Source organism: Beta vulgaris, chromosome 3, assembly GCF_026745355.1.
Source record: "Beta vulgaris subsp. vulgaris cultivar EL10 chromosome 3, EL10.2, whole genome shotgun sequence".
NCBI classification, from domain to species: Eukaryota; Viridiplantae; Streptophyta; class Magnoliopsida; order Caryophyllales; family Amaranthaceae; genus Beta; species Beta vulgaris.
In genome coordinates this window covers 56,742,282-56,807,893 of record NC_079204.1, presented here as the reverse complement: position 1 = coordinate 56,807,893, position 65,612 = coordinate 56,742,282, and the positions used below count along the sequence as shown (strand labels likewise).

General features: G+C 37.2%; 7 protein-coding genes and 2 long non-coding RNA genes across 10 annotated transcripts in view; 6 read left to right on the top strand and 3 right to left on the bottom strand.

Moving 5' to 3' along the window:
• The first annotated feature begins 50 nt into the window (after positions 1-50).
• LOC104889788 (hypothetical protein) lies at positions 51-1,528 on the top strand. Its single transcript, XM_057393448.1, has 3 exons — positions 51-104; positions 197-833; positions 1,419-1,528. The coding sequence occupies exons 1-3, from the start codon at positions 51-53 to the stop codon at positions 1,526-1,528; spliced, it is 801 nt and encodes a 266-aa protein (XP_057249431.1).
• A 10,364-nt stretch (positions 1,529-11,892) lies between these two features.
• Positions 11,893-15,822, bottom strand: LOC104889787 (30S ribosomal protein 2, chloroplastic). Its single transcript, XM_010675094.4, has 4 exons — positions 15,327-15,822; positions 13,214-13,315; positions 12,813-13,112; positions 11,893-12,259 (listed from the first exon to the last, which is right to left on the bottom strand). Exons 1-4 carry the CDS (start codon positions 15,645-15,647, stop codon positions 12,221-12,223), a joined length of 762 nt encoding a protein of 253 aa, XP_010673396.2. The 5' UTR covers positions 15,648-15,822; the 3' UTR covers positions 11,893-12,220.
• A 2,303-nt stretch (positions 15,823-18,125) lies between these two features.
• On the top strand, positions 18,126-20,811 carry LOC104889786 (chaperone protein dnaJ 20, chloroplastic). Of its 2 annotated transcripts, XM_048640081.2 has the most exons (3): positions 18,126-18,679; positions 19,061-19,147; positions 20,436-20,621. In XM_048640081.2, exons 1-2 carry the CDS (start codon positions 18,242-18,244, stop codon positions 19,112-19,114), a joined length of 492 nt encoding a protein of 163 aa, XP_048496038.1. In that variant the 5' UTR covers positions 18,126-18,241; the 3' UTR covers positions 19,115-19,147; positions 20,436-20,621. The 2 variants fall into 2 exon arrangements, with proteins under 2 accessions (XP_048496038.1, XP_010673395.2); XM_010675093.3 differs by lacking the exon at positions 19,061-19,147 and having other exon boundaries at positions 18,131-18,679; positions 20,436-20,811.
• A 2,586-nt stretch (positions 20,812-23,397) lies between these two features.
• LOC104889785 (protein ECERIFERUM 26-like) lies at positions 23,398-43,268 on the bottom strand. The gene is made up of 2 exons (XM_010675092.3): positions 42,662-43,268; positions 23,398-24,508 (listed from the first exon to the last, which is right to left on the bottom strand). Exons 1-2 carry the CDS (start codon positions 43,115-43,117, stop codon positions 23,603-23,605), a joined length of 1,362 nt encoding a protein of 453 aa, XP_010673394.2. The 5' UTR covers positions 43,118-43,268; the 3' UTR covers positions 23,398-23,602.
• LOC130590672 (uncharacterized) lies at positions 25,622-27,314 on the top strand. Its single transcript, XR_008968531.1, has 3 exons — positions 25,622-25,748; positions 26,172-26,228; positions 27,149-27,314. It is a non-coding gene; the product is annotated as an uncharacterized LOC130590672 (long non-coding RNA).
• Positions 28,386-35,106, top strand: LOC130590673 (uncharacterized). The gene is made up of 2 exons (XR_008968532.1): positions 28,386-29,169; positions 34,880-35,106. It is a non-coding gene; the product is annotated as an uncharacterized LOC130590673 (long non-coding RNA).
• Positions 43,269-44,774: 1,506 nt separating the features above from the next.
• LOC125495797 (uncharacterized) lies at positions 44,775-45,356 on the top strand. Its single transcript, XM_048640626.1, has one exon. The coding sequence runs from the start codon at positions 44,775-44,777 to the stop codon at positions 45,354-45,356; it is 582 nt and encodes a 193-aa protein (XP_048496583.1).
• An 816-nt stretch (positions 45,357-46,172) lies between these two features.
• Positions 46,173-59,759, bottom strand: LOC104889784 (uncharacterized). Its single transcript, XM_010675089.4, has 4 exons — positions 59,473-59,759; positions 58,769-59,117; positions 47,628-48,741; positions 46,173-47,340 (listed from the first exon to the last, which is right to left on the bottom strand). Exons 2-4 carry the CDS (start codon positions 58,844-58,846, stop codon positions 46,811-46,813), a joined length of 1,722 nt encoding a protein of 573 aa, XP_010673391.2. The 5' UTR covers positions 58,847-59,117; positions 59,473-59,759; the 3' UTR covers positions 46,173-46,810.
• A 4,530-nt stretch (positions 59,760-64,289) lies between these two features.
• The window catches only part of LOC104889783 (glycine-rich RNA-binding protein 2, mitochondrial), a 2,688-nt gene continuing 1,365 nt past the window's right edge, over positions 64,290-65,612 (top strand). The window contains exon 1 of the mRNA XM_010675088.4: positions 64,290-64,449. The gene's annotated coding sequence lies outside the window, so the exon portion shown is untranslated. The remainder of the gene's footprint in view (positions 64,450-65,612) is intronic.

The following is a 65,612-nucleotide window of genomic DNA, read 5'->3' as shown; positions in this document are numbered from 1 at the left end:
GCGGAAGTCTAGTAAGAGAATTGATGAAAGCAAAGAGAAGTCAAAGCATCATGGTAGAAGGCGGTCTAGGTCTGCATCATATGAAAATAAGCACCGTAAGAGTGGTAGGTTGTCCCCACAAAGTTCAGATGAGAACTTACCAACTCATAGAAAGCGTTCAAGGTCAAGATCGCTGGATACTAAGCATCATTCAAAGGTGAAAGAAGGTGAGCCTTGTGATGAGAGAGAGGAGTCAAAATTTAGGGAAAGAAGTAGATCCAGGTCTACTGATGGAGAAGTTCATAGAAGGATCTCTTCACAAGTAATAGATGAAACTAAATTCGAGAATAAAAAACATTCAAGTTCAAAATTTGTTGAAGATGATCTTGAGTACACCAAAGCTAAGCATGATGGCAAGAAAGAAAAACGGAAACATCGTGATAGGAGACGCTCTAGATCATTATCTGCAGAACCTGAACCTCGCTCACGTGGCAAGTCCTCTCGCCAAAGAGAGGACAAAATGAAGGATAAAAACAGAAGACGTTCAAGATCAAAATCCCCAGAAGGCAAAGACAAAAGAAAAGATGGTGGAGGCACTATTGATAAAATGGACCGCAATAGCTTAAAGTATCTAAAAGATGACGATGAAAAGAGTATCAATAATTCAACTGATCTCAGGGATGGATCAAAATGTGATACAGTCAAGTCAATCAAAGCTGCAATGGATGAAAGGGAACCTGATAGATCTGATGTTGTTGCAGAAAATTCCAAGAGAAGCTCTAGTTGTGATCCGGAAACCTTGGATGGAAACCACAGCATTGGTGCTGGGCCTGAAAGCTCAATTGCGCTAGAAGGTGAAAATTAGCTTGTACATTATTTTTCATTATCACCTTTGCTTGTCTATATTTCTGTGCTGTACCCTTTCCTCTTTCTCCTTTTCATTTTTTTTCCGGGGGAGGTCCAGCAAGGCATCAGATTAAAAAAAATCATAATGTTTCGAAAATCTTTTGGGTTTGGATCTTGGCAGATGCCCCAGTCTTGTGAAATTGCTGATGGAAGTGGTAAAATGTACTACCTCCGTTTCTTTTTAATTGTTACACTTACACTTTTCACGCATGCCGATGCACTACTTTGAGCCTTTATATCTTTGATTTTGTATTTGTAAAAAATATAAAACTACATATTAATAAAATACATACTAATACGAATCTAACAAGATCCCACATGACTATGTTTTTATTCACGTATAAATCACAAACGAGGGTCAAAGTGCAATTTGTGAATAGTGTAAAATGTCAGAGTGTAACAATTAAAAAGAAACGGAGGTAGTACTATGGAACCAAAGATATAAGTATATTTAAGGATTTTGGCAACAATCTTTTATAGGAAAAAAATCTTATGAGCATTTTGCTAATATACTAAATTTTGTGGACTTACAGGCAGGGACAATCAAGATTCTAGCCAACATGCAGCTCATCGTAAATCTTTAACTGGAGCTACGCGTGCCCTAGATGAGGATTATGTTGATGAGAAGCCATATGGGCAGTAGAAGTTTCAGTTTTACTGCCTTGGAGAGTTTCGCAGACAGGCTTTCTTACCTAAGCTACAAGGAAGTCCGCAGTATGCAAAGGATTCTGAAGTTCAAGGATCATATCTTTCTTCAGATGTCCTTGCGTGACAGTGACAGATGCTTTGACCTCTGGCAAAGCTTGTCAAGGAGCAATTTGTTTGAATTTTGAACTTGCGGATGAGCAGTGGCTCCTTTTCTATTTTGTTTCAGTGCTCAGAGGTTTCTGATGATTTTTGTTCTTCACACCAATTAGCCTTGCTGCCTCTTATTTTTTTGCAGGTAAGGTGGAGGTGAAGGTGAATGGATGTTACTGGGCTGGCGACTTTCAAGTTTTTAATCTTCCTTATGCAATGTCAACCACCAGTTTTAGTAGTAAGGTTCTTTGGTTCTAAGTGTATGTTAAACTTTCTCTTGCTAAAGCAGAAACAAACATCTTGCAGTATTAATTGAGGACAATCATGCTCTTGATCTCTGAGTTTATACCTGAGGCAGTTAGTAATTTATTGTTGTATATGTCCTTAAGAACTTGCATGATAGTGAACTGTTGGGTCTCCTGTGACTATTGCCATTTTGTATGGATGTGCTATAACAGGAGTGTTCTAAATTGCTAGTTTGTTTCCATTGTGCCTTGCAAAAATTACAGGTCAAAGTGTAATTTGCTGTTTTGAGTTTGTTCTTATGTGTCAATGCTGTTGGGTGGTCCTCTCCTTGTAGTGTAACTGATCTTAGGTCTTTTTTCTTTTTCTTTTTTTCTTCTTTTTTCCTTTTTTTTTTTTCTTTTTTCCCCTGGGTGCTGGATCTGTTACTTCTGATACACAGGTGCAGGTATCACATGGAGGCTTCTGTTGGAGCTTTTCCAAATGAAATTGGGACATGTTCTTTGATTTGTATTGAGGTATGCTGTCAAGACGAGAGAATCATATTTTGTCTGGAGGGGGCTGATAGGTTTCAATTGAAGATTATTCAGCAATAGATATATAGCTTTTCTATCAATAAAATTAAAAAGATATATTGCTTTAAATATGAGGTTTATGGCCATATTTCCTGCTATTGAATTCATCGGCTTATATATGTCTTGGACCTTTTGCCTCACTTTTTTTTTTCCCTTCTTTTACTTATTTTTCCTTCTTTTTTTTCGTCTTTCTTTTCTTCCCCTCCCCCCTTTCTGTTATCCTTGCTCTCCAATCTCCAGAAATATGTTCCATTAGCTAAGCTACAAAAGCCGAGCAGAAGTAGATGTGCTGAGTGAAAGCGTGAAATAAGGAATTCGTTGAGCAAAGCAAAGCGGCAAGGCTGGTAGACCTGTAATCCTGTATGTTTCACTGTTCTTACTAGTTATGTTCAGGTATTTTTTCTGTCGAGCCCCTGGTTTTGAGCTGGCAGGTTGTGTCAGTCCTTTTGTCATATTTCTGATGAGAAAAGGGCTATTTGGAAGAACTGTTCAGTTGTGAACAAAAGATAGGAAACATGGTACATGCTATGGGGCCTAAAACAAGTAGAATCATCGAAATGTTTCACTCTCTTTGTTCATCATCGCACGTGTCTCTAAATAGCCTCTCTTCAGATTAGAAATGCGGCAACTGTTCTATCCAATATGATAATTATGATGTTCCTGTGAACAACTAAATCGCAGTTTATCTGAGTTTCTCTGTTTGCCGATTGTCAAGAAGGATGACAGTCTTTGATATAGTCTACTCTAGGGAGTAGGGACATGTGGATATGAATTAGTGAGGCTAGTTCATCTCATCTTATGATTTACAGTACCTTTTTGCCTTTCTTAAAAGGCTCATCGAAGTTTTGCTTCAGTTGTCAAAAAGATATTACAAATGCTGCTGTTTTTGCTGCCTCATTCATTCTTGCCTTATTTGGGTCTTAATTAAGCAATAAACATCACTGTTTATTTAACACAAAACTGGAATTTACCTTGTATTTCCATTTTCTTGTTTGTGGTTTCCAAAAAGTTGAAAACTGGAATAGGAAAAACTAAGTACTGGCCCCTAATGTTTTGTTTCCTACTCTTGTGTTTATCTTTGTCTCAACTGTCAAGTTCCCCCCTTCAATTTCCTTCTTTTTTCCGGATCTGTGCTGTTTTTTTTTTTGAGGGGTTGTGTTATGTTGTTTGTTCTAGGTCAAGCAATGTGATGTGGGAGCTGAAGCAGTAGCCTCTAGCCCCTTTTCTGGATATCTACGATTTTTTTGGCTGGTTATTATTCATTTTTGTTCTTATTTTGGTGGGTAGGGGATTTTCTCTTTTGATCTTAAAGAGTTATGCTTAGTGACCATATAATTTTTTTCAAATGTCTCAATTTATAGGTAATTTACCTAACATCTCCAATACAAGCAAAGCAGGACTAGTGCAGATTTCCTAGTTTTTGGTAATTATCCGACAACATTAGGACCAAAATCTTTTTTGGTGCATCTGTCATTCAATTATTTTAGAACACATTTTTGCTCGGCAATAGTAACTTTCTCCATCTCATCAAGCATTAAAAATGAGTTGGGGTCTTTGTCTATCTCTCCATAACATCAAGCATTTGAAATGGGTTGGTGCCTTCACAGTTTTAGGGACGTCCATAAAGTTTTTAGTAACGCAAAGTCCTTCAGAAAGATGATTAGAGAGCTCATTTTCCATGTTAGCTCAACTTGCTGTGCTCACATTTTCATGTGCTCTGTTTTCTTTTCTCACGAGTCATGAGTGTCATTAACTTCTTCCTTTTGGACTTTAACTCTGTAGCTATGCATTTCGACATCTAGTCGAAAAGCAATTCCAATACATTAACCTTCTGAATATGACTCGATCCTTGGGAGTTCAAACTGGTTACTAGTTTTCATCTTTTGTTGCACCGGTCTTTGTTGATGAAGTGATAATGCAACTCTAAAACGAAACAATTTGTGGAATGACAACAAAATCTAAATCATCATCAGCATTCAGTCATGTGCAGATCCTGCTTATTTGCGTTTCAGGAACACAATATTTCTTAGAACACCTAAGATTCTGCATGAAAAGGATTGCACATTCAGGAACTTATTGAGCAAGAGTGTAGGTTATATTGGTGGGATGCTTGACAGACCTCATAAACCAATCGATTATAGAATGGAGTTCCATTTCCATTTCCAAGGCGCCTTAGGCCTATAAGGATTTCAATTAAAGATTTTAGTTACAATCAATACTTATCTTTTTATGATTTCCAATACTCCCCTCTAATTGTCACTATCTTCAATAATGTATTTAATTATGTGTAAGTAATAAATAAAAAAGCTGATATCTAAATATATCAAATTGAGACATATATATCAATACAAACATATTAAAAGGCGTACATAAACAAGAAACTGTGCCACATGGCGCTCTCTCTAGGGAGTTTTAGTTCATATAATTTATGTACAATAAAAAAAATTTAGAAATTGCATAGTATAGGGTTTGATCTCGAGACCTCAAGTACATATACTAAAATCTTAACCACTAGACTAAGTTGTATTTAGTGTTATTATCATAAAATATTAAATTAATAAATGAAAGTTTTTCTTATTCGAGGAATAGCCCGGGCCTAATAACTAGTTTATATAATCTATACAAATATATTAAAAGGCATGCAAAAACAAGAAACTGTGCCACGTGGCACTCTTCCTAGAGAGTTTTAGTTCATGTAATCCATGTACAATAAAAAAAATAAGAAATTATATAGTATAGGGTTTGATCTCGAGACCTCAAGTACATATACTAAAGTTTTAACCACTAGGCTAAATTGTATTTAGTGTTATTATCATAAAGTATTATATTGATAAATGAATTTTTTTATTACCCGGGGAATAGCCCGGGCCTAATAACTAGTAAATATATTAAAAGGCGTGCATAAACAAGAAACTGTGCCATGTGGCGCTCTCCCTAAGGAGATTTAGTTTATGTAATCCATGTGCAATAAAGAAATTATAGAAATTGCATAGTATAAGATTTGATCCCGAGACCTCAAGTACATATACTAAAGTCTTTACCACTAGACTAAGTTATATTTAGTGTTATTAACATAAAGTATTATATTTATAAATGAAATTTTTTCTTGCACGGGGCATAGCACGACCTAATAACTAGGTAATATATTAAAAGGTGTTCCTAACAATGTTTGTGTTGTGCCACATGTCACTCTCCTCTAAGGCTCTAATGCAAATGCTTTATTTTCAAGTAAAACCCTCAATTTAAAAATTAAATAGTATTTGGGCCCGGGAGTTACCCCGGGTGATATTGTGTTTACGAACTTGATATGCATTTTTTTCATTCCCATCAAACTATATTAAGGAAAAATCAACACTTAAAAGTTAAAAATAAAATAATGTGGACACTTAAATCATGACTAAAAATTGGTTGAGACATGTTATAATAGCAAGAGATCACATGTTCAAATCTTGTTGCAATCTAATTTTACTTTTGTTAATCGACATAGCTTAAACTATTCATTGTATTCAAAAAGTGATATGTTCTCTTCTTAACATTGAACTTGAATAGTTGCCTAATTGAGGTTGAGGTGGTGGAGTAGTGGTATCGCTTTTCATCTGTTATCCTTGAGGTATAGGCATCAAACCTCATAGGACTCATTTGAGTAATTTTTCATATCCCCTCCTCAAGTGAATCCCCTTCATCTTATTAAAAAAGTGTATAATTTTAAATTAAAATTAGACGTTCTCTTACAAGACCGACTCTTTCTGCACATAGGTCACAATTTTTTTTGTTTCTATCTCTTTGCTTTCTTTAATTCCACAGTCTCCATCAACATCTTACTTATTTTTAGAATAGATGATGTATGGTAGTATTAAATGGTAAATCACTAAAGCTCCTATAAATCACAAAAGTTTACATATTATAGATTCGTACATGAGACGAGGTTACAATATACTTCCTCCGTTCTTTTTATATTACAATAATTACTATTTTGGATAGTTTCACATCTATATCGCAGCAATTTCAATTTTGGTATAAAAAACAATTTTAATTGACGATATTGCCCTTGTTTTATATTATTAAAACCATCATTAATTAATCAGTTTGCCTTATAAAATTGCTTTTATTTTCTAATGATGATTTCTCTCATACTCTAGTTAATTAAAGAGTTACTTTTATGCTAAACTACTCATTTGTTCCAAATCCTTAAAATTTGTGTCGAAACACATTGTTGTAATAGTAAAAGAACGGAGATAGTACGGCTAAATTTTAATCGGATTGAGTCACTTTTAGTCTTTTAGTACTTATGACCTTCAATTTTGGCTGTTTTGGGGGACATTTTTGGACTTCCGCGGGCTGGTCATATTTTCTCCTGAAAAAATTTCTAGTAAAGTCGACGTGACTTGTGACGTTGCGCGGGTTCTTGGCACCATCTGTGTTGTCTCGAAAAGCCTCTGAACACCCCATTTGTTCATTTACCGTGAAAGGCAAAATTGCCTTGAAATAAACGTAAAAGCATCCTCATATTCGTTCCAAGCCACATGACTCCTTCCCAATGACCTCCCATGCCCCTAGGAGGCATCCCGTGGAGTTCGAAGCTCGTGTCCCGGGAAACTCCAAATGCGTGTATTATAACCTTCAATTTTGGCTGCTTTTCAGACATTTTTTACTTCCACCGGCCTGGTCATATTTTCTCCCGAAACGTTCCTTAGGAGTGCCGATGTGACTTGTAACATTGCGGGGTTGCTTGGCACAATTCATTGCCTCAAAAAGCCTCAAAACACCCCACTTTTTCATTTCTCGTGAAATCAAAAACTGCCTCGAAATGAACGTAAAGGCATCAACATATTTGATCCAAACCACATGACTCATTTCCAATGAACTCCCATGCCCCTAGGAGGCATCCCGTACCATTCGAAGCTCGGGCCCGGGGAAATTACGAAATCGTGTACTATAACCTTCAATTTTGGCTGTTTTTTAGGCATTTTTTTTACTTTCGTGGGCCTGGTCGTATTTTCTTCAGAAAGGTTCTTAAGAGGGCCGACGTGACTTGTAACATTACGCGGGTGCTTGGAACAATTTGCATTGCCTCAAAAAGCCTTTAAACATCCCATTTGTTCATTTCTCATGAAATCCGAAATTGCCTTGAAATAAAAGTAAAGACATCCACATATTCGTTCCAAGCCGCATAACTTATTTCCAATGACCTCCCATGTCCCTAGGAGGCATTCCATGGCGTTCGGAGCTCGAGCCTGCGAAAGTCCCAAAGCGTGTATTATAACCTTCAATTTTGGCTGTTTTTTTATCATTTTTTTACTTACGCGGGCCTGGTCATATTTTCTCGTGAAACGTTCTTATAAGTGCCGACATGACTTGTAACATTGCGCGGGTGCTTGGCACAAATTGCACTGCCTCGAAAAGCCTCTAAACAACTCATTTGTTCATTTCTCGTGAAACCCAAAATTGCCTTGAAATGAACGTAAAGACATCCACATATTTGTTCCAAGCCACATGACTCCTTTCCAATGACCTACCATGCCCCTATGAGGCATCCTGTGGCGTTTGGAGCTCGGGCCCTAGGAAAGTCTGAAAGCGTGAATTAACCTTCATTTTTGGCTATTTTTGGGACATTTTTCGACTTTTACAGGCCCGGTCATATTTACTCCCAAAACTTTCCTAGGAGAGCCGGCGTGACTTGTAACGTTGTGCGGGTCCTTGGCACAATTTGCATTGCCTCGAAAAGCCTCTAAACATCACATTTGTTCATTCTTGTGAAATCCAAAATTGCCTTGAAATAAACGTAAATGCATCCGTATTTTCTCTCTAACCCATATGACTTATTTTTAATGACCTCCCATTCCCCTAGGAGGCATCCCGTGGCGTTCGAAGCTCGAGCCCCAGGAAAGTCCGAAAGCGTGTATTAACCTTCACTTTTGGCTGTTTTTGGGACATTTTTTAACTTCTGCATGCTTGGTCATATTTTCTCCCGAAATTTTCCTAGGAGAGCGGACGTGACTTGCAACGTCAAGCGGATGCTTGTCACAATTTGATTGCCTCGAAAAGCCTCTAAACACCTCATTTGCTCATTTCTTGTGAAACCCAAAATTGCATTGAAATGAACGTAAAGGCATCCACATATTCATTCCAAACCACACAAAACCCTTTCCAATGACCTCCCATACCCCTATGAGGCATCTCGTGGCGTTCGGATCTCGGACCCCGAGAAAGTCCGAAAGCGTGTATTATAACTTTCAATTTTGGCTGTTTTCGGGACATTTTTTATTTTCGCGGGCCTAGTCATATTTTCTCCTGAAACGATGTTAGGAGTGCCGACGTGACTTGTAACATAGGGCGAGTGCTTGGCAAAATTTGCATTTGCTCCAAAAGCCTCTCTACACACCCCAATTGGTTCATTTATCGTGAAACGCAAAATTGCCTTGAAATAAACGTAAAGACATCCACATATTCGTTCCAAGCCACATGACTCCTTTCCAATGACCTCCCATTCCCCCCTAGGAGGCATCCTGTGGCGTTCGGAACTCGGGTCCCGGGAAAGTCCGAAAGCGTGTATTATAACCTTCAATTTTGGTTGTTTTTGAGACATTTTTTTTACTTTCGCGGGCCTCGTCATATTTTCTCCCGAATCGTTCTTAGGAGTGTCGACGTGACTTGTAACAGTGCGCTGGTGCTTGCAACAATTTGCATTGTCTCAGAAAGCCTCAAAACAACCCACTTTTTCAGTTCTCGTGAAACCTAAAACTGCCTAGAATTGAACGTAAATGCATCCATATATTCGTTCCAAGTCACATGACTTATTTCCAATCACCTCCCATGCCCCTAGGAGGCATCCCTTGGCGTTCGGAGCTCGGTCCCCGGGAAAGTCCGAAAGCGTGTATTTTTTTGGCTGCTTTTTGGGACCTTTTTTTTACTTTCGCGGGCCTGGTCATATTTTCTCCCGAAACGTTCTTAAGAGTGCCAGCGTGACTCACGGGTGCTTGGTACAATTTGCATTGCCTCGGAAAGCCACAAAACACCCTCCTTTGCATTTCTCGTGAAACCCAAAATTGTCTCAAAATAAACGTAAAGGCATCCAGATATTCGATCCAAGCCACATGACTCTTTTCCAATGAACTCCCATGCCCCTAGGAGGCATCTTGTGGCGTTCGGAAGTCGGGCCTCGGGAAAGTCCGAAAGCGTGTATTATAACCTTCAATCTTGGCTATTTTTGGGACATTTTTTTACATCCGCGGGCCTGGTCATATTTTCTCGCGAAACGTTCTTAACAGTGTCGACGTGACTTGTAACATGGCGCGGATGCTTGGCACAATTTGCATTTGCTCGAAAAGCCTCTAAACACCCCATTTGTTCATTTATCGTGAAATGCAAAATTGCCTTAAAATAAACGTAAAGACATCCACATATTCGTTCCAAGCCACATGACTCCTTTAAGATGACCTCCCATTCCCCTAGGAGGCATCCCGTGGCGTGCAGAGCTCGGGTCCCGAGAAATTCTGAAAGCGTGTATTATAACCTTCAATTTTTGCTGTTTTTTAGACATTTTTTTAGTTCCGCGAGCCAGGTCATATTTTCTCCCGAAACGTTGTTAGTAGTGCCGACGTGACTTGTAACATTGCGCTGGTGCTTGGCACAATTTGCATTGCCTCGAAAATCCTCTAAACACCACATTTGTTCATTTCTTGTAAAACCTAAAATTGCCTTGAAATAAACGTAAAGACATCCACATATTCGTTCCAAGCCACATGACTTATTTCCAATGACCTCCCATGCCCCTAGGAGGCATCCCCTCGCGTTCGGAGCTCGAGCCCGGGATAGTCCGAAAGCGTGTATTAACCTTCACTTTTTGTTGTTTTTGGGACATTTTTTGACTCCTGCAGGCCTGGTCATATTTTCTCCCGAAACTTTCCTAGGAGAGCCGGCGTGATTTGTAACGTTAAGAGCGTGTTTGGCACAATTTGCATTGCCTCGAAAAACCTCTAAACACCCAATTTGCTCATTACTCGTGAAACCCAAAATTGCATTGAAATGAACATAAAGGCATCCACGTATTCGTTCCAAGCCACATAACTCCTTTCCAATGACCTCCCATGCCCCTAGGAGGCATCTCGTGGCGTTCGGAGCTTGGTCCCGGGAAAGTCCGAAAGCGTGTATTACAACCTTCAATTTTGACTGTTTTTGAGACTTTTTTTTTTTACTTCTCTGGGCCTGTTCATATTTTCTCGTGAAACGTTCTTAGGAGTGCCGACGTGACTTGTAACATGGCCCGGGTGCTTGGCACAGTTTGCATTTGCTCGAAAAGCTTCTAATCACCCCATTTGTTCATTTATCGTGAAACGCAAAATTGCCTCGAAATGAACGTAAAAGCATCCATATATTCGATCTAAGCCATATGACTCCTTTCCAATGACCTCCCATGCCTCTAGGAGGCATCCCGTGGCGTTCGGAGCTCGGGTGCCGGGAAAGTCCGAAAGCATGTATTATAACCTTCAATTTTTGCTGTTTTTGGGACATTTTTTGACTTCTGCAGGCCTGGTCATATTTTCTCTCGAAACATTCTTAGGAGTGTCGACATGACTTGTAACATTGCGCGGGTGCCTTGCAAAATTCGCATTGCCTCGAAAAGCCTCTCAACACCCCATTTGTTCATTTCTCGTGAAACCCAAAATTATCTCGAAATGAAGGTAAAAACATCCACATATTCGATCCAAGCCACATGACTTTTTTCCAATGACCTCTCTTTCCCGTAGGAGGCATCTTGTGGCATTCGGAGCTCCGGCGCTGGGAAAATGCAAAAGCGTGCTTTTTGATACAATTTTGGACTTCTCCGGGCTGGTCATATTTTCTCCCAATAACATTCCTAGTAAAGTCGACGTGACTTGTAATTTTTAACATCATTTTTTTGTGAATAAATTTTGAACATAAAGAATATACATAATGAGTTGGTTTGACTGAATTATTGAGTATTAAAGGTAGTGAGTTTCATACTTTTCAGGAGACGTCATGTCTACCATCTTCTCTTATAAAAAAAAGGGTTAAGATATTTTTGTCCTTTTAATGTTTTGATCGAAATATTTGATGCACATACCATATTTAACTTGTTTAGAGTGGCGAGTTGAAATGAGAAAGGGTTTAATCATTTTCTTTTGTCATTTTTTTTCATTCCATTAAATCATTAAGGATAATTTAGTATTTCTAGAGAGGGACACCATCTTCATCCCCCTTTTCTCTTATATAATAGAGATAATTACACTAAGAGGACCATTTGCAGATTAAAGATTTCAACAAGTGATCAGTACTTATACTATACAGTTATTGAAAAGGCATGGGAATGCATGAAATGTGGAAGAGAAAATCCTCATTGTATGTCAATTAATCCCCAACAATCCCTCTCTGAGAAAACAACTAAACATCTTATAATTGAAAAGAACATAATATTTCACAATTCAGCAAAATGTAACATAACAAAGATGTCATGCTGCCAAACACAATTGTTCTCAACAAAAATCTAATACCAACTATGTTTATCAGGGGCTACTTAATGCTGATCCCTCTACTGCACCAACATAGCTTCAGGTTTCAGATGCAAGCAGTCAAGAACATAACGCTTCGAATGTTCTGATTAACTTTGGCATGAAATTAGCACTACCAAAAGAGCATAATGGCACGTACAAAACATACAACTAACTTCCCGGTCGACAAGCTCAATCCTCTTTCATGTCCTAAGCTTTATTTACGCGTACCTTTTGCCCTTCCAAAACCTGCAATGAAATGTATTAGGAGAATTGAAGATGTGATGAAGATAATTTGACAAATACAACAAAAAGTTAAGGCTATGGTCTCCTCGTCTTATTTTCACTTAGTACAAGAAGCATAGTTTGCATAAATTTGTATAAATTTCCGTCAACAAAAAAAAGACCAATAAGTTCTGATAAAGTCAATTAAGGACCAATAAGAACTACTAACTACAATAAGTCCATATATATATACGATAAGTTTAAGAACAATAAGTTTAAATAACTTTAGAGCGAAGAATTCATATAAATGAAAATTAGGTGAAGAGAACATGCCTATGTCACATGCCGCTTTCTTTCTGTCTTCTTTCTTTTTTTTATTCCATCATTTTCGTTGGGGTCAAATGATAAAAACTTTTATTCCATCATGTGGGTTCGTGGTGGATTTGTCCCAATTTTTATCAATTTTTCATATCTTACTTTAAAAAAGACATTATTGCTCAAAGTTTTGCCTTGAAGATCATGAAACATCAAACATTGGAACTTAAAAAAGAGAGGAGCAGTCATGGAATCAGCTTACAGCATTGTTGAGAGCTTCAATTGCAGCCTCTACTTCCTCTTCCGAAGAGAAACTAACAAACCCATAACCACTAGACTTGGAAGTCCCGGGTGTTCGTTGAACCTTAGCACTGAGAACCTTCCCTTTCTCTGAGAAGAAATCCTTTAGCAACTCACTGGTCACCGTCTTTGCAAGATTGCCAACATAAACTTTGTAGGGACTGTCAACAAATTGAGTCTCTTCAGTCTGGAACACTGATGAATCCGCAGTTTGCAAAGGTTTCTCAGTTATGTTCACTTTGATTTTACGTCCATCAATTTCCTAAATTAAAAAGGAAAAAATAAGAGAAATGAGCTCAAAAACTAAAGACAAGCTCGTATTAATAGAACAATACTTCCACAAATAAGTAGAAAATTTCTTACAGTGTCGTTCAATTTCTCGATCACTGTATTTGCGTCCTCAACAGACTTCATTGTAGCAAAACCAAACCTTCTGCTCCTTCCTGAATATTTATCATACATCACCTGCAGGAAACAAGCATTTAGTTATTATCATTAAAATCTCACATTGCAGCATATGAAAATAGGGTTTGGCTATTTGGTTAAATTTTAATCAGCTAAACTATTCTCTGATAACATCGCTTCTTGTGGGACCCACGCCACTCTAGTGTAAAAAATATTGATGCTCTGAGCTCTCTCTTGAAAGAAAAGAAGATACATATAAAGGGCCCACAAATAGCCAAGTAGATGAATGAGAGAATGTAAGAAAGAAAAAGGCAAAGGGGACAATAAAGATTCTCAAAGTCAAGTTTAAAAGCAATTTGTAATTAGGATACCTTACTAAAGAACAAGTTAAACTAATCAACTCGAACATATAATATACGGTATTATTCTCTGATCTAAGCATCACATAAAGATTGATGACTGATAAACACCACATTAAGGAAGGAATACCACTAAGTCCTCTTTAGTTGTCATTGTTCTCCACAGAATGTAAAATATGTTAAAGAATCAAGATGAAGTCATTTGGCACCTTAAATATTCTAGATTACAGTAAGTGGGATCATAAAAGAGGAAGATATGTTAGAAGCTTGATGGAGACCAATGGCTCTTTCATTATTCAATTCCGGATCTAATTGATTAGCCCCTCCCATCAAGTCAAGTGAATCAAATATCTTCTTGTAGCACATATACATATTAGTAAAGAGGAAAGTGATGGCTCACAACAATATTGAAAGAACTAGGATTTTCTGTTTTATCACTCATTCAAAATTTGATCATTGACTAGCCTGACTTGATATATACGTTAAATGAACATATATAATTTGTTTTTAATGAGAAATGAGAAGATTCGATGGAATAGTCTCGATGTGTTGTTTTGAAGTTTAAATCTCTAGCATGGTGCTTTGAGGCTTAGACCACGGGCTGCAGCACCTAAGGCTAGCAATGGCCTCTGCCCTGGCTTGCCTATAAATACATGAATGCTCTGAATGTGGGATTTAGAAGTTCTTATTCTACAAAGATGTCATTTATCGAAGGAGATTAATTCACTTAAATACATAGGGATTTATATAGGTCACTCGGACAATGCTTGCACTCTAATGATGGTATACATAGAGGATTTTTTACAAGGCCACTGAGACAATACTTGCACTCTAATAAATGTGAGAGGAGTAATTTCAGCACCCGGAGAGGATTCTCTCCAACTTCCATCAACTTTGCCACAAGCCCCAGTTTCATGGACATCAGTCACATGCTTGAAAAACAGTTCATAATCTAATGGTGTTTACTATCAGTGACTATTCTTTCTTTCCATCTTTCCACCAACATATTGATAAACCATATGACTTCAAACTTTTGTGGAGACGGACTACAATTAATTTGGACTGCGCAGGGGATTGCAAGACGAATATTGGATGGATGAAGTCTTCACCCACCACTAATCTTCTATGGACTGTCAGCTGCTCATTCTCATTTCTGCTTATAATCTAACATCTACACTATTATTAAAAAAATCTAACTACCATCAATATGCAGTGTGCATATCTCAATAGATCAACTTTGCTATACTCGTCTTCATATATACCTAATCAACAATATGCACACGCCTTAACCACCAAAACACGAAACGCATCAAAATTCAAAGGCTCCACCTCTTCAAGTGATACACATTGCAATTTCCAATACATACATTGGTAATACTTTGGTAGTGATAGTGAGAATTCTTAATAGAGCTAAACTTCTAACAATAATTCCTTGACATAGCATAAGCGTAGAAGTCTCCTACAACCACCCCAAATGCAAAATGTGGCACTCACCAATTCTGACACTATAAAAGCAATCTCAATTTCATGATTTCTCAACAACATTGGGCATATATTAAAGAGAAAATGCAGACAGAAATAGCATAGAAAATGAAACAACATCCCAAAAGAAGAATTATACCCATCAAACAACACAACAAAACAAATATGAGCATATGAACAAATCCCAGATAAGAAACCTTAAAAGAAAGTGATGAAGAAGAAGGAAAAACCTCAGCTTTTTCGACGGCGCCATGTTCTTCGACAATGCGACGAAGCTCATCATTGTTGATATTCCTTGGAATATTACCAATGTACAATCTTGGAATTCCACCTTCACCTGAAGATGATGTAGTAGATGAAGAAGTATCTTCAGCTACAACAGCACGAATCTTTGTCAATGGCGGATTTGTAGAGATAAAGATACTGGTTTTCAGTTTAAGAGAAAACCCATGATTGAAAGAGAGCAATTGAACAAGATTTTGTTTGGGTTTTGAAGTAGAAGAGTGTTGAAGTAAGCCAGGACATGGAAGTATGGAAGAAATTGTTGCCATTTTTCTGGGAATTAAAGTTGTTGTTAATTGTATGATTATAATTTCAATTACCCACTTCACAAATTAGACTGAATTTTGGTACTAACACAGTAAATTCAGTGGGGTTTTGGGAGATTTTGTAGAAATGGAAGAGGGGTTTTTGCTTTGTTGCTAAAGAGAAGAGAATGGAGTGTTATCGCTTTATCCATATGTCACCTGCCTATCACGTGTTCGACATTCACAAATCACAAAATACTACTTCCTCCATTTCGAATTACTAGCTACATTTTGAAAATTCCATAAATCATAGGTTGTTAGATTCGTGTCAATGTATATTTTCATAAAATCAAATTTTTATACTTTACTCTAATATATAATTAAAGATATTAATAGTCAAAGTAGTGTATTGACAAGCATAAAAGTCAAAGTGTAGCGAGTAATTTGAAAAGAAGAGAGTAATTAAATTAATGATAATGTTATATGTAGCCCTAAGGGTTATGGATAAGCATTAAATATATTTCTTAACATGGAAACAGTTTAAGAATTCAAGACAATATTACACATCATTTGAGGTAATAAATGCTTGATTCAACTTTTTATTTCTATTTTAAGCTTCTTATATGGAGCCCTAAGGGCTATGTATATCATTTTCCTTAAATTAAATGATTAACATTTTATCATTGCACAAATTACGAACTACTTCATTAATTAACTACTTCATTAATTAAAATGTCAACGTGTAGCTATTTTGGTTTAAAACACAAGAAATATTTTAGAAGCTTCTTAAATTACATTAGATAGTGTATGTGACCTTTCTTCGTTTCAATTCTGAAAATTAAACGCCCTATGTTCAATTCATATATTCCTCATATCGAACCAACAAATTAAAGTTAAACAAATCTAAATCTAAAAAAAAATCCTCTCATCATCTTCAAGTTTTGTGCAAGTTGTCGTCTGGTCATGGGCAATATATATTACCCTTTTGTGATGATGAATCTCTCTCAAACTCTTTTTTCACTTCAAAGATGATAGACATCTTGTTAAATAAAATAACAACAAAGCAAGTGTTCGTAGACATTGCCATTGCAACCTTATGCTTAAATATTTTACTTACATCCAATGATTCAAATTATACAAGGAATTCAGGTTGTGGTAGGCGGAGAATGGAGGAGGAGAACCACGCAGGTTTTAGGACGTCTTGATGGATTGGAGAAGATTGAGAGAATGATTTATATGTGATATTAAAATTAGCGCTAATAAAATGCGTTATAATCTAGTTTATGTAATATAACTAATATACTTTAGCGTTTGACTAATTCATCAAAAAAAACAATTTAAGACTAGCATAACCAAAAGGTCCAAGAGCTTAATTAACAAATTTCGTTGTTGGTTTGATGCACGCACATAATGTCAGCATGACATCAGTTAATCTCACGTTAACACTAACATGAGATTGTCTTTTCAAATATGGACTCATAGTGTCTGTCAAACAATAAGAAACTATAGCATTTGTTTGTGTTTTGGAAAATATCTTGTTGTTCTTCTACAAACACTATATATACGAACAAAAACATTATACATACGAACATAACACTATATCTAAGTACATGGACATATATTATAGATTTGATTTTACATATCCTTATCATATATTATAGATTTGATTTTGCATGTCCTGCTATATGTTTATTATTCCTCTTAAGGCCTTGTTTGGTTGTATATAGGAAGTCATACTTCCTAGGAAGTTATTTTTTCCATGTATTTGAACTTCCTAGGAAGTGTAAAGTTGTGTTTGGTTGACAATGGGAAGTGGAACTTCCTATGGGAAGCTCTACTTACCTAGGGGACCTAGGTAAGTAACTTCCTCCATTTTGGAGGAAGTAGAACTTCCTAGGAAGTGCAAATTCCCATGATTTTGCCAACCAAACAATTTCATAAACTTTTACTTCCTAGGAATTTGCACTTCCCATGATTTGTTTTGTCAACCAAACAAGGCCTAAGTAATCTCAATAAATGTCTATTATAAATGAAAAGAGGAGGACTCGACATCCACAATCTTTTAACAATTATATCCCAACAATGAAACAATTTTAAGTTTTTTTTTTAAAAAATAAATATGTATAGTGAACCAAAAAGACAATTACAACTTTTCCAATCTTTGGCGATTATTATTTTGTAATCTCGAAAATATAAAATTCTCCCACTTAATTGATATTCAATAATTGAACTTGATACACAAATTCTTCCACGTTATTTAAGCAGAAATTTTCTTTTACTTTATATTTTTTTCTCTAATTAAAAAAACGTTAATTAAACACGCACGCATAACGTACATAAGTTTTCTTTTACTTTATATTTTCTTTTCTAATTAAAAAAAAAACGTTAATTAAACACACACGCATAACCTGTAAAAATGCTGGTAGAACTAGAATTGCCAAGTGTGCACAAGTTTTGCACCCTTTTTTTTTTTTCACATCACCTCATCAATTCACCACTTAAATAGTTAAATACAAACACCATACTACCAAAAACACCAGCTTTCGTTTCTTCTCAACAAACTCCAAAAAAACTTCCCCAAAAATCCATCCCCAAATTTCACTCATTACCCAAAAACAATGCAATTACACTGTGAAACCTCCTTAATCTCATCTTCAACCTCAAATTTTCCATTCTCAGTAAACCCCATTTCATATTCATCTTCAAATCGCATATCTTTCCCCTTTTCCTACTCTTTTTCCACCCTCAAAGCTCGAGCTACCCTCAACAATGGCGGATTCACAAAACCCATCTCAGAGATGACTTTTTACGACCTTTTAGGCATTCCCCAAAACGTTTCTTTGATTGAAATCAAACAAGCTTACAAACAACTTGCGCGCAAATATCACCCTGATGTTTCACCCCCAGATTTAGTCGATGAATACACTCATCGATTTATTCGTGTTCAAGAAGCTTACGAAGTTTTGTCTGATCCTCGTACTAGGGCTATTTATGATCGTGACATGGCTCGTGGACTTCATCTTGCTTTCTCTGCTCGCAAAAACTTTGATCTTCAGGTAAAAGTGTAAAACAATCAATCTTTTCTTTTTTTTTTGAGTTTTTTTTAGGGCTTGTTATGGTTGATGAGCAAATTTTGTGAATTTATTTTGTTGGTTTTGCATTATGTTATGCTTGTTCTTTAGCTAATTGATGTTTTTTTTTTATGAATCTTTCATTCTTTAGCTCTATTTGGTAATTATATTGAAATCTGTTGTTTGTGATGAGATTTGAAGTTGGATGTGCTGAGTTTCAGGAATGGATGTGTATAATTAATTCCTTGACATTAATGTAATGTCATTCTATGGTAAATTTGGGTGAAATGAATTTGTTCAATCCAATTAAAGTTTAGATTGTATTGTAGATATTACTTAAGTTTTATCTGTGATGTATTTGATTAGGATAAAGATCATTTTGAGACTGTGACGTTGCTTCGCTTCGGCCATTTGTGTTGATCTTGTTCTATGAGTACTAACCATACAATATTGGTAATTGCTTATTAGTAATACTCCGGCCTTTCGTTTCCCATGAGAGACTGCTTGTATCCGCTTTCCTTCTTCGTTCGTAAGCTGATGATGTTTCGCACTGTTGTTAATTAGTTTGATGTGTATTAGCAATATGTATTATGCTTGTTTATGTAGGGTACCCTTGTCCTTCTTCGCGTGTATGCTGATGATGTTTTGCACTGTTGTTAATTAGTTTGCTGTGTATTAGCAATGTGTATTATGCTTGTTCATGTAGAGTACCCTTGTTCTTCTTCGCGCGTAAGCTGATAATGTTTTGCACTGTTGTTAATTAGTATGTATCAGCAAGTTGTATTATGCTTGTTCGTGTAGGGTACCCTTGTCCTTCGTGCGTAAGCTGATGATGTTTCGCGCTGTTGTTAATTAGTTTGCTGTGTATTAGCAATGTGTATTGTTGCTTGTTCATGTAGGGAACCCTTGTCCTTAGTTATGCTGCCTGATGAGTGAGTAGGATCATCACAGTCCCCTGCAGTACCAATACATCATCAATGTTAGAATTTCGTACACCAGTATCAAAATGTTCATTAAGATGCCTTCTCATATGGTGGACTAGAAAAAGATGTTACATATCTATATTTGATAGATGTGTCAAACCTAATGCCACCTCTATTTCAAAATAAACAAGCTGCTTTTGGACTTTAATAGTCAAAAGTTGCTAGCTTTGAAATTTGAATATAAATTTGTTAGTTGCTACAATAAAGTGACAATATAAAAGCTTATTTTTTTTCCATCAACTTGGTCTTGAAGCTGCCAATTAGATGCAGTTGCCACTTAAGAGCATTATGCAAAGATAAACATGCAGAACAGATCAAATCGAATATCAATTTCTATTATATGTTATACTCTTGAAGGATAATTATAGAAAAAAACTATATGGAGAACTTGTTCTACACCCAACAAAGAACAGGAATTTCTATGGGACGGACCCATTACCCAGAGGTTTTACCGAAATGCCGCCTCCTTACATGTTCACTAGAAAAGATTTCTTCAAATAGCCTGATTCATAAACCCAGTTTTTCGGCGATGAATTGGTTGGACATTGCAGACAGAATTTTGATGGACCTAGATGACCTTGTCAAGTTGTGTTTTCATCTATCCAGATCTCTAACTAAAAACCCCACCACCAGCCCAGTTGCTTCTTATCCTGTTTGTACATTTCATCAAGACTAGAGTCCAATGCCTTTGATCATTAAAATAGTATACTGCATCAAATAAATTGTGCTCAAAATATCCGACTCTTTCTATCCTATAGGAAGTGGAGGACAAAAGTGACTGGAGAGGTCGTTGGCAGAGCCAGCTATCAGGACTGAAGAAAAGAAGCATGTACAAAGATGCAAACCAAAACTCATGGGGAGCTAGAATGCGTCGTCAAAGGAACGAATTGTCTGAATCATGATTATGAGATAATCCCACTATGTATATATCTAATTTTGTTGCACCTTTTTTTTTTGTTTGGTGGGGGTAATTAGGAACTGGAGGAAATGGACATTGCTGACTTGCTTGCTTGGACTGTGTGCAGTAAGCAACAAGGTGCATAGGTCTCATTTTCGCTGATATTTTTCGTCCATAACTGTATAAGAATCAAGAAACATATTGCATATAATTGTACATCTACGCTGCTTGCTCGACTTTGCTATCCGAGTTTTGCTTCTATCTTATCTATTATTGCACGGAAATTCAATGTTCGTAATGGTGGTGTTTTACGAAATGTTCCGCTCATTTGCACTTATTCAACTCTTATATGCTATAATCTAAACTAAATTAATTAGTTCTTAGCTTGTATCCGAACTTATTGGTCCCGTGTAGCCCTTATCCGAACTTATTTTTTCTTAGATAACTAAAAATAAGGTGAGTAGAATAAAGCTTTAGATGTGTGATGGCTCTTGCACTACATCGTACGAAGCCGAGAGAAAATTACAAGGTGATTTCAGTTGAACGGAAGACGAGGGTCATAGAACTATAAATCTAATTTTTGGTATTTTTATTAGGAGATGCCAATGTTGATGTGAAAATAATTAGAGGAGATGATTCATTGCTTTTAGATTCTTGATTGGTCGTTTGCAATTTTGGTCCCAACTAAGGGATAATGTTTGCTCTTTTATGTGGTGGAAAAACCGGGAGAAAGAATGTGTAAATATTGAAAGTCAATTTCTGAAATTGTTTTTTATGAGATGAATTCACATAAACTTTTAATGAGACTTCTAATCTTTATCCATAATATTTTGTAATTTACCACTTAAAAGAAAAGTGTATCAATTAATATAACTTTTTATTAGACACATTTTCTAAATTAGTACTTCCTCCGTTTCTTCTTACTCGCTACACTTTCCATTACGGGAAGTTTCACCTTACTTGCTACACTTCTTTTTTGGGCAATAAACTCTCTCTATCTCTCTCCTCCCATATGAGTCCCTTTTCTTTTTACTCTCTACCTCTCTCTTCTCCAAAAATTGCCTAGGAGTCCATGAAATGAGAAGTGTAGCGAGTAAAAAGAAACGGAGGAAGTATTAATTTAGGAATTCATGACATAATCATGCATCAATTAATATGATTAATGTTTATTTATTGCTATTATTTCCACAATATACTTAGTAGTATCTCTTATTTAGGTGGTTAAAGTGCGAGTTCGATTGTTAATTATGAAAGTACATATAGACCTAGTTATTGGATAGGGTGACGCAATGACTAACGGATTAATGTCAAATTTATAGCTCTTTTATTGGACAAGGTCATTATATTTATTGAAGAGGTGCCATAACAGGACCGATAAAATATTTAAAAAATAATTTACATGTTGTAAAAATAATTACATGAATGGATTACTATTAAATTATACACACTTTTGTCTCTCTCCGTTCATTATTTTTCTTACCCGACCCGCTACTGACCTGCACGATCCTGACCCACCCAATAATCAGTTTTAGTTGCATATATATAAATGTAAGTATTATGCATTAATGCATAATCTTCTAGATTCATATTAATGTGCATTTGGAATTGTTAAGTTTATTAACAAACATATGACCAGAGCTATCAAGAATTAAATCTAATTTATGGTGTTAGCAACTAATATTGTCATTAACAATGGAGTTGTCACCTTCAAAGGCCCACCTAGCTAGAAGAGGAGTGTAAGATAGGAGTATAAAGATTACGGATTACCCTCAAATTTGAGCCCTACCAGTTTTGTCAGCAACTACTTAACAAACTCAGACCGTCAGATGTTCGAGAGAAACTGGTTTAGTTGTTACTTTGTGGCATGCAAAAGTTTCATTTGACCCCATACATTAATTAGTCATAGTTGATAGGCTTGGGATAAATCATAAATGGTATTCTGAATCTGTCAAATTTAATTCCAGGACCACTGAATCAATTCAAGAGTAAACTAAAAAAAGTTCTTGCAAGATTTAGTGGTAGCTACTTTTATTTCGAAGATTGATACACGACCTACATTTATCTATTGACTTATTGAGTAAACTATTCATTAGAAATAAACAATTAAAAATTATGTTGAGTTGGACTCCGCTAATTATTATAATCTATCTAGAATGGATAGACAAAGTTTTTTCTTTTTAGTTCCTAAACACTCTTCAAAAGGAATTGGCGGCTCCCAAACACTAGCACAATTGATTTTTAAGGACTCATATGTTGTCAATTTTAAAATCGACATAATATATTTAGATATGACCTCTTTTAAGTTCATTATACAGCCTAATATATAAACCGTAAGAAAGCCAGTTGCTAACTTGCTATCATTCCCTTTCTTTCTTTCTTTCATTTTCTCTCAAATTTTGAGGTGATGTAAAAAGGTCTTAATATATGAACCACATTTAGAGTAAAGATGAAGCAGTCGCTGTTTCAACAAATGCTTCGCTTATCTATTGGTACCCAAACATCTCTGTATCCCATACAAGTGTTGGGACATAAAACTGTCTGTGTTTAGGGTCATGCCCTTGGTTTTAATTCTTTGCGCCATACTAGATAATTCTATGAAATAAATACAGTTTGTACTCATACAAAAACTTACAAATCACATCAAACTAACCCAATGAAAGTCTTTTATTCTTCTTAAATGTTATAACATGCAAGATTGTTGCCAAATGGATGGTCTCCACTCTCCATAACTTCCATGCACCTCCAATAAACTTGTTACTACGTCAATGGCCCTGTGCGAATACAGTCAAGAGGAAATTCTTCGCTCAAAAAATATATCTCTCTCAATGCACACAAAAATAAACTTGCATATAACGTGTAATTATCACTTCTTAGGTTTACTAGTCGACATAAACTTTTTGTTATTATTATTTTTAAAACTATAATTGACATAAACATACTAATATTTATACTATTATAGTGTCCACAATATATCTTCAAATAAGAACACCTAAAACATAACCTCATTAAGCATCAAACTTGTGTTGTTCAAGCACTAAGACCACATTCCTTCAATTCCTCTTTGAGCTTCACCATATAATAATTTGGCAATATAAGTGTGACAACTCTTCCTTCTTCACACTTTAGTGTCCCATTGTTTTTGTCATTATTGTTATCTTTTGGGCTTGGTAGAACCAAAACAACACCTTCCCCTCCAATACCATCTACAAAACAATTTACAAATCTTGGGCTTAACCCCTTCAACTCAAACCCATAAAAGCCTGCATCTTCCAAGTTCACAAATGTCAAATTCGACCCGTATATAATAAAATCGGACCTTTCGGGATCTCGGCCCACTATCTCCTCAATTTGGGCCCTCTCATCCTTAGCCATATCATGAATAAGGGTTGCAATCACTTCTAAATGGGCCTTCATTACTGAAAAATCAGCCTTGACTGAGCCCACAAATAGGTTGTTCCTTAGATGCATCTCATCTGTTATTGGGCTTGTGGCACTTTTCTTCATGATGGTGACTGTATTAAGTTCTGGCCCATTTTTTATTCTTGCTATGGCCTGCCAAATTATGGCACTGAGAAGCTCAAATGGTTGAATTGGGCTTAAAGTAGAATCATTTTCAAATAGATTCACTTGCAAGTGGGCCAATTGTGTGGGCTTCACCTGAAAGGAGAATGTGTCCATTTCACAGGGTAATGGCATGATCCATTTGTCTCCAACTGGGCTTACCTGTTTTAGTGATAGTGACTCTGATGTCATGGGCTTTATGGGCTTCTGATTTTGAGGAGGTGATTTGTTAAAGTTAGGTGGATAAGTGGGCTTCATACCTCTCAAAAATTGTGATAATGTGTTCATGAAGTTCGATACTGAAAATGCGTCTCCTAGCACATGGGCCCAACTTACGCCCAAAGATATTCCTCCACACTTTAACAAGGTCACCTGTTCAGTAAAATTAGAAACCAATATATACATTAATAGGTTAATGTTATTTTAACTATTAAGGGTTGCTTAATTTTAGAAAAAATAAGGAAAGTTTAGAAGAAAAAAAATTAGAATAATTAGAAAATGTTCAAAAAATATTAGAAAAGCTTAATAAGAAAAGTTCAGAACAAAATAAAATAACATACGATAAGCAAAAATAAGGTGAAAAGAACGTATTCTCAAATACTTTCAAGGAAAGTTTGAAGTCTCCAATACCAAAGTTCTAAAGTTTAGCAATCATGTTAAGTTTGCCATTTATATTAAACATACAGATGGCTGAATGTACAACATTGCAAGAGTATTTCTTTGCTCATTTCTCAATTGTAGAGCTTCAAAGAAGTAAAATTTGAGGAATGAGCAATAAAAAAAGTATAGTGTTAAGTTTGTTATTTATTTCATAATCTTTTTTCTGGGATTCATTTCACTAGTATTTCATGTAATACTCCGTATTTTTGGAATTAATTCGTAATAATTAAGAAAATATAAAGAAGTGAATAAAAAGGATTTTAGTAGTAATTACAGAATAATAAGAATATAATAATATTAATACGAGTCGGTTGTGTTAATTTCGGATTTATAAAGGTTAAACCGAGTTCACCCGACTAGAGTTACCACTTTGAGAAGGCTATAAAAAGGAAAAGAAGAGGAGAAAATTTTTAGAAACCCTAAATTCTCCTTTCTCCCTCAGCCGTCATCTGCCTTCCTTCTCCCTCTCTCTCGCTGTTCTCCCCTTCCCTCTTGCTGCTCTTCATCTCCTCTCTCTCTCTCTCGCCGCTCGTTCCTCTCTTCGTCTCCTTCGCCGGGTCCCTTCGCGGATCATCGTCGAGGTGTGCAAGTGAGTGACGCTGCTGTGCGGTGTTCGAGACGAGCGACGAAGCTCGAGTGGCGTTCGAAGGTCAACTCGAGGGTGCGAGCGACGTGCGAGTATTGTGCAGTGAGTGAAGTCGAGGGTGCGAGCGAGGGCGAGCGAGTTGCAACGCTGTGCGCGACGAGCGAGGCTAAGGGCGTGTGTGTATGCGGTGTTTCGAGACGAGCGACGAAGCTCGAGTGCTGTGCGAAGGCTGCGCGACGAGCGCGAGCGGATCGTGCGCGAGAGTGGTGTGCGAGCGGTCCGGGCCGTGAGGCTGCTGTGGTGGTGCGCAGCTAGAGGGTCGCCGGAGTTGCCCCGCCGGCGAGTCTAGTGGTTCGAAACCAATAGGTAATATTATATTAATTATTAATAAATTCTGTTTTCATAATTATGTTAATATAATAGTTAATTAATAATTCAAGTTAATTAGTTATTTTATTTCTAACTAAAGTTCGAATCTGACTTTTGGACATAATACTGGATTGGACCTAAGACTTTTGGACATAAGATTTTGGACATAAAACATGGTTGGACTTATAATTTAATGGTTTGGTAAAGATAGTGGACTAATGACACTAACTAATATTAGTATGTTCACTAGCTTTGACTCCTAAAAGACGTTAAACTCTTTATAATAGAAAAGTAACGAAAATTCAAAACAAGGGGTTTAGTTATCGTTTACTCGAATTATTAAACCGTATAGTCTTAGTTACGTAGTAGTTGTTAATATTACCAACGACGTAGCACTAAAGCTTTTATTTAACGGTTTAGGTCCCAATTTCATAAGCGGAACGTTCGATTAAGACAGCGAAAATTCTCCGTTACAAGGTACGTACGCGTACCAGTTTAATCCCAAGTATTAGTATCATGATTAGGTTGCAATCTATGTTATTGGAACCTAGAAGCATGATAGGGAATGTTTGATTGATTGAGATTGTCTGGTTAGACATTTGTAATTGAAATTGATATGTTGCATTGGAATGCGTAATTCTATCGTAGTATCAAAGAGCATTTTTAATCTATCCATAGTGTAACAAGGTTGTTACAAGAGATATGATTCGAGCATAAAGAGGACAGGTAAATGATTCTATGTATCCATAGTGTAACAAGGTGTTACAAGAGATACGATTTGAGCATTTTAATAAGAACAGGTAATGATTCTATGTATCCATAGTGTAACATGTTACAAGAGATACGATTTGAGCATTGTAACTAAGAGAACAGGTAAATGATATATGTGGTTATGAAATGAATGGTTAATATTAAAATGAATTATGGCAATATCTTGTAGCTGGACTCCCTACAAGTGATGAACAATGGGGGGAGTGTGGGACTTGTCCTACGCTCCTACGCAGGCCTACTGTGACGACAGTAGTGTCCTTATATTTTTGACACTCAAGTAGGCGGAAGGTTCCGTTCGATCTTGGGGGTATGCATACTAAGGTGATGGGTGTGAGACGGAACAAAACCGTATTTGCATTTCATCTAACAGACCTAGTGTCTGTTAAGGATTCAGTAGCCCGTATGATTCTAGTAAGATGACGGTGCCCGTTCGATGCCAATTAAAGATTAAAGATTAAAGGTTAAAGGATGTAACATAGTGTAGCATCATGCTTAAGATTGTTCATGTGTGCATCATTTATGTTTACATGTATTCAATGGTTCATTACGTACTCAGCATAGCTGATTGTGTGTTATTATGTGTTTGATGAACTGCGATGAACCATTGATGCTACAATGGGGAGCAGACTAGGTGTGCTGGTGCTGCTGCATAATCTCGAGCATACGGGGACTAGGCTTGGGTATTTACATTTAAAGCATTTTGAAATAAGTATTATTGGTTTTTCTAAGACTTATATATGGTTTGTGGTTTGAATGAAAGGGGTCATTGATGATTCCCGAGTTGTATTTATATTTTAATTCCGCTGCATTTTAGTTTTCAAGTTAATGTTTTAAGTTATCGTTAACCTTATTATGCCTTGCGTTCCATCGCGGCGGTAACGCCCCGAGGTCGACGCGACGCAGCAGTGGTAGCGCGCGTGGATTTTGGGGGTGTTACAAAACTGGTATCAGAGCCGAAGGCTCTGAATTTCAAAGACGTTTTAAAAACGATTTCAAAATGGGTAGTATGGGATAGGAGCATATAGAACATATTATGTTATGTGCATTAAGTCATAGGAATGATTGCAAATGTGATTTCGTTTCGTGTCTTGAACTCGAATGTGTTGTTTGATTGTTCAATTGAAGTTGCGAACGATTCTTGCAATATTCAAAATGAATAGGTAAGAGGATGTACAAGGATGTTTCAAAAATGGTGTTGAATAAAACCTTATTTTTGCGACAAAACTATTTACTTGATTGAAACGATCGTTTTATCTCTTAAATACTATACATATGTAATATGTTTCAAAACCTTTAAGGATACTTTATGATATTCCTTGTTATGGTTGTGACGTCTCATGTGAGATGTTTGTGTTGCAAGTCAATAAAGACTTAATATTTGTTCGTGACAACTGCTTGCTATATGTGCAATGTGTATTGGTTAAGAAAGGACAGGATGATGTGTGTCACTGAGATAGCTATTATGTTATTTTCAGCGTAGAATGGTTCGGGAGGGAGACGCCTGAAACCTCTCTGAATATCGAGCAATCGATACGTGACTTGGTGCAAATCACTGCCAACCTAGCCCAAGGTCACAATCGTGAAGGGGATTTATCTGAAAAGGTTGCCCGTAGGAACCCACCAATACTGAATGGGAAAGGGGGACCTGAAGAATTAGAGAACTGGGTTGGGGAATTCGATAAACTTTTCTTCACCTTATCCTGCCCTGATGAGAAAACTGTGCCCTTAGCGAGCTACTACCTTCAGGGAGATGCTCATTTCTGGTGGACCCAAGCTAAGAGCAACCTCCTGAGTCAGCCTGGTTTTGGGTGGGAAACTTTCAAAAAGGCCTTAAGGGACAAATATTACCCTCCATACCTTAAGAAGCAGAAAGCCCAGAATTTATGATGTTGGAACAAGGGACTCTGTCTGTTGAGGAGTACTACCGGAAATTCATCGAGCTGATGAGATTTGCCCCGGAAATAGCACCTACTGAGGAATCTAAAGCCTCACGTTTCGAACTAGGACTTACCCTTGACCTGCAAGGAAGACTAGGGGGAGATACATTCACCTCTTTAGATCATGTGTTTGGCAAAGCTGCTCATCTTTATGCCATCAGGAAGAGAGAGGAAGGGGTAAGCAGGGTGAGAAACGAAAGGATAATCCAAACCCTGAGGTCCAGAAGTTTGAGAAGAAGCATAATGGGAACCAAAACCATCAAGACCCTCAAAGGAATTTCGGTAAGGGACCCAATAACAACAACGCTAATCCCAACAACACCAATAACCGCAGATCTGAGCGTGTGTATAGGTGTAGAAAGTGCCCTAACAACCATCCTGGTAGAGACTGTGAGGGTAACAAGGTGGAATGTCGAGAATGCGGGAAATTGGGGCATAGGGCATATGAGTGCTACTCGAAGAACAAACTGATCAACCCTAATGGCCAAAAGAATGGGAATTATGGGGACAAGCCCCGAAATGGAAATGGAAACGGGAATGGAAATGGGGGAAGTGCTTACAATGGGAATTCTAACTACTCCAAGCCTTAACCAACACCAATAATCAGACATCTAATGGGAACAATGCAACCAATTCCCAAGATAAGGGCAAGGGGAAGCTGTATATGATGTCGACTAGAGAACAAGAGGCTCGAAGGGATGTTGTCTCGGGTACATTTTCTATCAACTCCACTCCTGTTAAAGTATTGTTTGATTCTGGAGCATCATTGTCATTTATTGCCCATTCAACTGTTAGGACTTTAACATTGATCGAGTCTGAGTCGATTTCTATGCCTATAGTCATTCCGTCTGGGAGACTGTTAATTGCTCTAAAAGATTTCTAAAAGTGCCACTGAAAATAGGAGAGAGTTTCTTTCCTTCTGACCTGATAGAGTTTAACTTATCAAACCTAGACGTTATTTTGGGGATGGATTGGCTTGGAAAGTACATGGCTAAGATAGATGCGATGCGCAGAAAGTGGAACTGAGAGATCCTTTGGGAAAAAGAGTGTCATATAGGAGAATACCTCGAGAACCCGGATTAAGGTGATCAATGCCTTACAACTTAAGAACTATGTAGACAAGGGATGGCCTCTCTTTATGTGCTCGGTGAGAAGAGTTGAGGATGATCTAAGACCTGAGGATGTGCCAGTAGTCCGAGAGTTCAGGATGTTTTTCCTGAAGATATACCTGGTATGCCACCAAGGAGAGATGTAGAGTTCACCGTTGACCTAGTACCTGGGACTGGACCAATTTCGAAAGCCCCATATCGAATGGCTCCAGCAGAAATGAACGAGTTGAAAAACCAGTTGGAGGAACTACTAGACAAAGGGTATATTAGACCTAGCATGTCACCATGGGGAGCACCTGTCTTATTTGTGAAAAAGAAGGATGGTAGTTTGAGGTTGTGTATAGACTATCGAGAGTTGAACAATGTCACTGTGAAAAACAAGTACCCATTGCCTAGGATTGATGACTTGTTCGACCAACTTCAGGGTGCGGGGATGTTCTCCAAAATAGACTTAAGGTCAGGTTACCATCAATTGAGGATTGTTGATCATGATATACCTAAGACTGCCTTCAGGACTAGATATGGCCACTATGAGTTTACGGTAATGCCTTTTGGGTTATCTAATGCACCTGCAGTTTTCATGGATCTTATGAATAGGATCTTTCGACCCTACCTCGATACAATTTGTCGTTGTTTCATAGACGATATACTGATCTATTCTAGGAGCAAGGAGGACCATGAGGGTCATTTGAGAGTCATTTTGCAGACACTTAGGGACAACCAACTATATGCGAAGTTTTCGAAATGTGAATTTTGGTTGGAAAGAGTGTCATTTTTGGGTCACTTTCTCCAAGGAGGGTGTGTCAGTAGATCCTGCAAAGATCAAAGCCGTGAGTGAATGGCCTACTCCAAAGAATGTCACAGACATAAGAAGCTTTTTGGGTTTAGCCGGTTACTATAGGAGATTTGTGAAAGACTTCTCCAAAATAGCAAAGCCCATGACCATTTGATGAAGAAGGATTGTAGGTTTAACTGGAATGAGGACAGTGAGAAAGCGTTTCAAACGCTCAAAGTAAGGTTAACATCAGCCCCTGTCCTAACCTTGCCTAAGGGAATGAGGGATATGATGTGTATAGTGATGCGTCCAAGAATGGGTTGGGTTGTGTTCTTATGCAAAATGGGAAGGTCATAGCTTATGCGTCTCGCAGTTGAAGCCGTATGAAGTCAATTACCCAACACAGACTTAGAATTGGCCGCAATAGTGTTTGCCCTAAAAATCTGGAGACACTACCTTTACGGGGTGACTTGTCGAATCTTCACGATCACAAAAGTCTCAAATACATCTTCACCCAGAAAGACCTTAATATGAGACAGCGAGATGGTTAGAGCTCATCAAGGACTATGACTTAGACATCCAGTACCATGAGGGTAAAGCCAACGTCGTTGCTGATGCGTTAAGTCGCAAGTCTAGCCATAGCCTGAATACATTAGTCGTTGCCGACAAACTTTGTGAGGAGTTTCTAGACTCCAGATAGAAGTTGTTCATGAAGGGGAGGTAGAAAGATTGCTGAGTGCCTTAACCATCGAGCCCAACTTTCTAGACGAAATAGAGAGAGTCAACCTGGGGATGTGAAGCTTGAGCGAGTCAAAGCAAAGCTTAAGGAGGGAAAAGCAGAAGGGTTTGCGATCCATGAGGATGGAAGCATAAGATATAAGGGTAGGTGGTGTGTGCCACAAAAATGTGAAGAATTGAAACAAAAGATAATGGGTGAGGGTCATAACACGACTTATTCCGTCCACCCAGGGGGAATAAGTTTATAAGGACCTCAAGAAGATGTTCTGGTGGCCTGGGATGAAAAGAGCAGTAGCTGAATTTGTTTCAAAATGTCTAACGTGCCAGAAAGTCAAAAGTGAACACAAGAGACCTCAAGGAAAGATTCAACCTTTAGACATTGCGACATGGAAATGGGAATGTAGACAGACTAACCAAAACAGCAAGGTTCATACCTATGAAAGATATGTGGAGTATGGAAGCCTTAGCCAAGGCCTATGTGAAAAATGTCATTCGATTGCATGGAGTACCCACGAGTATAGTATCAGATAGAGATTCGCGATTCCTTTCGAATTTCTGGAAAAAGGTTCAGGAAGCATTTGGTAGTGAGCTATTGATGAGTACAGCCTTTCACCCAGCTACAGACGGTCAAACCGAAAGAACTATTCAGACCTTAGAGGACATGTTGAGAGCGTGTGCCTTAGAATACCAAGGATCATGGGAAGACCATTTAGACCTCATAGAATTCTCATACAACAACAGCTACCATGCTAGTATTAAGATGGCACCATTCGAAGCACTATATAGGAGAAAGTGCCGTAGCCCATTATGTTGGAACGACATTAGTGAGACTGTGGTGTTAGGACCTGAGATGATTCAGGAGACAGTGGATCAAGTGCGATTCATTCAAGAAAAGATTAAGGCTGCACAGGACAGGCAGAAATCCTATGCGGATCAGAAGCGAAGGGATGAGAATTACGAAGTCGGGGAAAAAGTATTGCTTAAGGTGTCTCCAATGAAAGGAGTGATGCGATTCGGGAAAAAGGGGAAGCTAAGCCCTAAATTCATAGGTACATATGAGATTCTGGCGAGAGTAGGCAAAGTCGCTTATCGCCTACATTTGCCCAATAACTTAGAAAGGGTCCATAATGTGTTTCACGTATCCCAACTCCGGAGATACGTACCGGATGAGTCACATGTACTTGAACCGGAAAATGTCGAAATAGAGGAAACCTTATTTTATGAGGAGAAACCTGTCCAGATCCTGGACCGCAAAGTGCATAGTACGAGGAATAAGGACATCAGAATTGTCAAAGTGTTGTGGAGAAATCAAAATACTGAAGAAGCCACCTGGGAAGCCGAAGATGCAATGCGTCTGAAGTACCCTGAGCTTTTTCAAGAGGTATGTGAGTTACGGGGACGTAACTTTTCTTTTAAGGGGGAAGAATGCGATAGAATTTCGCGCTTTCACCCTAAAGTATGTTAATTATGATAGTTATTTGTAGTTATTGTTGATCTGTTGTGCGAACGTTAGAAAACGCTTATGAAATTTTGGGACTTAGAAGTGCAAAAGATCGTCGTTAAGACTGGCTACCTCCAAGTTTCGGGACGAAACTTCTTTTAAGGGGGAAAGCCTGTAATACTCCGTATTTTTGGAATTAATTCGTAATAATTAAGAAAATATAAAGAAGTGAATAAAAAGGATTTTAGTAGTAATTACAGAATAATAAGAATATAATAATATTAATACGAGTCGGTTGTGTTAATTTCGGATTTATAAAGGTTAAACCGAGTTCACCCGACTAGAGTTACCACTTTGAGAAGGCTATAAAAAGGAAAAGAAGAGGAGAAAATTTTTAGAAACCCTAAATTCTCCTTTCTCCCTCAGCCGTCATCTGCCTTCCTTCTCCCTCTCTCTCGCTGTTCTCCCCTTCCCTCTTGCTGCTCTTCATCTCCTCTCTCTCTCTCTCGCCGCTCGTTCCTCTCTTCGTCTCCTTCGCCGGGTCCCTTCGCGGATCATCGTCGAGGTGTGCAAGTGAGTGACGCTGCTGTGCGGTGTTCGAGACGAGCGACGAAGCTCGAGTGGCGTTCGAAGGTCAACTCGAGGGTGCGAGCGACGTGCGAGTATTGTGCAGTGAGTGAAGTCGAGGGTGCGAGCGAGGGCGAGCGAGTTGCAACGCTGTGCGCGACGAGCGAGGCTAAGGGCGTGTGTGTATGCGGTGTTTCGAGACGAGCGACGAAGCTCGAGTGCTGTGCGAAGGCTGCGCGACGAGCGCGAGCGGATCGTGCGCGAGAGTGGTGTGCGAGCGGTCCGGGCCGTGAGGCTGCTGTGGTGGTGCGCAGCTAGAGGGTCGCCGGAGTTGCCCCGCCGGCGAGTCTAGTGGTTCGAAACCAATAGGTATATTATATTAAATTATTAATAAATTCTGTTTTCATAATTATGTTAAGTATAATCAGTTAATTAATAATTCAAGTTAATTAGTTATTTTATTTCTAACTAAAGTTGCGAATCTGACTTTTGGACATAATACTGGATTAGACCTAAGACTTTTGGACATAAGATTTTGGACATAAAACATGGTTGGACTTATAATTTAATTGGTTTGGTAAAGATAGTGGACTAATGACACTAACTAATATTAGTATGTTCACTAGCTTTGACTCCTAAAAGACGTTAAACTCTTTATAATAGAAAAGTAACGAAAATTCACAAACAAGGGGTTTAGTTATCGTTTACGTCGAATTATTAAACCGTAGTCTTAGTTACGTAGTAGTTGTTAATATTACCAACGATGTAGCACTAAAGCTTTTATTTAACGGTTTAGGTCCCAATTTCATAAGCGGAACGTTCGATTAAGACAGCGAAAATTCTCCGTTACAAGGTACGTACGCGTACCAGTTTAATCCCAAGTATTAGTATCATGATTAGGTTGCAATCTATGTTATTGGAACCTAGAAGCATGATAGGGAATGTTTGATTGATTGAGATTGTCTGGTTAGACATTTGTAATTGAAATTGATATGTTGCATTGGAATGCGTAATTCTATCGTAGTATTTCAAAGAGCATTTTTAATCTATCCATAGTGTAACAAGGTTGTTACAAGAGATATGATTCGAGCATAAGAGGACAGGTAAATAATTCTATGTATCCATAGTGTAACAAGGTTGTTACAGGAGATACAATTTGAGCATTCTAACTAAGAGTACAGGTAAATGATTCTATGTATCCATAGTGTAACAATATTGTTACAAGAGATACGATTTGAGCATTGTAACTAAGAGAACAGGTAAATGAATATATGTGGTTATGAAATGAATGGTTAATATTAAAATGAATTATGGCAATATCTTGTAGCTGGACTCCCTACAAGTGATGAACAATGGGGGGAGTGTGGGACTTGTCCTACGCTCCTACGCAGGCCTACTGTGACGACAGTAGTGTCCTTATATTTTTGACACTCAAGTAGGCGGAAGGTTCCGTTCGATCTTGGGGGTATGCATACTAAGGTGATGGGTGTGAGACGGAACAAAACCGTATTTGCATTTCATCTAACAGACCTAGTGTCTGTTAAGGATTCAGTAGCCCGTATGATTCTAGTAAGATGACGGTGCCCGTTCGATGCCAATTAAAGATTAAAGATTAAAGGTTAAAGGATAAAGGATGTAACATAGTGTAGCATCATGCTTAAGATTGTTCATGTGTGAATTATTATGTTTACATGTATTCAATAGTTCATTACGTACTCAGCATAGCTGATTGTGTGTTATTATGTGTTTGATGAACTGCGATGAACCATTGATGCTACAATGGGGAGCAGACTAGGTGTGCTGGTGCTGCTGCATAATCTCGAGCATACGGGGACTAGGCTTGGGTATTTACATTAAAGCATTTTGAAATAAGTATTATTGGTTTTTCTAAGACTTATATATGGCTTGTGGTTTGAATGAAAGGGGTCATTGATGATTCCCGAGTTGTATTTATATTTTAATTCCGCTGCATTTTAGTTTTCAAGTTAATGTTTTAAGTTATCGTTAACCCTTATTATGCCTTGCGTTCCATCGCGGCGGTAACGCCCCCGAGGTCGACGCGACGCAGCAGTGGTAGGCGCGCGTGGATTTTGGGGGTGTTACATTTCAATTCACATATATGTAAATGACTTATTAAAGGTTATAGTGTTAAGTTTGTTATTTATTTCATAATCTTTTTTCTGGGATTCATTTCACTAGTATTTCAATTCACATATATGTAAATGACTTATTAAAGGTTATAACATATAAACATATGATGAGAAGTAAGAAGTTATTAGGTAATAAATTTAGTTAATAAATATTTTGTTGACACTTCAGAAAAAACTAACTCGTATCTTCTAGTGAGAAAAGTTGAGAACAAACTTAACTAATTAACATATGCTAGATATAGAAGTATTTGTTAAAACTAAAGAAATAAAGATGCATTTGTTTTTTTTCCATAAAAGATACCAAGTGATAACATAAGTGAAATTTTATATGGCACAAAAATAAAGTAAGAAATTTAATTTGATTAAGAAGATAGACATTAGATAATATAGAAGGGGTAGGAACAAGATACTTGAAGTGGATGATTACGTGCACTCGAGCAATGATAAAATAGTATCAACTAGAGGGCATCTTGCCCACTTGTACCTTAAATTTTGGATGTTTTTGGGAAATATTTCGACATCTCCGGCCCTCATCATATATTCTCCCAAAACATTCTACGAGTGCCGATACAACTTATAACATTACGTGGGTGCTTGGCACCATTTGCCTTGCCTCGAAAAGCCTCTAAACACCCACATTTGTTCATTTCTCGTGAAACCCAAAATTGTCTCGAAATGAACGTAAATGCATCCATATATTCGTTCCAAGCTATATGATTCATTTACAATGACCTCCCATGTCCCAAGGAAGCATCCTGTGGCGTCCGGAGCTCGGCCCCCGGGAAAGTCCGAAAGCGTGTATTATAACCTTCAATTTTGGCTATTTTTGGGACATCTTTGGACTTCTCCAAGCCTCATCATATTTTCTCTCGAAATATTCCTATGAGTGCCAACGTAACTTGTAACGTTGTGAGGGTGTTTGACACCATTTGTGTTGTCTCGAAAAGCCTTTAAACATCCCATTTGTTCATTTCTCGTGAAACCCAAAATTGTCTCGAAATGAATGTAAAGGCATCCATATATTCGTTCAAAGCCATATGACTCCTTTCCAATGACCTCCCGTGTCCCAAGGAGGTATTCAGTGGCGTCTGGAGCTCGGGCCCCGGGAGAGTCCAAAAGCGTGTACTATAACCTTCAATTTTTGATGTTTTAAGAAACATATTAGGACTTCTCTGGGCCTGGTCATATTTTCTCCCGAAACATTCCTAGGAGTGCAGACGTGACTTGTAACGTTGCGCGAGTGCTGGGCACCATTTGTCTTGTCTTGAAAAGCCTCTGAGCACCCTTATTTGCTCATTTCTGGTGAAACCGAAAATTGCCTCAAAATGAACGTAAAGGCATCCATATATTCGTTCCAAGCCATATGACTCCTTTCCAATGACCTCTCGTATCTCAAGGAGGTATCCTGTGGCATCCGGAGCTCGGCCGCGAGAATGTCCAAAAGCGTACCTCCAATTTTTGCTTTTTTAGGGACATATTTGGACTTCTCCGGGCCAGGTCATATTTTCTCTAGAAACAATTTAAGGAATACCGACGTGACTTGTAACATTGCGCGGGTGTTTGGCACCATTTGCATTGCCTCGAAAAGCCTCTAAACATCCCATTTTTTCATTTCTCGTGAAACCCAAAATTGTCACGAAATGAACATATTGGAATCCATATATTCAGTCCAAGTCATATGACGCCTTTCCCATGACCTCGCACGTCCCAAGAAGGTATCTCGTGGCATCCGGAGCTTTGGTCCTGGGAAAGTCCGAAAGCGTGTATTATTACCTTCAATTTTGGTTGTTTTTGAGACATATTTGGACTTCTCGAGGCTTGATCATTTTTTTTCTCCCGAATAATTCTTAGGAGTGCCGATGTGACTTGTAATGTTGCGCGGGGGATTGCAACCATTTGCCTTGCCTCGAAAAGCCTCTGAACACCCCCATTTGTTCATTTCTCGTGAACCCCAAAATTGCCTCGAAATAAACGTAAAGGCATCCTTATATTTGTTCCAATTCATATGACTCCATTCCAATAACCTCCCGTTTCCCAATTAGGTATCATGTGGCGTCCAGAGCTCGGCTATCGGGAAAGTCCAAAAGCGTGTATTATAACCTTCAATTTTTGCTGTTTTAAGGGACATATTTTGACTTCTCTGAGCCAATTCATATTTTCCCTCGAAGCAACTTTAGGAGTGTCGACGTGACTTGTAACATTTCGCGGGTGTTTGGCCCCATTTGCATTGCTTCGAAAAGCCTCTAAACATCCCATTTGTTCATTTCTCGTGAAGCCCAAAATTGTCTCGAAATGAACGTATTGGAATCCATATATTTAGTCCAAGCCATATGACTCCTTTCCAATGATCTCGCATGTCTCAAGGAGGTATCCCGTGGCATCCGGATCTTGGATCCCGGGAAAGTCCGAAAGCGTGTATTATTACCTTCAATTTTGGTTGTTTTTGGGACATATTAGGACTTCTCCGGCCTTCATCATTTTTTTCTCCTGAAACATTATTAGGAGTGCCGATGTGACTTGTAATGTTGCGCGGGGGATTGAAACCATTTGCCTTGCCTCGAAAAGCCTCTAAACACCCCCCATTTGTTCATTTCTCGCGAAATTCAAAATTGTCTCGAAATGAACGTAAAGGCATCCTTATATTCGTTCCAAGCCATATGACTTTATTCCACTGACCTCTCGTGTCCCAAGTAGGTATCATGTAGCTTCCGGAGCTCGGGTCCCGGAAAAGTCCGAAAGCGTGTATTGTAACCTTTAATTTTTGCTGTTTTTGGGACATATTTGGACTTCTCCGGGCGTGGTCATATTTTCTCCCGAAACATTCCTAGAAATGCTGACGTGGCTTGTAACATTGTGTGAGTGTGTGACACCATTTGCATTGCCTCGAAAAGCCGTTGAACACCCTTATTTGTTCATTGCTCGTGAAACCCAAAATTGCCTCGAAATGAACGTAAATATATTCATATATTTGTCCTAAGCCATATGACTCATTTTCAATGACCTCCCGTGTCCCAAGGAGGTATCCCATGGCATCCGAAACTCGGGCCATGGAAAAGTCCGAAAGCATGTATTATAACCTTCAATTATGGCTGTTTTTGGGACATATTTGGACTTCTTCGGGCCTGGTCATATTTTCTCCAGAAACATTCCTAGGAGTGACGACGTGACTTGTAACGTTGCGCGGGTTATTGACACCATTTGCATTGCCTCGAAATGCCTGTGAATACCCCATTTGTTCATTTCTCGTGAAACCCAAAATTTCCTCAAAATGAACGTAAATGCATCGACATATTCGTTGTAAGCCACATGACTCCTTTACAATGACTTCCCATGTCCCGATGAGGCATCCCTTGGTGTCCGGAGCTCGGACCCTGTGAAATTTCGAAAGCGTGTATTATACCTTCAATTTTGGCAGCTTTTTAGACATTTTGTACTTTTTCCTGGCCTGTTCATATTTTCTCTCAAAACGTTTCTAGGAAAGCCGACGTGACTTGTAACGTTGTGCGGGTGCTTTGCACCACTTGCATTGCCTCGAAAAGGCTCTAAACACCCCATTTCTTCATTTCTCGTGAAACCCAAAATGGTCTCGAAATGAACGTAAAGGCATCCATATATTCGTTCCAAACCCTATGACTCCTATACAATGACCTCCCGTGGCGTCCGGAGCTCGGGCCCCGGGAAAGTCCGAAAGCGTATATTATAACCTTTAACTTTAGCTGTTTTTGGGACAAATTTGGACTTCTCCGGGTCTGGTCATATTTTCTCCCGAAACATTACTAAGAGTGCCCAGATCATTTTTAACATTGTGGGGGTGCTTGGCACCATTTGCCTTGCCTCGAAAAGCCTGTGAACACCCCCATTTGTTCATTTCTCGTGAAACCCAAAATTGTCTCGAAATAAACGTCAAGACATCCATATATTCGTTCCAATCCATATGACTCATTTCCAATGATCTCCCGTGTCCCAAGGAAGTATCCCGTAGCGTCCGGAGCTCGGGCCCGGGAAAGTCCGAAAACGTGTATTATAACCTTCAATTTTGGCTGTTTTTTGGACATATTTAGACTTCTTTGGGCCTGGTCAAATTTTCGCCCGAAACATTTATATGAGTGCCGACGTGACTTGTAACGTTGCGCCGGTGCTTGGCACCATTTCCCTTGCCTCGAAAAGCCTGTGAACATCCCCATTTGTTCATTTCTCGTGAAACCCAAAATTGGCTCGAAATGAACGTAAAGGCATCCATATATTCCTTCGAAACCATATGAATCATTTCCAATGGCCTCCCCTATCCCAAGGAAGTATTCCTTGGCGTTCGGAGCTCAGGCTCAGGGAAAGTCCGAAAACATGTAATATAACCTTCAATTTTTGCTGTTTTTGGGACATATTTGGACTTCTCCGGGCCTGGTCATATTTTCTCTAGAAACATTCCTATGAGTGTCGACGTGACTTTTAATGTTGCGCAGGTGCTTGGCACCATTTGCATTGCCTCGAAAAGCCTTTGAACACCTCATTTATTCATTTCTCGTGAAACCCAAAATTGCCTCGAAATGAACGTAAAGGCAACCATATATTCGTTCCAAGCCCTATGACTCCTATACAATGAACTCCCGTGTCCCAAGGAAGTATCCTGTGGCGTCCGGAGCTCGGGCCCCGAGAAAGTCCGAAAATGTGTAACCTTCAATTTTCGCTGTTTTTTGGACAAATTTAGACTTCTTTGGGTCTGGTCATATTTTCTCCCGAAACATTCATATGAGTGCCAACGTGACTTATAACGTTGCACGGTGCTTGGCACCATTTTCCTTGCCTCGAAAAGACTGTGAACACCCCCATTTGTTCATTTTTCGTGAAATCCAAAATTGCCTCGAAATGAACGTAAATGCATCCATATATTCGTTCCAATCCATATGACTCATTTCCAATGACCTCCCATGTCCCAATGAAGTATCATGTGGCGTCCGGAGCTCGAGTCCCGGGAAAGTCTGAAAGCGTGTATTATAACCTTCAATTTTGGTTGTTTTTGGGACATATTTGGACTTCTCCGGGTCTGGTCATACTTTCTCCCGAAACATTCCTAGGAGTGCCGACGTGACTTATAACGTTGCGCGGGTGTTTGGCACCATTTGCATTGCCTCGAAAAGCCTCTGAAAACCCCATTTGTTCATTTCTCGTGAAACCCAAAATTGCCTCGAAATGAACGTAAAGGCATCCACATATTCGTTGTAAGTCACATGACCCCTTTACAATGACTTCCCATGTCTCTATGAGGCACCCCTTGGCGTCCGGAGATCAAGCCCCGTGAAATGTCGAAAGCGTGTATTATAACCTCCAATTTTGGCTGTTTTTTTGACATACTTGTACTTTTTCGGGCCTGGTCATATTTTTTTTCGAAACGTTTCTAGGAAAGCCAACGTGACTTGTAAGGTTGCGTGGGTGCTTTGCAATATTTGTGTTGCCTCAAAAATCATCTTAACACAGCATTTGTTCATTTCTCGTGAAACTCAAAATTGCCTCGAAATGAACGTAAAGTCATCCATATATTCGTTCCAAGCCATATGACTCCTTTCCAATGACCTACCGTGTCCTAACGATGTATCCGATGGCGTTCGGAGCTCAAGCCTCGGGAAAGTACGAAAAAGTGTATACCTTCAATTTTGGTTGTTTTTCGGATATTTTTGGAGTTCTCCGAGCCTTGTCATATTTTCTCCCGAAATATTTCTAGGAAAATCGGCGTGGCTTGTAACGTTACGCGGGTGCTTGGCACCATTTGCGTTACCTCGAAAAGTCTCTGAACTTCCCTTTTGCTCATTTCTCGTGAAACCAAAATCGCCTCGAATGTACGTAAAGGCATCCAGATATTTATTCCAAGTCAATTGACTCCTTTCCAATGACCTCCCATGTCCCTATGAGGCATCCTGTGCCGTCCGGATCTCGGGCCACGGGAAACTTCAAAAGCGTATCAGGGACAATGTTGTAATTTATAAACCCATATTTATGTCTCAAAAACACTTGTTATTGATAAACTAACCTACGTTGATGTGTTTGAGACATTTGTTACTTACAAAACAACCCTTGTTATTGTGAATTCAATGTAACTTTTGTCAAAAAGTAAGATTGTGATTTCTGACAAAAAGTAAAAGTTGTCCACAATGTAACTTTTGTCAAAAAGTAAGATTGTTATTTCTGAGTAAAAGTTGTCTCGATTTATGCGTTTTTGCTAGCTTTTTCCCAACATAGGTGCAACTTTATTTTTATAAAAACTCATACATGTATGTTTAAAACACTTATTATTTATACATCAATACCTTTTTTTGTGTATTTTATACACTTGTTATTTAGAATTCAATCTCTATTTGTATTTATTAATATGCTAAAGTTCTAATATTATCCTCATAGTGGATAAGGTTTCCTCTAGCTGATAGTGTTTTACCATACTCGCGTGCCCTCTGCAGTACCAACAGCTGAGAATTTATTTTACATTTATTACTACTAAACGCTACCAACAGGCAACAGAGCAACCTGCAACAACTTATTGGCCTAGCCTAGTCAATTTACATGATACATGATACATGATACATGATACATGATACATGATACAATGATACATGATACATCACCTTCTGGTCCATTCCTGAGAGTATCTACATATATACTAACGTGGCAACGCACTATTAATTGAGACCATGAATTAACATATGAAATGAATTCTAACATAACAATGATGTTTCTTAGTATAGATTGAAGATTCTTTGTCCAACCATTATTAGATTTTTTCATAGACCAACTAATTGCTTGAAACAAAATATATACATACTTCATACTACATACTATCCTGCATTTTCCTTGGTTTATCATTTCAGAAATACTAATTAATGACAAAACAATAACAACAATGAACAATGTCTTTCTAAGTTCATTTAAAATATAACTCTAATCCAATTTTAGCAAATAAGAAAGCTCAAATCACTTGAGTTAAAATGTTTTGTTTTAGAAAGTGTAATAAGTTGAGGAATACTATCATGAGAAGTAGTACTATTAGAGAATAAATAAACCGACTTGTAACAATTGGATACGATGATTTAATCTTATCAAATTAGCACGTCTAAACTAAAGCACTCGAAAAATGAAAGACTAGTTTAAGTGTATCTCTAAATTAACTTATTATATACATGTCTTACAAACCAAGGATGTCTTCGCCTAGTGGTTAAGATTGAAGTGCTGTGAATGATAGGTCACATGTTCGAATCCCCCCTCCCCTTCTTTCTACTTTGTACTGCCTTTGTAGGTTATATGGATTAAAAAAAATATACACGTCTTACAAATTTCATCATATATATAATTAAGGTTGATGATATGCAAACTTAAGGTTGCTTATATAAAAAAATTAAAAGTAGAAACATGATTATTAAGATAATAAATTAAGCAAACCTGTAGGAAAACAAGTGGTGAGAAAGTGAGCTCAGGACCAATAACATTATCAGCAACAAGAAGTCTTTGAGAAAAAGTATCCTTAATTTGAAGCCATTCTTCCAAGGTTTTAGAGCTTTTAGCTTCCACAAATCTCACCCCACAATCATTACACTTAATATAAGGTTTACCACCATTTTCTGATCTCCTAAATCTTCCACAAGTTTCATAATAATAACAAAGCCATGCAAATATCCCCTCCTTCAATTTTACAGGGATTAATCCTTCAATTGCTTCACTATCAAGAAAGTAAACTACCCTTAGATAATGAAGTTTCATTGCTAAATCCATGTTATTAGGCTCATAAACTAAATCTCCCGTTACCGTCGCCGAACCAACTGAGGATAATCTATGCCCATAAACAAGAGAACTTTCTTCATCTTTAGGGTTTTTTGTACTAGAACTACAAACCACCATTTTTTAGGGTAATGCAAAATATTTAATTTGCTCTCTTATTATTTTTTTGATATATGATGGGTTGCTAAGTGGCGAATTAGCTCTTGAGCGAAGGGTCTTCTAATGCTTTTTCGATCTATCAATATATATATATATATATAAGTGGTGAATTAGCTAGTAGAGTGTATGTGAGGTTTAGAGTATGAACGTTCATACTATATATAGCATAGGTGTAGTACTTGTGATGAAAGAAAAGTAGTTGTGTGCAATAATTACACTTAACATTAAATTCCCTTGCTAAAACTGGTAAGTGGTGGAGTAAATACTTGTAAAATGGTACATAACAATCAACAACCAACGTTTGTGTACTTTGGTCCCATTATGCAATAATGTAGACCCTTCCATAAGAATGATAAGATTATACTATCTCATGTTCAATCTTTTTCTCGCATGATTTGCGTATGAGATATACGTGATACCATGAATGTGTGATGACTGATGAGGGTGTAGTTTTACATCAAATAAGTGTATACACCGTATAGTTTGAGTCGTCATTTTGTCGTTTACAATTACCTTCTTCATCTTATAATATAGTTCTCAACTTCTCGTTATTCTTTTTAGATGTCTCAAATATTTCTATTTTAATTTTTTCTACTTTAAGTAATTATTTTACTGTAATTTTATTGGTTTTTTTTTGCTCATTTAAGTTACTTCTATTAGTTGAAACAATCAATAATACCAAAAGCCTTCAACTAATGTTATTTTGTTTGTTTTTTGTCTAAAAAAACGACAAATCATTACTTTTCACTATAAGTACAACGTAAAATACAAATCATATCATGTTTTATATTCCTTAATTACTACTCCCTCCGTTCTATAATCTAATTGAAATATTGAATCATTAGACAACTCAAATTAAATCGATGTATAGACTTTTATTTCTACATATCAAAGTAGTACAAGTAGGCTTTGATGATGTTTGTGCATAGACCATGAGACGTAAGTAGAGTAGTTGGAAACTAAAATGCAATTACACTATGCATTTAATTCCTGAGCTAGAGCGGAAGTTGTGCACGTAACATAGGAATATAGGATGACTTAAATTAGTGTATATGTTAAAACCTCCACATCTTGCACTAACTTTTCTTCAATTTATAAGGTTCACTGAATCCTTTTTGCACGTTACTTTAACAAAAAAAAATGTTACACATCCATACAATTAGACAACATTGACGTAGTAAAACAGCAATATTTTCAGTAATTTTTTTAAATTGTTCATTTGAAATATTTCGTAATATAGTCATGTGATATCTTGTTAAATTTGATGTAATGTGCCGTTCTGATAATATCAAATTTCCATTAATTTTAGCAATACCAATTTAGAGATATTACTTTGTCCAGCCCTGATATTAGCATTGATTTTAGTTCAATTTTCGACACTTAAGGTTCAAGCGACACTTAATCAACCAAACTAATAGCACTTATTACAACTTACACGTTCCAAAATAGTAAGTTGGTCAAATTACTTTTTGAATATCTTGAGTCGGGATTTTTAAATCGAGTTAAATCAACTACTTGGGTCAAATCAGGTCGGTCCATAAAACAAGTCGCGTTAACAGCGAGATGTACTAGATTATAATTGGTTCAAGTTCTAATGTTGGCGGTTTTTGAAGGAGCAATGTTACGCTCCTCATCACAGTTTAATCAGTTCTTTATGGATTATATGCATAATAATGATGTTTTCCAGAAGCAAAGCAAGATGATTCAGAAGCCTCATCTGAACATTGCTTGGAAGCCTCCAGTTCATAGTTATCTCAAGTTGAACACGGATGGGTCATCGAAGGCTAAAGACAAAACAAGTGAAGGTGGAGTGATTAGGCGAACAGATGGCTCGTGGTTTATGAGTTTCTCCATTAAGTTTGCTGCCATCAATCCAGCTGCAGCCGAGTTGGCTACTATCGAAGAGGGCCTCTCAATGGCTAAGGACCATAACATCACCAGACTAGAGGTTGAAACAGATACACAAGCACTGAAGATTATGATGGAAAGGGCAAATAAATATCCTCATCACCAACTGAATGCAATCATCTGTGATATAGTGAAGCTCCCGAAAACAAACTGGGTGGTAATTTTCTTACACGCGAAACGTGATGCCAATATTGTAGCCCATAAATTGGCAAGACTAGGAATGGACATGGAGGAAGAAAAAATTACCCACACCACTCCCCCTCAATGCATTGTGGAGGACCATATGCAATAGTTGGTGAATCCTATGACTTCGGGTTAGTTCGTTTTAGTTTCTCATCAATTCCCATGAAGATGTACTTTTGGTTTACATATTTTGGGCTTATGTACTTTGGATATCTAGCTTATGGGTATTATGATTTATGAGGGCTTGGTCCCCTCTAAATGACTTTGATGTAACTAATTGATATGGTAATATAAAACCCTTATTTTGTGTTAAAAAAATCTGCAAGAGTTTTTGGTTTATAAAGATCCTTAAATTGAAAAAGGCCATCACCTATATAGTTTGCATGCAATCTAGTTAGCTACTAACACACATTCACGTGATACCACCTATTTATTGGCACTTTATGAAAGACAATATTGTGTATCTCCAACAAAACCCCAAACTCTCAACCTCCAGAAAAAATGAAATATAACATTAGTTGATGTCACGCCATGATGGTAATTTGCTAGTTCGATATTTAAGTTGCACTGCACTTATTTCAAAAGACAGAAGTTCAAATAAATGATTTACCAAAAAGTTTAGCTAAATTTAGTAAAAATCAGTTTAGCAAGTTCAAATCAGTCAAAACAATTTAGCCAGGTTCAGATCAGTCACAACAATTTAGCCAAATTTAGATCAATCAAAATCATTTTGAATAAAACACGCTTATTAGAGTAACTAAAAGTATTCCTTCTCAAAAGATCGACAATGTGTTATTGCAACTCGACTTGACCAATAAATAAATCCAGTTCAATTCAAGCTCTATTCAACTAAAATTACTCGAGACTCGAGAGTGACCTGGAAATAATGCAGATATTTAACAAAACATATATATGAAGCAAAAAATATAGAAAAATGTTTATATATATATATGAAGCTGCCTTCCCATTTCCTTCTTCTATGTTACATTTCTCTGTAAATTAAGAGTATTATGTTACAAATCAAAATCGGTGGGTGCAAGCACCACGGCTAAGAAATTTCTCTTACACTGAAAAGATTAGCAAAAGCTCCCATTGAACTCTAAACAAAATAAATTTCACAAGCTAATACATCTCCCATCTAAACGACAATTTTCTCAACCGTTGCAACTATACGGGAAGCTGATTATACTTCCCTTACGAAAGAATCGGGTTTTCTCATGCTAGGAGGCTCAAAATTGCCATCAAAACCCTAGCTCCTGGAATGACCAGCATCTAAGCCGAGGCAGGTGCGACACAACCTAACAGCATCGTCTTTTCCATATGAGAAAAGCTCTGAAGAAAGTTGATAGCTGCACCAAATGCTAATGTACAGAACATGCAGAAAGAGCTCAGTCCAATCTACGAATTCGTAGTTTCAAGGAGCAAGCTTTCGAGGCGGGAAACTGGAATTTCAATCTCACAGCCTCTGCTGCCAATTTCCCCGAGCTTGGCTAGGGTTTTGTTTTCTCCCCGCAAAGGGAGGGGGGTAATGAGTAAATCACAACCACAATTCATGAAACCCAATCAGTGAGGAATAACATATGGCAAAGCATGAATATCTACTGGCTCTAACCACAAGGCTCTTTCCCATACCTGCGGCGTTTCATCGATCCCAGACAATTTAACGTCTGGCCTCCTTGTTGAGGAGCTATTGCTGTTAAATAGCCACTCTTGGTCAACAAGATCAGACCATTCATCTAATTTAGGTACTACAAGCACCTGGCCGAGATACTTTGTATCTGGATGAGGTGGCTTTGCAGGAGCATCAGATTTCCGTTCTGCTTTTGCAGTTGTTTCTCGAGAAGATTGTGTGCAGGGACCGGCAATTGTGCCATTGATTTTGCATTCCTTGCCATCCATTTTAATTTTCATGGGTGGTCTCTGCGTATCATCATGAGGAAGATTACGTTCCCCTTTAATATTCACGGGTGGCCTCTGGGTAGCGGGAGCAAATGCAGCAGAGTTCTGGCAAGGCTCCAAGATCCTTCCATTTTCTGTCAACTGATGAGGGGAAGTCGTTGTCCTTGCCATCTTATTAGGCCCAGTGACAAGCTCTGTCGAGATAAACCCAAACATAAGTAGCATTTACATAAGCTACAGATAAAATTCAAGGATCGTACATATATCATTGGCATGATAAATCAAACTAGTACGTACATTTGAACACCAATTCCAATCTTTCAAAGGGCAGGGAATAGGATCTAGACTGCAATTGTACTAGGGGCTGAGTCCCTTAATTTTTCTTTTCATTTTTAACCACCACTAATATCTAAAGAATATTTATGTATCAAATGAAGCAGTTTCCACAAGCAGTCAAAAACAATGCTGATAAAGAGCTCACCATCATAAGTACCATTGAGCCCAATGTCCTTCCGTTTCCTATTATTCACAGTAGGAGTATGATGATTGCTATCCTTTGTTATGTTATGAAACCCCACACTCTGGACGCCTGAAACATCCTTCATGGTTCCATTCTTTGCACTTGGCTTCAGTAAGTGGTTCTCACTGCCATCTTTCATTCTTGTCATTTGTAAGTGCTTCTCTTCATATGTTGTCTTTGCTACCTCCTCTTTCTTCTTCTCCTTTTCCCTGTCCTTGAGGACTGATTTCTCTCGGTCTTTTTCCTTTCTTCTATCTCCTTTTTTATCATCACCTTCTTTCTCTCTAACCTTCTCCTTCCCTTCCACTTTCTGCTCAATCTTCTTCTCCACAGGTCTGAGAATACCTCCAACTCTGTTTTGAACCACACCAACAGACTTTGGATCCAAAGGGATTTTACTAGGTCTAGCATCCCCGATGACGCCTCGTCCATCCATCCTTCCATCAAGGGCTGGTTTCTCCTTGGTCCTCTCCTTTGAATCCAGGAGAGGTCCTCCACTCTTTGCAGCCAATTTGACCACTCCTCCATCCTTGTCCCTCTCCTTTGAATCCAGTAGAGGTCCTCCACTCTTCGCAGCCAATTTGACCACTCCTCCATCCTTGTTTCCCTCAGCACCAACATTCTTATCAGACAATTGATTAACTGTTCTCCTTTCTTCATCCATGCTCTTCCTGCCCAACTCTGGGGTACACTTGAAACTCTTACTGTTAGGAACTTGGTGATTATTCTTATGAACCACCATCCCATTGGGAACTGCAGACAGCCCGCCAATTCTCTTCTCAGCAGAAGTAGCATTTCTGTCATTTTCTCTGTGTTTGCTCTTGTCAGAGGACTTGTGAACATGGCTGTCAGTTGACCCCACAACCTTCTTCTCATCAGAAAGTAAGAGATCACTCTTATGTTTGTCTTTATCCCGGTCCTTCTCCTTATCTTTCTTTTTGTCTTTTTGTTTCTCCTTTCTGTCTTTCTTATCCCGTTGTTTTTCATCATTTCTATCTTTCTCACGTTTTTCTTTGCCTTCTTTCTTTTCTTTGTCTTTCTTCTCCTTTTTGTGCTTCTTCTCCTTTTGTTTTTCCTGAAAGTGACAGCATTGAACCAACTCTAATCAAGCTCAAAACAAGATACCACCAACAAATGAATCAAGACACCAACTTAAGTCCCAAGCTAAGTTTAAGAAAGTAAAAGAGCCTCCTGGTGCTCATTAAGGATTTTCCTGTAGAATGCATATAGTCAGTCTTCATGCCCATCAAATCACCACCACCAGCCACCAAAGTCGATAAATCCATATCAGCACTCCAAGGAGTTGAAACCAAAAACCAGCATTAAAGATATAGGCAAGAGAGTGGAGCCATAGTAAATTATCACTCAAATGGTTTAGATTATAAAACATACAATAACTTGACAAGGATCATTAGTAACAGCTTCAACCCAATATAAGGTGATTTAGACCCCAAGAACCCAAACTAGATATGGAAAAACATTTTACCCTGGCTGTCCCCCACCATACCAACCTCCCCCAATAAGATTGGAAATAAACAACAAGTAGGGGTAAGATAAGATAGAGAAAACTAGAAAAATGAAGGGAGAAACATAGCGGACATAGAAGGCAAAAAAAAAAAAAAAAAAAAAAAAAACGGTGGAAATAAAGGTGATTTAGGCCCCAAGAACCCAAACTAGATATGGAAAAACAATGGCTGGCCCCCACCATACCCAACCTCCCCCAGTAAGATTGGAAATAAACCATAAGGAGGGGTAAGATAAGATAGAGAAATCTAGAAAAATGAAAGGAGAAACATAGGGAACACAGAAGACAAAAGTAAAAAAAAAAAGTGGAAATAAAGGTTGGACTTTGGAGAAGCATAGAGGACACAGAATACTGCTAAGAGCCACAACACACTGAAAAGCCTACTGCTTCTACAAGGGATCAGATCGACATTACGCTTTTACGCTATCCGAAAATTCTCTAATGCCAGCACACTTCTATAACTCAGGCTCATTACTAAAAGCAATTTACCCGTTTCTCAGAAGAAAGGGAAGGGGGGAAAATATATCCTCATAATAAGGGTATATAATACAAAAATCAGGGTTTGTACCACCTCACATCAGCTTTCACCAATTCCAGACCCTCAATTTGACAAAGAATAAACCTATGAATGAGGTTCAGACTTGCAGCCCGCAGGGGCAAAATTCATGAGTAGCTTCAACTCAATTTACATAAAGTCAAAATGAGGTGTACAAAGTCTACAAGACCGACCATCCAGTTTCATGTTTCTAATCAGTGCATCTCTAAGTACCAAGGGAAACAAAAATGGGTTGGCAAAGAGCTTTTTCTAGCCATATTTCCACATAACTCCAGGAAACAACCTTTGAAGGAGATGAGTTCTAAACCTAATATGGTAAACCCAAAACCCAACATACGATAAAAATCATAACCACATTAACCAGCACGAAGATCAGACAAAAAGCAACATCATGAAGGGCAACCAGAGAAATGCACCCAGTCACCAGCATCTCGAACAAAAAAATTAAAAGATGCCAACAAATTTTATATTAACGCCAGGAACAGTACATTTGTTCTGGTAGACTTAAGCAGCTAGCTTCAATAATTAGGTTGCCATCTAGTGAAAAAAAGAGCCATATACACTCCCTGCAGTTTCATGGAATATAGAGCCATATACATTTCCAAATGAAAATTCAAATGCTTCAAAGTACTGAATAATCGAACCAAATGCACTTTCTCCATCTTCTCTTTATGTTTTTGGGTCTCCATCTTTAAGTATACAGACTGAGGAAACAAGTGCCTATTTGAGCCAAAAAGCAAGCAGTTTTCCTCACCCCATATCCCCAACATAAATTAAAGCGATCACTTAAGGTTATGACAGTTTACAAAGATTCGAGTCAAGATACCTGCTCAACAGAAGAGTAGTCACATCGCAGAACAAATCCGGCCAACTAAGTCATACCCGCAAAGATAGTTACTTATCACAAATCACCTCCCCTATCTCACCAAGTGCTTTCTTCCTCTCAAAAAGAGAATGTGAACATGAGCATCACAAGGTAGCTAATTTTTTATTATTTTGAAAAAAAAGACTCATCACTAATAAAGAATTATCAAAGAGCTTACAAGTATTCCTACAACTTTGCTTGAGCACACCTGGTCAGTCAAGGTAAGGAAGTGGACCCAAATGAGCAAAAAGTCACATACACCATATAGTATACAACAACTAGGCGTTAGTCCCAAAATGGTGTGGGGTTGGCTAACAAAAATTACCATAGAAAAAAGTTTCCATGACCATTGAAGCAATTAAAAGCTAATGAAGAAGAGTCTAAATAAAGAAAAATGAGATAGTGAATGAGAGAAGAGTAAGACGAGATAGATACTACGGAACCAAAAGCCGGAGAAGGTGCAAAGAGAGAACCAAAATATGGGGTTATAAAAAAAATTGAATGGTCTAATAAAGAGGTAAAGAGAAAAACAAATGTAAAGATTTGAGAAAATCCTAAAGGAGAATAAACAAAATACTTTTTAGGGAAAAAACTCATAAAACCCAATGAGTAAAGTAAAAATAAATCATAAGGACTAGATACAAAGGCAAGTCGTGTCATCATCATAATTTTCTCCCTCCACTTCACCCTATCCAATGCCATATTTTTTTCTGAATCCCAAGCAAACTCATACTATTTTCATTCACATTTATCAAAGTTTTTTTAGGTTTTCCCAAACAATCCCATCACTATGCTACTTTTCAAGCCTTGTAACTAGTGCATCACTTGGACTGCGCCTGGCATGTTTAAAAAATCTCATAACTCGTTGTATGTAACCCCCTACTTTTTTCCTTTTTTCCTAATTATCTGATTCCTTCACCGATCCTTTCTTATATGTCCACACATTCCGTAGCATATAGCTAAGCAAGTCTAACTATCGTTCGGTAGAATTTTATTTTCAAACTTTTTGGCATGCTAGGATCACATTGAACCTCGAAGCACTCTTCCACTTCAACCCTTTAATTCTATGAGCGACATCACCATCCAATTCCCAATCCTTTTGGATAATACTCCCTCCGTCCCTTAATAGAGTGCCCATTTCTTTTTTGGACACTATTCAAAGGTAAAGAAAGCCCTCAAAAAATATTTCTAATATATAAGAAAAACATAGTCATGTGGATCTTGTTTGATTCGTCTCATTACGTACATTAAGAAAATCAAACTTTTATAATTTTTACTAATATGAAATTAAAGATATTAACGATACAAAACGTGCATTGGCAAACGTGTATTGGAGAAATGGGCACTCTATTAAGGGACGGAGGGAGTAGCTCTTAAATAGCGACAGAAATCAGAACCTTGGATAAATTGGCCATCTAAGGTGATTTCCCCAACCTCCGTGCTTCTAGTCCCATTAAACTTACACTCCAAATATTTTGTGTTATTTCTACTCGACCTAAACGCTTGAGATTTGAAAATTTGTCTTTGTAATTACATCTTGTCTTCCACGCCTTCTCTCGATTCATCAATCAATACAAACATCATCAATCGACAAAACATCATGCACTATCGTCTATGGTATATCATCTTGAATTGACCTCCTCAATTCATCCATGTCTATACCAAATAGAAAAGGGTTAAGTGCATATTCTTGATGCACTCCCATTGTAATATGGAACTCTTCTGTCTTCCCGACAGTGCTAAGTGCTAACTCCCTCGACGCTCATACATGTCCTTAATGATGTCAATAAACTTCCTACAGACTTCTTTCCTTGTTGCAACCCAACAAAGTACGTCCTTCACTACTTCATCATACGCCTTCTCTAAATCAATGAAAATCATATATAAATCCTCCTTATCCCAAAGTTTCATAGTATAACTCATTAGTTTATCCCTTGATAGTCAGCATAATCTTAGACATCACCTTTATTCTTGTACGAAGGGATTAAAGTGATTTTTTTCCACTTCAATGAGGTCTTATTACTTCCCCAGATCTTGTTAACCATTCGAGCCCTCCCCCCCCCCCCCCAAACCAAACATCTCCAAACCTCAATTTGTATGCCATCAGGCTTCATTGTCCTCTTTAATCCCATCTTTTTCGGTAAAATTTTCGTTTCTCCCTCTTAAATTCTCCAAAGAAAACTCGGTTGACCATATCATGACAATTAATTATATCTCCAATATCTTGCCCTTGATCGCTGGTCAATAGGTTATTATTAAGTATGACCTCCATCTAACCTTTATCTCCTTATGTCCCACTAAGTCTTTGGTCGGCATCCTTACATACTAAATCTTCAATATCAGGTGTCTTCTTGTCTCTCATATGAGCGAGTCTATAGATGTCCTATATCTCTTCTTTTGTATCCAATCTTGCATAATGTTCCTGATTCCCTTTTGCGCTGCATCGCGTAGCCTCCTCATACTTCTCATAGTTCACATCGCTCCCACATTGTTCCAATATATTATAGCATTCTTTTTTGCTCTTTATCACTTTTCGTACTTCTTCATTCCACCAAGATGTGTCCTTAGTGGCATCCTTCTCTCCTAGGACCTCCTTTGCCACTCCCTTCCCGATGTGCTCTATCTTAGTCCATGCTGAGTCTATATTTAAATCCATGCTCATGGACCAAGTACCTGCAGTAACCATCAGTCCATCATATCCACAATTTGTGTTAGTCCCCTTGTAATTTCCACCACTTAATCTTAGGCTCTATGTGTGGTCTTCTCTAGTTCTTTTCCTAATATATCTCCTACTTGAAGATCAAGCATATTACCTTACAATCAATATAACTCTTTCTTAAGTAGCTCTTTACGGCTCTCCTCATCCCACATTAATCGATACACGTTACATTTTCGTCTGTCTAATTGATAAACTTCCTAAAATGGAAAGCTTCTACAAATTTTATCATTATTCCTTTTTTCATAGGGGCCTAAACTAATAGAAAGAACCAACTCTTTTATTCAACCCTCAAAAACTTTAAAGCCCCACAACCCACTATCATAAGAAAGAAGAGGAAGAAGATTATGGAAGGGAATGCAGGAAGAACCAATAGTTTGTTTAGGATGCTTTGTATTTGAAAAAAATCAAAACTGTAAATCATGGATAGGGAATTGTACCATTATATTAGGGATTTAAAAAAAATGTAAAGTTGATAATGTAGATATTGAAAGTTAATGTTTGCACGTAAAGTAGTCAGTTTTAGTAAAGTTGAGATATCCCCCCTCCTCATTTCCCTTACAAAATAACTCACATCAGAACAAATGCAAGAAACACATGCATCAATCATCACAATGCCAATTCTTATCATGACATCAACCATTAGGTCCACCACAGCTACCTTCACTGATTTAACATCCTTCTCAAAACCTAAAAATTCCTCACATGGACCCAGCACACAAAGTCGTGAAGACGTTAAGATTACACTAGCACCAGTATTATTCAACAAAAATATATTCTAAGGCTTTGCCTTGGTCACGACTCACGAGTATAAATCATCAACAAACCTCAAACAAAGGCACACGGAGACTTTGAATCTATGTTGCTCAGGGATTCAGTATCTACTCGGATACGGGTGTCCAAGTATCTGACTCGGCTATTTTATGGGAAAAAGACAACTTTTAGTTTAAAATGAAGTATCCAGGTGAAGTGTCGTGTCGGACACAACACCCGATTTTTGAGTTAAATGAAGGTGTCGGAGTAACATAGCTTTAAATCTACACAATACCTTCCTCCCCAAATATTCAACCATCCAACTAAATGCATCATAATGAACGCCAAGAAATGCACTCACTTGTCACACTGGAAGATCTTATCATAACGTCAACCATTAGGTCCACCAGAGCTACCTTCACAAAATCAACACAAGCACTCTAGAATCTCTAACTCATTTCGTGACTTGATAACATTCTCCTATAAACCTAATAAGCACTCAGCCACTAACTTAGACCCAGAACACTTAGCATACTCGTCATCGCACTCAGACCTTATGCAACCCATGAACCCAAAAGTAGAACTACATTGGCAAACAATAAACAGGGAGAAGGACAATCAAATGTACTACTTTCAACAATAGTATAGCCAACATTCACCCATACACGAGACTAACCTAATATACAATGTCGACAAGATCAAAAACATTATCCAACACATACAGCCATAAAATGTGATAAACCTATAGTTGGAGTCTCAAATAGAAAATCACGACTATGAGAATGGTTGTGGCAACCGAGAAAACAGGGAGAAGGAATTCATTTCTTTATTAGTCGCAGCAGGGGAGGGGGGAGCAAAACGAATGCCTGAAGTTAAAATTAGAATCCTACAAGGGCCAGGCAAACCAGAACCATTCCTTCCCCCTGAAAGAAAAGGCCAGAGAACAAAAAAAGTCTTCTTATCATTACTGTTCTACCACCAAAAGAAAATCCTCCAATGTTCTAACAATTGCAACTAAATCCCCCCAAGCACAAGAAAACACAGTATTTTTCTCGTCAACTTAGATTTAACATAAATATTTCAATGTCAACAGTGAGACTTATTTTCAGATGGAGATATCTTATTGTAGCCACTACACCTCTTACTTGCCAAGATCTACATGAGGAAGAGAAGCAGATATAAAGACACTTATAAAAGCTCAGTTTGTCTCACGAATGGAGCTGTCAAACAAATTATCATAGTCCTGTTCGCAGCTACTTTATGCAGTTTATTACCCTCAACTTCAACATTTGCAAGAAGGGCAAGAAAAAACAGGTGACCCGTGAATCTCCTAAAACCTCTGACTCTGTCATGCCTATTTGTGTTCATACAAAGTAAATGCTTTATGTACATGTATTTTATTTTATTTTACAAAAGGTGTTTTGCACTGTAAAAGTATATGTATAAGTTGAGATCCACTACAAAAAAAAGTATAAGCACATCAACCACAAATGGTTATACTAACTCCAACTATCCAATAAAGTCCTCCATCGATTACAAAGGAACAAACTATATGTGAGAATCTCATGCGAAAAAGGAAATTCTGGTTATGAACCTTGCCATGAGAAGCTTTAACGCAGTCCTTATAGACCATAGTTCAAAAATGCGGTTTCAGTAACGGTTGCAGTTTCGTTGGAACGGAACGGATACGTTCATCTCAGACCACGTCACGGTTGTGGCGGCAAGAATTTGCTTTTAAATGTTTTCAGGTGTTATAAATAGTTCCCTATAAATGGAAGCATAGTGGTAGTCCAAAGCTTTTAGAAGAAAAAAATATTGGGACCCAAAGTATAGAAGAAATAAAGAAATAATAATAATAATAAAACGGAAAAGTAATGCAAATAGAAAAGAAGCAATAAAAAAAAGAAAATAGAGCCTCCCATCAAAAAAGAAACTAAGAAAGCATGTGAATTAGAGATGGCCAACACTGGACCAATCCACTCCATCCATCCTACCTCGCCTCTTGGGTTGTGTGGGATGAGCCCACGAAAAAGCCCGGTCCAGCCCACCTTGAACCGTGAAATTAGTGGGTGGGTCGTGTGCCATATTTTTTTCCCCAAACCCATGAAAGCCCGCTACTAAAAACCGCCCAACCTAATCCATGAAACTGGTTCAACCCGTCCCATGAACCGAACCAAGCAAGTCCAAGTAATTATTCAACCAAATTGTGTATATTTTAATCAAATTGTATATATTTTAATCAAATTTCATATATTATAATTCAATCAAAATTCAAAAATAATGAAATTCTTCATTAATATTAATAATTGTATATATTTTAATTAACTTTAAAGGTTTTATGTAACAATAATAAATGATTCCAACAATTAAATAATTTTGAAAATAAAAAATTCTCACGCTGGCCCGCCAACCCGCTAGGCCCACGAACCGCAAGAACAGCTTATCGAACCATGAAAATCAGTAACAGACCAATGTGGGCCAAGATTTTTCTGCCCGTGGACCAAGCCGCCCAAACTGTGAATTTCACGGTCCAGTCATGGGCCATGAAATCTCAGCCCGGTCCACTTGAGCCCACGGATCAGCCCGCCTAACCTGCATCGTGGCCATCTCTAATGTGAATTGTGAGTAGAGATAAGACCGACAGATGCAACACATAAAAATAAAAACTGACAAAGCAATAAATAAGAAATTGGGAGAGGAGGGAGAAAAGAAATTTAGAAAAGAAGCTGTCAGTTGTCAAAGCTTTAGGAGAAAGAAAAGATAAAAAATGTCATACTTAATTATGGCGACTACATGCACCTTTTCTCTTTCCTCTTCTTCTGAGATTTTCAGAGCTTCTTCTCCTCTTCAACTATTTCTACCAGTGTTACCTAATTCGCTATCTAATTCGCCTTTTGAATTCGCCAATTCGCCAAAAATGAACCAAAACCGACCATAATTCGCTTTTCTCAATTCGCGATTCGCGGGGAAATTAGGGAATTAGGTAACACTGATTTCTACTCCTCAATTTCAAATCTGAGGTTAGTATTTTTTTGGGAGAAATTGCAGGTGATTCGGGGTTGTAAGGCTCGATGCGAGCGAGATTTCGTGGTTTTTTTTCACCGTGATGAATCAGCTTATTTCGGTTCAGTCGGCTTCAAATCCGTTATGAAACGGGCGCACCGAACCGAAACAGCCGCATTTTGATACTATGTTATAGATATAAACTTAAGATGCTATGCCTTGCAAAGAGTAATGATAGCAGGCATAGGAGGATAATAGATCAGCCTACAATAAACATAAAGAAATTTGCTTCACAGAATCTGAAAGAAACTTCTGGACTCTTACCAAGCATCAACGACAATCTCTACAACTAATTGAAACCTAGATGTGTAAAGCTTAATCAGCTTATTCATGTAGGATCTTGTCAAGCCTCAAGATTCACTCAAGTGAAAATTATTGAAAATCGACTTTTATAGACAAATTTCTTCACACAAAGAAGAAAATGCACATGATATCTTGAAAGCAATTAGCAACTGTATTAGTACTTTAGTAGTCTGTGGATTGGCTCAAGTAAGTAAGTGATAACCACTGTCTAAACTTTAAAGCATAGTTGATCTCCGAGTTCAAAAAATGTATAGTTTAAACTACTATATCCCAAAAGGTTTGAAACACTCAGAAAAAAGCAAAACACAAGGGCATGCTTCTAATGCTTTGGCTATCATATTAACAACTTAAATAATAAATATACAACACCTATATATGATCCCTATGCAATTGTAACCATATACAGAAACTCTTCAAATATACTAGCTTTGTGGAATCAAAGGAGGGTTGTTTGTTCAGAAACCACCAACTTCATCTACATCGTACAAACAGACGCCTTCTCAGAATCCCGTAACATCGTTTCTACTGGATACGTACTCATTTGACGTTAGTTACATAATCGAGATAATTAGTTTGATTTGATTGATAGAATGCAATTATACATCTAGTTAGTCAAGCCCTGCCACCTTGGGTTTGTTAGTGTCCTTTACATTGCACGCAAGTATAGAATATCCTGGTAATAAACAAATAAAAACCGAGACTCAACTCTACTACCAATGTCTATTTGAATTATATCCGCATTCACCATTATCTACAACTTTCAAGTAACCAAATCCACGACATTTCTTGTATAGCAGGGTGTCAAAGAACTCACATGGAAAGCTAAGACTAATAGACTGTGGTTCAAAAAGAAAATTATGGATCATGTATCAAGATAAAGAAAATAATTAATTAAATGTGAAGTGTGTGATTGCAACAGGTTCTATGGATACTTCATAAGGAAAAAAAAAAAGTTAGATTCCATACCCATTAATGATCAAAGCATATTATTAGCAGAAATGGCCGAAGCTCCTCTATGGAACATTCAGAAGTGGTGAAGTTTAGGTTATTGCATATTCTTAGGTAAGTCCTCAAATACTACTAAATCAGGTTCATTTTAGGACGCACCTTTAAAATTTGGTATCATGGAAAAATCGAAATTCCACATTCCATGGACGAGAACAGAGTACGAGTTGCTAAAGTGTCATTTGAACTACATCCCCCCACCACACCCAATACACACCCCACTGGTGGAAAGGGTATCAGCAAAAGGTTCCATTTCAACATAGAGTTTCACATGAACATAACGGATCACAGCCAATTCAAAAGCATAGGTTTTAACCTTTTTTAGCAAGTCAGTGTCGTCCTCTTTAGTCTTCCTTTCGTATCCCGGTGGAGGGAAAGGAAAGCAACGCGACATTGCAAAACTTCCAAGGGCCTCAGGAATCTGTCACCCCTTGCAAGCGCAACTGCTTCAACTAGTAAGCTATTGCTAGGGCGATACTCCGAATGGGGACCAAACCAACAACTAAGCTCTTGTCCATGCACCATGTCCCCACATTCATTTCCAGCTTCAAAATTCTTCCATAAACTCAGTCTCAACTCTCAAACCCACAAACTCAATAATTCAAATCCACACAACCCACTTTCCACAAACACCCACCAACAATCTCTAGCTGAACCAACAAACCCTGTAAAATTATACAAATTTCAATATCACCAATCAATTCAGCAACATATAAACATACAACAATTCAACAAAACTTGAACTAATTCAATTGATTAAACTTTCAAACTATTCACCTAATTAACTTACTACTAATTCATAAAATCATCTCAAACTTCTATTTCAACAAGAATCAGTGGCATATCAAAGAGGGGTTAAGTGGGTTCAACTGAAACCCCAAAATCTGAATTTTTTTTAGCTTATCAGTGAATAAGATTGAAAAATAAATACACAAATTCTGAATTCTTACTAAAATATTTGTGGGTAATCTATAAAATTTGAATCTTAAAGCTTATAGTAAAAATTAGTCCAAAACAAACCTTCAATTTTTTGGAAGATCCAACTTTCAGGTTTACGTCGAAAAAAGGATCTTCAATTTGTTTTCTCTCAGTGTTTTTTTTATCTGCTCATGAAACTTTGATGCTGAAATTACGATTTTGTGGGTGTTTGATTTGTCAACTTTTTACATACAAAACTGGAATGGATGAATGAATGTAGAGAGAGATGGAAATTGTAATCGAGGGTTGCGCAAATTGTGTAAGGGTTAGAAACTTCTTCTTTTTTAATGTTTCCTTTTCTTTTTCTTTGTTTCTCTCTCTTTTTCCTCTTTGTTAATAGATAGAATTATAGAAATATAGAATAATGTCAAATATTGTCGTTTCACTTTTAATAATTCTAACTATGACTTATTTTTGTTTAAAATAAATATTTTATGACTTGATTCAAAATCATTTTAATTGTGTAGGGTGTTTTTTCCAAAATAATTAGTAATATGATAACACCGTTGTGTAGTATGTTGTAATCGTTTAAGAAACATGTTAGGTCTTTTAGCAATTTGTCGAGCGGTTGAATTTTTCCTGAGCTAAGGACATGCTTGAAGAAAGGATGCATGATTTAAAAATTTTGAATAGTTGTCCCGAAATTTTACTAAAATCATCAATAATGTTTTTCATACTATGATTTACATTGCAAATTTTGCAAAAATAGTGGATTAAACAGTCATTTTGCAAACAAAAATTAACACGAGTTTTTTTTAAGTATTATATGCAAGTCACATACCATAGCCTAAAATAGAGTCTTAAGTGACAAATGAGAGTTAGTGGTCTGAAATTTTCATACAAATAGGAATAGGATATAAATATGGAGCTAATGGGTCACTCGTGGTACGTAGATGCCTCGAAATGAGCCATGGATTACATAAAAACATATCCATTTAATCCAAGTGGGACGAAAACCCAACAAATGCATTGCTTGAAAAGAAATTATATATAGTATCCTCGAAAACGGTTATGAGGAATATGATGAATAATATTATAAACTACAAAAATAAATGGGGCTAGTTCATGTGTGAAACGAATTGTCGTTCAGCCTCTTGTAACTCCGTTGTGGGTTTGAATCTCTTCATTCCCTCGCCCCTAAAGGCGATAACCTTATGCACTCCTCATATGGCACTTAGGATAAATTCTAATCACCTTATTTTTGCTAATTTAAATTTCAAGGAAAACATAAGAAACGTTTAGAAAAAATAAGAAAAGTTCAAAAGAAAAAATAAATGAAAAAACGTTAAGAAAAGTGAAGGAAAGTTCATAATATTTGTCCGGAATGTGATTCTTGTTAGATTTGTCACAATATATATTTTCAAACAATAACTTTTTATATTAATTTTACATATACATGGTTAATGATACTAAAAGTTATGCATAACGAGTAAAGCTCTTGGCCAAGCAAACTGATCCTTTCCTGATTCTTATTTAATTAATACACTTTTTTTAAAGAAGTTTTGAGAATTATTATTAGTTATGTGTATGTTATTGTGATTTAGAAACAAATGTTGATCAAATATGTCAGTTATCAATGAACAACAATAAGCTTAAGATTAAGCAATCAAGCAACAAATTTGTAAAGAGCAAAATAAAAGAACACCCAAATCGAGATTTTTGTGGTAATAAAGCCAATTAGAAAAAAAAACAACTTGCCCTATTATTAAATCGATTGAAGATAAGTTGTAATATGTAAAAATACTTGAGCTACATACCTTGAGGCTAAAGTCGAAACTTATAAAAAGGATCCTAATACAAATCAAAGGGGCATGATCAAAACCTAAGCCAAAACACCAAACCAATTATGAGCATAAAAATTAGAGCAGCAGCACAATTCGAGCACAATGCAAAAAGGTCTATACTTTATTCATCTGAAATCTTAGACATGGTGCGGGTGCACCAAAATCACATGCATTAACCTATTTCCACACCATAATTTTTGCATAAGAATCCTCCAAGTCCAAAACAAGATACCATCCTTATGTCTCAATGGTTCTCGATGGTTAAACCATATATGAACAAAAACGAACATACATTTACATCCTATCTTTCTCCTTATTACACGAGTCAACATTTTTTATATGGGTTTTTCTATAATATACAGACACTTGTATTTTTTTCGTTAGTTTATGTTGTACCCAAACTTTTTAACATTCCACACAATATCCTTGAGCTTGCCTTTTTGATGCACAATGTCTCCGCCATTAACTATGCATCCTGTATCTTATTTTAAGTTTGTAACCTAATGAACTGATTTAATATAGAACTTTTCCTCAAAATGGTTAAATTAAGTACAAGTTCAATGAAATTAATAGTACTTCCTCCGTTTTTTTTTATACTCACAACGCTTTTTTTTTCCCTTCATTCACATAAATTGTTAATGTTGTTTTTCGCTGTTTTGTGTGTATTGTTATCTTTGGCTTGGCCTCCTTTGAATCAAAAATAAATAAATTGTTAATGTAGAATGGCTTTTTTTATTATTTTTGTTTATCCCCCTCTGGTTTTAGTGGATGAGTACAAGAGTTTCTGCATACAGTGAGACTCGAGAGACTTATTTTAAACGACATCAAACTACTTACCACTTGAGCCACAAAGGTGGAGCCACAAAGGTGGTACAAAGTACAAAGAAGAGGAGGGGGGATTCGAACATGTGACCTATCGTTCACAGCACCTCAATCTTAACTACTAAGTCAAGACATCCTTGATTGAGCCAACTCTTATTAATCCTTAAGACTTTAATTGCTGAAGTTAATTGCCAATTTGCCACAGTACCAGGGGAAGTATCTTTGAAGCAGTCGAAGCCACATCCACATGTGGGTTGGTTAGCTGGCCACACTCCTTCGACTGCTGTTTTAAACTGGCAAAACTCCTTAACCGTTAATAGTAAAAGCTTACATCACCATGTACACGCGTCGACTGTTTATACTATTACCTAAATGTTGAAACTTTTGTTTCCACGTTAAAGCCACGAAACTTAAAGTCTTAGACTTTCTTATGATGGTTGCACTTTCTCTTTTTATCAATTTTCCAAGGTAATTTGCTATTACAAGTTTAGTTAGTAGGATGATGTTTACTCTAGTTAGTTTGGAATAATGTCACACTCAAACAAAAACGTTTTTATTACTATAAGTAGACAAAAATACTTACTGACCATGAATTTGAGATTATTATATCTTAAACACTTAATTATTGTGCCATATTAATGTAAATTATCACACCAGAAGAAAATGTCAACTAGCGTCGATTATCAGTTTGGCTTTGTGATTTACTAATAAGTTATCTAGTTTTTCTTGTGTAATAATATATATAGTAACTTTTAAAAAACTATCTTTGATAGGTCCTTTTTTTTTTTTATGTATTCACGGTTGAAAAATATATGTTTTCGCTGATTGAATATTTCTTTGTGTGTGTTTCAGTAGATTAGTCTTTAATACTTTCATCTCGCTTTGGATATACCCCTTTAATTCCGAATTTCATCATCTCTACTCAACATCACGCACTTTCAATATATGCAACCAGTTATGTATCTGTCATTTTACCTTTTTCATTAGGGCATTTACGTTTTTGGAGTTATAATATGTTCATCAAAGAAGTTGTCTAATAATGAAGTATGTATCCAAAATTTTGAAGTGAGTGAATTGCTTGATATATACCAATATCAAGGGAAAGAAAGATGTTTTCATATATTCCATGATTGTCTGAGTGTAGCACACTATACTAAATTCATGTCATTTTTTAAAGATCGTTATCGGCTTCATCAAGTAGTTAATATTATCTCAATTTTACAGGACAAATAGAACCCCTAAATGAATAATACTTGACTAGATACCAAGCCAATATAACATTGTAAGCATGTGATATAATCTAATCTAATATGGCCTTACAGTAACAACATAACGACACTCAATTGTATAGATAGACTCATTTTCCTTAAAATTGGGTAAAATTATATCAGGATTCTCTATCTCCCTTCATTTTGTACGTTCAAATTACGACATTTAATTCATTTAGCTAGCAAATTGATAAAATCTGTCAAAATTCCCGATACTTTCTCAATCATGGATTCCCAACGATTGACCCAATAAACATATAATCCCTATACAAGTCCACTATTCGAAAATAATCACGTTTCTTAAAACTCAGAGTCGATCAAGCTTTTCACCATATCTAAAAAACTCGACCTTCAACACGTCAATCAGCCCAAAACCACACTACTTTTTTAATCATGCATTCCCAACAACCGATCCAATAAACATATTATCCTTACATATCTTTGTGAAACATAAATAATCGTGTCTCTTAAAACTCATATCTAATCGACCAATTCGTCATATCTAAAAAAACCCGACCTCTAACACAACCTGGATATTAGAGTTGATCATGGGCCGGGTCGCGACTAAAAAAATTTACCCATTGGTCGGACCGGGTCAAAATTTTGTGCCCAAAACCCGCTATTTCAAACCAAAATGAGTATGCTTTTCAGGCCAAAATCGGAACGGGGTAAAAAATAGACTGTTCGGCTTGCACAAAGCCTGCGTAAAACCCAAAAAAATCAAGCCCGATGGTGGACCAAAAAAATATGCCCAACAAAAAGCGAACCGGACCAAAATAATCAGCTATAGGATAAATAAACAATAAACAATATTTCAACCCCCAATCCAAATTTTGCATAAAGTAATCAAGCCACAAAACGAAATTACATTGACAACCCTTATAAAAAAAATGGTGACCTAACCCCAACCCGTATTTACTCGGGCCAGCCCGAATTCATGTATTCCATGCCTCTAGTAAAGTCCTAGTAAAAGGGCGATAAAATTACGCGCGTCCAAAAACACTAAAACCCTGTGATATTTTTTCTCACGCTATAAAATGAGGGAAGATATTTTTAACCAAACTTCATTTTAAGGTTTTGCAAGCTTAAACCCTAGCCGCTCCAAAAACCTCACACTCTCTCTCTATCTTTCTCTCTCTCTTCAGGTATTCTTCTTTCATTTTTAGGGTTTTTGTCCTTTTTTCGATCTTTAACTCTGAATTTCTTTGTTTATCTCTAGTGTTTTTGTGTGTATGATTTCTGAATTAATCGCATGTTTTGAGCTAATCTTTGTTTTCTTTCATTTCAAATTTCTTTGTTGCTTAAATTGATGTTTTGAATTATCTATTGATTGTTTTGTGATTTAGGTTTGATTTTTGGAGGTTTATCTGTAATTAATAACAGAGATTAATCACCGTTATTCATTTGAAATTGTGAGGTTAATGAATGTATTTATATTACCTAACTGTTATTTGTCTAGAGTTCTTCAAATGGAGGGGTTTCTATTGGAAATGACCATATGTAATGTTATGAGATCTCACATTTAATTTAGGAGATTTGGCTAAGTGGACATGTAATTTCTCTATATTATGTGATTAGGGTTTGTTTGATTAATTGATTGACATAATTAAGAAACGAAAGTGAAACTTTCCGGGAAGTTGAAAGATTTATAGGAAGCAATACTCTAACAAATTGGAGTAAGTTGCCTACTAAGAAAGCGGAACTTCCCTTGGGAGGTTTTATTACTATGATCAACCAAACAATTGTTTTTTTCACTTCCGACAAATGGAACTATGTATATCCTGTGTAGTGTTACTTTCTATGCTCAACCAAATAACCATTACGAAGTTTGATAATATTTCATCAAAGGGAGTTAAAGTGCTGTTTTTTTTTTGTCAACTTCTCTGTGTTCTGTTGTTGTATGCTCAGGTTATGCAATATTGGATGACCCTTTGTGTTATCTTGATGATTGTAGGTTGTTTAGTATGTATTTGTTTAAGTTGTCATGCCGTGTCCCACCTAGTATTTCATTTTTATCTATGTAGTGAGATGTACCATGCTTGTTTAGTGTTGGTATAAGATATTTGAATTAAAGATAATGTCCTGATGTTAGTACATTCCAACTTGCTTTGAGGGTGGTCTATAGTTGGAGCTTTAATATCGAGTGAAGTACTACGTAGAAACTGAAGAGTCTTCTTAGTTTATGCCTGCAAATGTTGATATATGCTTTCTAGTATAGCGAATCTTGAAATAGAAAGCATTACATGGTGTTATTTTATCGGCTTATGATGATGCATGGTTTCTTTAGCTTTCAAGTGTCTCCTCACTT

Bases quoted from the DNA above. Each gene is read 5' to 3' on its own strand.
- LOC104889786 (XM_010675093.3), top strand. From the start codon at position 18,242: ATGCAATTACACTGTGAAACCTCCTTAATCTCATCTTCAACCTCAAAT. The intron at 18,680-20,435 runs GTAAAAGTGTAA...TCTATCCTATAG, and splicing joins GCAAAAACTTTGATCTTCAG to GAAGTGGAGGACAAAAGTGA.
- LOC104889788 (XM_057393448.1), top strand. From the start codon at position 51: ATGGTAGAAGGCGGTCTAGGTCTGCATCATATGAAAATAAGCACCGTA. The intron at 105-196 runs GTAGGTTGTCCC...CATCATTCAAAG, and splicing joins AAATAAGCACCGTAAGAGTG to GTGAAAGAAGGTGAGCCTTG. The intron at 834-1,418 runs GTGAAAATTAGC...GTGGACTTACAG, and splicing joins AAGCTCAATTGCGCTAGAAG to GCAGGGACAATCAAGATTCT.
- LOC104889785 (XM_010675092.3), bottom strand. From the start codon at position 43,117: ATGGTGGTTTGTAGTTCTAGTACAAAAAACCCTAAAGATGAAGAAAGT. The intron at 24,509-42,661 runs GTTTGCTTAATT...TTTACTGAACAG, and splicing joins CACCACTTGTTTTCCTACAG to GTGACCTTGTTAAAGTGTGG.
- LOC104889784 (XM_010675089.4), bottom strand. From the start codon at position 58,846: ATGTCGCGTTGCTTTCCTTTCCCTCCACCGGGATACGAAAGGAAGACT. The intron at 48,742-58,768 runs GTTAAAACCTAT...TGTCACTTTCAG, and splicing joins ACACTGACTTGCTAAAAAAG to GAAAAACAAAAGGAGAAGAA. The intron at 47,341-47,627 runs GTGAGCTCTTTA...TTATCTCGACAG, and splicing joins GCTCAATGGTACTTATGATG to AGCTTGTCACTGGGCCTAAT.
- LOC125495797 (XM_048640626.1), top strand. From the start codon at position 44,775: ATGTTACGCTCCTCATCACAGTTTAATCAGTTCTTTATGGATTATATG.
- LOC104889787 (XM_010675094.4), bottom strand. From the start codon at position 15,647: ATGGCAACAATTTCTTCCATACTTCCATGTCCTGGCTTACTTCAACAC. The intron at 13,316-15,326 runs GTTTTTCCTTCT...TGTTTCCTGCAG, and splicing joins GCGCCGTCGAAAAAGCTGAG to GTGATGTATGATAAATATTC. The intron at 13,113-13,213 runs GTAAGAAATTTT...TTTTTAATTTAG, and splicing joins TCGAGAAATTGAACGACACT to GAAATTGATGGACGTAAAAT.